The following is a 72,089-nucleotide window of genomic DNA, read 5'->3' on the forward strand; positions in this document are numbered from 1 at the left end:
CTTTGATTGTTAGATCCCACAAATAAATGAGAACATGCAATGTTTGTCTTTCTGTGCCTGGTTTATTTTACTTAACAAAATGATCTCCAGTCCCATTTATGTTGTTGTAAATGACAGGATCTCATTCTTTTTGATGGCTGAGTGGTACTCCATTGTGTATGAGTACCACATTTTTATTATCCATTTAGCTGTTGATGGACACTTACTTTGCTTCCAAATCTTAGCTATTGTGAACAGTGCTGTGAAAAACATGGGAATGCAGATATCTCTTCAATATATTGATTTGCTTACTTTTGGTTATGTAACTAGTAGCAGATATCTCTTCAATATACTGATTTGCTCTGGGGGAGGGGTATAAACCTATGCAGAATCATATCGTAGCTCTACCTGTAGTTTTTTGAGGAACCTCCAAACTGTTCTAAGTGATTGTATTAATTTACATTCCTGCCAACAGTGTATGAAGGTTTCCTTTTCTCCACAGTCTCACCAGCACTTATTATTGCCTGTCTGTTGGATATAAGCCATTTTGACTGGGGTGAGATTTTGATTTGCATTTCTTTGATGATCAGTGATGTTCAGCACCTTTTTATATGAATGTATCTACCAATATATTAAATACATCCCATGTGTGTGCATTTACATGCATATGATTTAACGAAGTGGTGACAGGGCCGGGCGCGGTGGCTCATGCCTGTAATCCCAGCACTTTGGGAGGCCGAGACGGGTGGATCACAAGGTCAAGAGATTGAGACCATCCAGGTCAACATGGTGAAACCCCGTCTCTACTAAAAATACAAAAAATTAGCTGGGCATGGTGGCGCGTGCCTGTAATCCCAGCTACTCGGGAGGCTGAGGCAGGAGAATTGCCTGAGCCCAGGAGGCGGAGGTTGCGGTGAGCGGAGATTGCACCATTGCACTCCAGCCTGGGTAACAAGAGCGAAACTCCGTCTCAAAAAAAAAAAAAAAAAAAAAGAAGTGGTGACAAAATATTTGATTGCTACAAGTAAAATGAATAAAATGTGCATTCATATTCTAGTGTTCCCAAATATATCATATTGTCAATTGTCACACAAAGTTCATTGGAACAAAGGTTGTACTGGAGACAGGGAGGTCAAGTAGCTACTCACTGAAGAAATACAAGCAAGAATTAAACTAAGCCAAGGAAAATAAAAATTAGAAAGCCTAAGGTGGTAAATTGTGCAAAAACATTCAAAACATATTCAGAAGAAATCATTTAAAGTCAGTGACTTATTTAAATATGATATTGAATATTGAAGGATATGTAAGATATAGGAATCTAAGATGATATACAATGTTGCACTAGTCAGTGGGTAAGTCATTTTCACACATCATGATTGTGAAATACCTGTGGAGCATCCAACTGGAAATGCCAAAGGGGCCATTGTTTTATCCAGTCTAGGCAGTTAAAATATTAGGTCTAAATATTATTAGGTGATCAACCCCTTATCCATTCAGACCACTCTAATGGTTTTCTTAAATATGTTAAGCAAGAAACCTACTGTTATTATACAAAGGATGCTTATTATAGAATAAATACTACATGTGTTGGCAGAAGTGGGTTCTAGCTTATGGTGGATTCAGATACTATTTTTCCTTTCTTGTATTTGGCTCCTTCAAACTAGAAATTCAAACAAGACAGATAATTTAGAGACTGATACTTGAATACTAGGTGGACATAATGTCTCTCACAGTTTCTCTACATCAAAGTCACAGGTCTGCAATATTGAAAGGCTGTCACCAAAATATCTCTGGCCATTTATTCAGCCCAAGAGGGTGATGCCATCACTCTTTGGATGGCCAATCAAGGATGAAGTGGTGAAGTGAGCTGGGCTGGACTTCAGGCAGCAAACAGGGATAGGATGGGTGGGAGCAATGTGGTATAAGCTGACATCAAAATTATATCAGTCGAAAAGGATTAGTTACCAATAAGAGATTTTTGGAGGAAATAATAGATCCATCATCTTCAATTTTTGCAGAGATATTTGCTAATATCTCTTTGGACTACAAATTTGAATTATTGCTATGAGTATAAATTTAGGTGTATGCGCCATTCAGAATGACAGATGCCAAGTTTGTGAAGTGTGTGTGCACACGTACATACACAAACTGACATTTCAAACAGGGTTTGAAAACCACAGCAGTTGATCATGGAAAGTCTACATTTTAGCTCAGAGCCTGAAAATATGGGTTTAAAAATCAAGCAAGTAACAAACAAAATCACGTGCATGTCACCTAGGGAGGATGCACAGAGCAAATGACTAAGACAGAATTGTAGAGAACATTGAATATAGCATGTATTATAATCGGGAACCCTCATTACACTAGGCCAGATGGTATTCATACCTGACGGCTATATCTTTAAATACTTTTGACACCAAAAAATAGTAATAAGGTGAATTGAAACGAAAACAAAATAAGACATTCATCAATATTTGATATGACGAACTGACAAATCAGTCTACCTTTCCTCCCTTCCTGTGATTCTGTAATTCTTTGAGATGGCTGGAGACAAGAGGATGGAGGGAAATGTTCTTTGATGTGTTATTTTTTGCCATTACTGCTGCCTCATAGGTTTTGCATTTCAATCAGCCATATCTCAGCCACTTTGCTGAGATCCCACATACAGCCCTCTCTAGTTGAAAGCATGGGAGGAAGAGAGGAAGAACCTTACTTTCTTTTTTTTTTCTGGCTCCCTCTTCATTCCTTCCTCTTTGTTTTGCCAACCAGAGAGTCATTTCCAGTGTCTTTTATCTATTTTCTTTTTCCTAAACCAGTTCTCTGAACAGTTTCTTCTCAGTGAGTCTTCCAATCACACCTCATTCTATAAAATAATTGTACAATGTATTCCATGGGTTGAGAAAAGAAAATTCTATTTTCTTCTTTATTTATGGTCAAAAATAAAGTTGGACTAGTTTTTTAAAATCTCTGTATTGTTCTGCATCATTTCCTGCCACTGTAGACAGAGCTGGTGCAGGGCTCAGAGCCAGGATGCCAAGCTTGCAGGGGAGGGAAGAGATGTCTGGAAAACCCGAGTTGTAGAGAAGTAGGAAACCACAATTTGAGACTAATATATGAATGCTCAACATGCTCTGAACATTAATCTCACCACTGAGCTTGAAAAATAAATAGTGTATGTTGAAGTTAAAATTTCTGGTCTAAAAATTATCAATGACATTATTGCCAGTTTCTTCACAATTTCTTAAGTATAGAAGGTGCTTATACTTCAGCTGACTACTTATGCTTCAGCTGACAGCTGTTTTGAATATATACAACCTGATTTCTTCTTTTTGACCATATATTTTATCACTTTTAGCTCTGGTTAACTGATCTCAGCTGATCTTTTTTCCCAAAGGCAGAAGCAAGGAAAGTATCAGGAGCCTGTGCCTCTGTGCCATCATCTATTACCAGCTGAATATTTGGCAGATACAGAAAGTGAAATCAAGCTGCAGGGTCTTTATCTGACCTTCATCATTTCTATCTATTTTAGGTTAGAAAAGGTTTTAAAAGTTAGGGCTATTTTATGCAGCATATCGTAAATTCTGGGAGGGTTATGCAAAACAAAGGCAGATTTCTGAAACAAAAGGGTTCATGCAGTATCCTGTGACCACCCTCTCCTATTCTCCTAATTGTTCAAAGTGTTCACAGTGTTAAATCTGAATGTCAAAAATCACCTGTATTTCTAGTGATAACATAAATTTTATAAAATTGTAAATCAAATTCGAGCGCTCTCAGAGGTAAGCTATCTGATGTAACATTGGATAAGAAGACTTATCCAATGGGCTTAATTGTATCATCCCTAAATTTATATGGTAAAGCACTAACCTCCATTGTGACAAAGTGTTTGGTATTGGGAGATGGGGCCTTTGTGAGTTAATTAGAGTTAGATGAAGACAAGTGAGTGGAGCCCATGTGACAGAATTACTGGCTTTCTAACAATAAGAAGAGAGAGAAATCTCTGCCATGTGAGGACAGAGGGAGAAGCACATTATCTGTAAGTCAAGAAAAAAATCTCTCAAGAAAAATCTAATCAGATAGCACCTTGATCTTGGACATCTCAGGCTCCAAATCTTCAGAAATATATGGCTGTTGTTTAAGTCACCCAGTCAATAGTATTTAGATATAGCAGCCTGAGAAGACTAAAACAGTGCCTAAGTATAAAAATAACTTGCTTAACAAAACAGTAACCCAATACCAAAGGTTATCAAAACTCTCTCCCAAATTTACACTAATTGTATCTACATGTAAACAATGTCATATGAAGTCCCAATATATATTATCGCTTTTCCTCGAACCCATTTAATTCATAAACATGCTCTCTTAGCTCTGCTACACCAAATAATCATATAACAAAGCCAAACACTTTTCTCTATTTCATCAAACCTATGAGCATCTTTTACCCAGATAAAGCACAGTAGTCTCCAAACACATCTCCCAGCTTCCCCTCTGGGCCTCCCATAAGCTGCTTTCCCCATAGCAACCAGAGTGACCTCTGTAAAATATAATATACTACTCTGCTTTTAAAATCCCCAATGGCTTTTCACTGCACTTAAAATCCAAACCTCTCACCCACTTTAGAAAGCCATGTGTAACTTGGCCCCTGCTTACTTCTCCAATCTGGTCTCCTATCACTCTCCCCTTTGGCTTCCCTTTTACTGCCATTTGCCCATCAAGCACATACTTGCATTAATGCTATGGTGTTCGTGCTCTTTTCTTGAGATTCTCTTGACTTTGATCTTCACCTGGCTGCCATCTCCTTGTCATTCAGATCTCAGTCTAAATGTCAGCTTTCCAGAGAGGTTTTCCTGACCACACAGCCTACAGTAAGCATTTCTGCCATTTTCTATCACATGACTCTGCTTTAATTCTCTGCAGAGTAATTGTCACTAGCTGATACTATTTTCGCTCACCTGCTTCTTTGTTAATTGAATGTAAGCTCCATGAGAGCCAGAACATGTTCGTCTTATTCATAGCTACCCAAAGAGTTTGGCACAGAGGTACTCAAACACCATTTTTAAATATATGAGTAAATAAATTATATCATTTTAGGGTATTAAAAGAGCCTACTTTAAAAACTCTGTTCCATTGGATAGATCATCTGTATTGATGTGATGAAGAAAAACAACAAAGAAACCTTAAATTCAAACCATATTCTAGACCAAATATGCCAAACATTTACAGAAGATTTTATCCAACAATGGCAGAATATACATTCTTCTCATCAGTACATGGAACATCTTCCAGGACAGACTACATGTTAGGGCAGAAAACAAATCTCAAATATTTCTTAAAAGTCAAAATTACTTCATATCCAGCCAAACTGAGCTTCAGAAGTGAAGGAAAAATAACATCCTTTGCAAACAAGCAAGTATTCAGAGATTTTGTCACCACCAGGCCTGTTTTACAAGAGCTCCTGAAAGAGCCACTACACATAGAAAGGAACAACCAGTACCAGTCATTCCAAAAATCACACTAAATGCTAAAGAGCATCAACATAATGAAGAATCTACAACAACTAACGGGCAAGACAGCCAGCTAGCATTAAAATGAGAGTATCAAATTCACACATAACAATATTAACCCTAAATGTAAATGGCCTAAATGCACCAATCAAAAGACACAGACTGGCAAATTGGATAAAAAGCCAAAACCCAGCAGTGTGCTGTATCCAGAAAACCCATCTCACATGCAAGGATACACAAAGGCTCAAAATAAAGGGATGGAGGAAGATTTACCAAGCAAATGGAGAGCAAAAAAAAGCAGAAGTTGCAATTCTCACCTCCGATAAAATAGACTTTAAAGCAACAAAGATCAAAAGAGACAAAGAAGGCCATTACATAATGGTAAAAGGATCGATACAACAAGAAGAGCTAACGATCCTAAACGTATATGAACCCAATACACCCAGATATATAAGGCAAGTTCTTAACGACTTACAAAGAGACTTAGACTCCCACACAATAATAGTGGGAGACTTTAACACTCCACTGTCAATATTAGACAGATCAACCAGACAGAAAATCAACAGAGCTATCCAGGGCTTGAACTCAGACCTGGAGCAAGCAAACCTGATAGACATTTACAGAACTCTCCACCCCAAATCCACAGAATATACATTCTTCTCAGCACCACATTACACCTACTCTAAAATTGACCACATAATTGGAAGTAAAGCACTGCTCAGCAAATGCAAAACAACTGAAATCATAACAAACAGCCTCTCGACCATAGTGCAATCAAGCTAGAACTCAGAATTCAGAAACCAACCCAGAACCGCACAGCTTCATGGAAACTGAACAACTGGCTCCTGAATGTTGACTGGATAAACAACGAAATGAAGGCAGAAATAAAGAAGTTCTTCGAAACCAATGAGAACAAAGACACAACATGCCAGAATCTCTGGGACACATTTAAAGCAGTCTCTAGAGGAAAGTATATAGCAATAAGTGCCCATATGAGAAGAATGGAGAGATCCAAAATTGACCCCTATCATCAAAATTGAAAGAGCTAGAGGAGCAAGATAAAAAAAACCTCAAAACCCAGCAGAAGACAAGAAATAACTAAGATCAGAGCTGAACTGAAGGAGATTGAGACACGAAAAACCCTTCAAAAAATCAATAAATCCAAGAGCTGGTTTTTTGAAAAGATCAACAAAATAGACAGACCACTAGCCAGATTGATTAAAAAGAAAAGAGAGAACAACCAAATAGATGCAATAAAAAATGATAAAGGAGAAATCACCACAGATTCCACAGAAATTCAAAACAACATCAGAGAATATTACAAACAACTCTATGCACATAAACTAGTAAACCTGTAAGAAATGGATAAATTCCTGGACTCCTGTGTCCTCCCAAGCCTAAACCAGGAGGAAGCTGAAACTATGAATAGACCAATAACAAGGGCAGAAGTCGAGGCAGCAATTAACAGCCTACCACACAAAAAAAGCCCAGGTCCAGACAGGTTCACAGCCAAATTCTACCAGACACACAAAGAGGAGCTGGTACCATTTCTTCTAAAACTATTCCAAATAATCCAAAAAGAAGGAATCCTTCCCAAATTATTCTATGAGACCAATATCATCCTGATACCAAAACCCGGCAGAGACCCAACAAGAAAAGAAAACTTCAGGCCAATATCCATGATGAACATAGATGCAAAAATCTTCAATAAAATATTGGCAAGCCGATTGCAACAGCAAATCAAAAAACTTATTCATCATGATCAAGTAGGATTCATCCCGGGGATGCAAGGCTGGTGCAACATATGCAAGTCCATAAACGTAATTCACCACATAAACAGAACCAAAAACAAAAACCACATGATTATCTCAATTGACGCAGAGAAGGCATTTGACAAAATTCAACAGCCCTTTATGCTAAAAACCCTCAATAAACTCAGTATCGATGGAATGTATCTCAAAGTAATAAAAGCTATTTATGACAAACCAACAGCCAATATCATACTGAATGGGCAAAAACTGGAAGCATTCCCTTTGAAATCCGGCACTAGACAAGGATGCCCTCTGTCACCACTCCTATTCAATATAGTACTGGAAGTTCTAGCCACAGCAATCAGGCAAGAAAAAGAAATAAAGGGTATTCAAATAGGAAAAGTGGAAGCCAAATTGTCTCTATTTGCAGACGACATGATAGTATACCTAGAAGACCCCATCGCCTCAGCCCAAAAACTCCTGAAACTGATAAGCCACTTCAGCAAAGTCTCAGGATATAAAATCAATGTGTAAAAATCACAAGCCTTCCTCTACACCAATAACAGACTTAAAGAGAGCCAAATCAAGAATGAACTGCCATTCACAATTGCTACAAAAAGAATAAAATACATTGGAATACAACTCACAAGGAACGTAAGGGACCTCTTCAAGAAAAACTACAAACCACTGCTCAACGAAATCAGAGAGGACACAAACAGATGGAGAAACATTCCATGTTCATGGTTAGGAAGAATTAATATCGTAAAAATGGCTATACTGCCCAAATTAATTTAGAATCAATGCTTTACCCATCAAGCTACCATTGACTTTCTTCACAGAACTGGAAAAAACCACCATGAACTTCATATGGAAAAGAGAGCCCGCATAGCCAAGTCAATTCTAAGCAAAAATAACACAGCGGGGGGCATCACACTACCGGATTTCAAACTATACTACAAGGCTACAGTAATCAAAACAGCATGGTACTGGTACCAAAACAATAATATAGACCAATGAAACAGAACAGAGGCATCAGAGGCAACACAACATATCTACAACCATACAATCTTTGATAAACCCAACAAAAACAAGCAATGGGGAAAGGATTCCCTGTTCAACAAATGGTGCTGGGAAAACTGGCTAGCCATGTGCAGAAAGCAAAAACTGGACTCCTTCCTGATACCTTACACCAAAATTAACTCCAGATGGATTAAAGACTTAAACATAAGACCTGGCACCATAAAAACCCTAGAAGGAAATCTAGGCAAAACCATCCAGGACATAGGAGTAGGCAAGGACTTCATGAACAGAACACCAAAAGCATTGGCAACAAAAGACAATATAGACAAATGGGACCTAATGAAACTCCACAGCTTCTGCACAGCAAAAGAAACAGTCTCTAGTGTGAATCGGCAACCAACAGAATGGGAAAAAATTTTTGCAGTTTACCCATCTGACAAAGGGCTGATAGCCAGAATTTACAAAGAACTCAAACAGATTTACAGGAAAAAAACAAACAAGCCCATTCAAAATTGGGCAAAGTATATGAACAGACACTTTACGAAAGAAGACATATATAAGGCCAACAATCATATGAAAAAATGCTCATCATCACTGGTCATCAGAGAGATGCAAATCAAAACCACATTGAGATACCATCTCACGCTGGTTAGAATGGCGATCATTAAAAAATCTGGAGACAACAGTTGCTGGAGAGGATGTGGATAAAAAGGAACACTTTTACACTGTTGGTGGGAGTGTAAATTAGTCCAACCATTGTGGAAGACAGTGTGGCAATTCCTCAAGGCCTTAGAAATAGAAATTCCATTTGACCCAGCAATCCCATTACTGGGTATATATCCAAAGGACTATAAATCGTTCTACGATAAGGACACATGCACACGAATGTTCAATGCAGCACTGTTTACAATAGCAAAGACCTGGAATCAATCCAAATGCCCATTGATGATAGACTGGATTGGGAAAATGTGGCACATATACACCATGGAATATTATGCAGCAATCAGAAATGATGAGTTTGTGTCATTTGTAGGGACATGGATGAATCTGGAGAACATCATTCTCAGCAAACTGACACAAGAACAGAAAATGAAACACTGCATATTCTCACTCATAGGCAGGTGAAGAAAAATGAGAACACATGGACACAGACAGGGGAGTACTAAACACTGGGGTCTATTGGGGGGAAAAGGGGAGGGCCAGTGGAAGGTGGAGGTGGGGAGGGTTAGCCTGGGGATAAATGCCAAATGTGGGTGAAGGGGAGAAAGCAAACAAAACACACTGCCAAATGTGTACCTATGCAACTGTATTGCATGCTCTGCACATGTACCCCAAAACCTAAAATGCAATAAAAAAAAATAAAAAAATTTTTTTTAAAAGTCAAAATTACATCAAGTATCTTCTCAGATTACAGTGGAACAAAATTAGAAATCAATACCAAGAGGAACCTTGAAAAGTATACAAATACATGAAAATCAAACAACATCATCCTGCATGGCCATTGGGCCAATAAAGAAATTAATATAAACATTTTCAAAAATTGATGAAATATATGAATGTTATGAATGAATGAATGAGTTGCTGTTATTAATGTCTGCTGTTTTAAGTGTTATGAGTGCATGTTATAAATCATTTGTTGCAAGATATAGCAAAAGCAGTTTTAGAAGGATGTTTATAGCTATAAATGCCTATGTCAAAAAAGTAGAACATTTTAAATAAACAAACTAATGGTACACATCAAGGAACTAGAAAAACATGAATAAATTAAACTCAGTTAGTAGAACAAAATAAATAATAAAGAACAGAGCAGAACTAAACAAAATAGAAATTTTTAAAAAATCAATGAAAATTATTCAAAAATATAAACAAAAATGATAAACTACTAGCTGGACTAACCAAAAAAAAAAAAAAAAGAAGACACAAATAAACTAAATCAGAAATAAAAAAGGAGACAATATAAATAATACCATAGAAATACAAAAGATCATCAGAGACTATTATAAACAACTATATGCTAACAAACCAGAAAACCTAGAGGAAATGAATAAATTCTTGGAAACATACAACCTACCAAGATTAAATCAGAAAGGAATAGAAAAATTTAATAGACTAATAATTAGTAGTGAGATTGAATCCGTAATAAAAAGTCTCCCAACAAAGAAAAGCCCAGAACCAGATGGATACACAGCCAAATTCTACCCAACACATAAAGAGCTAATTCCATCCTCCTGAAGCTATTTCAAAAAAATGAAGAGGAGAGAACTCTTCCTAACTTATTTACAAGGCCAAAATTATTCTGATCCCAAAAACCAAACAAGGACACACTGACACACACACACACACACACACACACACACAGAGAGAGAGAGAGAGAGAACTACAGGCCAATATCCCTGATGAGAATAGATGCAAAAATCCTCAACAAAACACTAGCAAATCAAATTGAACAGCACATTAAAATAACCTCTTATCAAAGTAGATATAGAAGTAACTTACCTTAAAATAATAAAAGTCATTTATAATTAAACATACAGCTAGCATCATACTGAATGGAAAAAATCTGACAGCCTTTCCTCTAAGATCTGGAACAAGACAAGGATGCCCACTTTCAACACTCCTACTCAAAATAGTAGTGAAACTACTGACCAGATCAAAACTTGGCAGAGACAAACACACACAAAGAAAATTTCAGGTCAATATCCCTGATTTTGCATCAATGCAAAAATCCTCAATAAAATACTGGCAAGCAGAATCCAGTAGCACATTGAAAAGCTTATCCACCACAATCAGTCAAGTCATCTTCATCCCTGGGATGCAAGGCTGGTTCAACATACACAAATTAATAAATGTAATCCATCACATAAACAGAACCAATGACAAAAACCACATGATTATCTCAATAGATACAGAAAAGACCTTCAATAAAATTAAACACCCTTTCCTGCTAAAAACTCTCAATAAACTAGGTATTGATGGAACACACCTCAAAATAATAAGAGTTGTTTATGACAAACCCACAGCCAATATCATACTGAATGGCCAAAAGCTGGAAGCATTCCCTTTGAAAACTGGCAAAAGACAAGGATGCCCTCTCACACCATGCCTATTCAACATAGTACTGGAAGTTCTGGCAAGGGCAATCAGGCAAGAGAAAGAAATAAAGGGTATTCAAATAGGAAGAGAAGAAGTCAAATTGTCTCTGTTTCCAGATGACATTATTGTATATTTGGAAAATTCCATTATCTCATCCCAGAATCTCCTTAAACTGGTAAGCAACTTCAGCAAAGTCTCACCATACAAAAATCAATGTAAAAGTTACAAACATCCCTATACACCAATAAGAGACAAACAGAGAGCCAAATCATGAGTTAACTCCCATTCACAATTGCTACAAAGAGAATAAAATACCTAGAAATCAACTTACAAGGGATGTGAAGGACCTCTTCAAGAAGAATTACAAGCCACTGCACAAGAAAATAAAAGAGGACATAAACAAATGGGAAAACATTCCATGCTCATGGAAAGGAAAAATCAATATTGTTAAAATGACCATACAGCCCAAAATAATTTATAGATTCAATGCTATCCCCACCAAGCTACCGTTGCCTTTATTCACAGAAGTAGAAAACACTACTTTAAATTTCACATGGAACCAAAAAAGAGCCCATATAGCCAAGACAATCCTAGGCAAAAGGAAAAAGCTGGAGGCATCATGCTACCTGACTTCAAACTATACTATAAGGCTACAGTAACAAAAAAACAGCATGGTACTGGTACCAAAACAGAGATATACACCAATGGAACAGAACAGAGGCCTCAGAATAATACCATACACCTACAAACATCTGATATTTGAAAAACTGACTAAAACAAGCAATGGGGAAAGGATTCCCTATTTAAGAAATAGTGTTGGGAAAACTGGCTAGCCAAAAGCAGAAAACTGAAACTGGACCCCTTCCTTATACCTTATACAAAAATTAACTCAAGATGAATTAAAGACTTAAATGAAAGACCTAAAACCATAAAAACTTAAGAAGAAAACCTAGGCAATGCCATTCAGGACAGAGGCATGGGCATAGACTTCAGGACTACAATATCACAAGTAATGGCAAGAAAAGCCAAAATTGACAAATGGGATCAAATTAAACTAAAGAGCTTCTGCACAGCAAAAGAAACTATCATCAGAGTGAACAGGCCACCTATAGAATGGGAGAAAAATTTTGCAATCTATCCATCTGACAAAGGGCTAATATCCAGTATCTACAAAGAAGTTAAACAAATTTACAAGAAGAAAACAAACAACTCCATCAAAAAGTGGGTGAAGGATATGAACACACACGTTTCAAAATAAGACATTTATGCAGCCAACAAAAATGAAAAAAATCTCATCATCACTGGTCATTAGAGAAATGCACATCAAAACCACAATGAGATACCATATCACACCAATTAGAATAAAGATCATCAAAAAGTCAGGATGCTGGTGAGGATGTGGAGAAATAGAAATGCTTTTACACTGTTGGTAGAATTGTAAATTAGTTCACTGTGTTGGTTCCTCAAGGATCTAGAACCAGAAATACCATTTAACCCAGCAATCCCATTACCAAAGGATTATAAATCATTCTACTATAAAGACTCATGTACACATGTTTATTGCACCACTATTCCGATAGCAAAGAATTGGAACCAATCCAAATGTCCATCAATGATAGACTGGATAATGAAAACGTGGCACATATACAACATGGAATACTATGCAGCCATAAAAAGGATGAGTTCATGTCCTTTGCTGGGACATGGATGAAGCTGGAAACCATCATTCTCAGCTAACTAACACAGGAAGAGAAAACCAAACACCTCAAGTTCTCACTCATAAGTGGGAGTTGAACAATAAGAACACATGAACACAGGGAAGGGAACATCACACACTGGGGCCTGTGGAGAGTTGGGGTACTAGGGCAGGGATAGCATTAGGAGAACTACCTAATGTAGATGACTGGTTGATGGGTAATGCAAACCACCATGGCATGTGTATACCTATTTAACAAACCTGGACACTATGCACATGTATCCCAGAACTTAAAGTATAATTTAAAAAGAGAGAAAGAATAAAAGGCATCCAAATTGGAAAAAAGGAAGTCAAATTGTCCCTCTCTGCTGATAATATGATCTTATATCTCGAGAAAAGGCTAAAAAACTCCATCAAAATACTGTTAGATCTCATATATAAATTCAGTAAAGTTGCAGGAGAGAAAATCAATAGTGTTTCTATACACCAATAATGAGCTAGCTTAAAAAGAAATCAAGAAAGTAATCTCTCTTACAATAGCTACCAACAAAATTAAATACCTAGAAATAAATTTAACTTAAGAGGTGAAAGATGTCTACAAGGAAAACTACAAAATACTGATAAAAAAAATTGTGGGTGTTACAAACATATGGAAAGATATCCACACTCATTTATCAGAAGAGTTACTAACAATTAAAATAACCATACTGCCCAGAGCAATCTACAGATTTAATAAAAATCTTATTAAAATACCAATGTCATTTTTCACAGAATTAGAAAAATAATCCTAAAACTTGTGTGGAACCAAAAAATAGCCAGAACAACCAAAGCAATCCTGATCATTAAGAGCAAAGCAGAAGGCATCACACACAAAATATTTTACAAAGCTATAGTAACCAAAAGGCATGGTATTGGTATAAAAACTGACACATGTATACCTTATACAAAAATTAACTCAAGATGTGTTAAACACTTAAATGCAAGACCTAAATCCATAAAAACCCAAGAAGAAAACCTAGGCAATGCCATTCAGGACATAGGCATGGGCATAGACTTCATGACTAAAACACCACAAGTACTTAAGAATAAAAGAGTACTCAAATTTTTTTAAAAATTTATTATTGATGCAAAATATTTTACATATTATGGAGGGTATATGGGAGTGTTTTTTGTGTCATAGGGTGTGTAATTATCAGGTCAGTTGTTCTGGGTATCCATCACCATGAGCATTTATCATTTCCATGTGTTAGTAACATTTCAAGTCCTCTCTTCTAGCTACTGGGATATATTTTACAGAGCTATAGTAACTGTTTTGACAACAGTCCTAAGAATATATATTCAGGAAAGGACACCCTGTTCAATAAATGATGCTGGGAAAAATTGGATATCTATATGCCAAAGAAGAACACTGGACCCCTATCTCTCACCATCTACAAGAATCAACTCAAGATGGATTATAGACTTAAACATAAGATGCAGAACTATAAAACTAGTAGAGAAAAAAAAAACAGAGAAAATACTTCAAGACCTCAGTCTAGGCAAAGATTTTGTGGCTAAGAACTCAAAAGTACGAATAACTATTTTTAAAAATAGACCAATGGGACTATGTTAAACTAAAAAGCTTCTATGCCACAAAAAAAAAATTGTTCATCAACAGAATAAAGAGACAACCTGTTGAATGGGAGAAAATATTTGCAAACTATTCATCTAACAAGGGGCCATATTCAAAATATACAAGGATCTCAACAATAAAAAAAAATAATCCATTTAAAATGGACTAAAGACTTAAATAGGCATTTCTCAAAAGAAGAAAAGTGGCCAACAGATATGTGGAAAAAATGTTCAACATTATAATCAGAGAAATGCAAATCAAAATCACAATGAGATATCATCTTGCCCTAGTTAGACTACCTATTAGTAGAAAGTCCAAAAATAACAGATGCTGGCATGAATGCAGAGAAAGGGGACATCTTAGATGCTATTGGTGAAAATGTAAATTGGTACAATCACTATGGAAACCTGTAGGGAGATTCCTCAAAAAATTAAAAATGGAACTATTACACAATCTAACAATCCCATTATTCAGTATTTATCCAAATGAAAAGAAATCTGTACATCAAAGAGATACTTGCATCCATGTGTTTATCACAGCACTATTCACAATAGCAAAAATATGGAAATAACCTAAGTGCCCACTGATGGACAAATGAACAAAGTAAATATGGCATATATACACAATGGGATAGTATTTGGCCATAGAAAAGAATGAACTTTTGTCATTTGCAGCAACATGAATAGAACTGGAGGTCATTATTTAAAGTGAAATTAGCCAGATACAGAAAGACAGATGCCACATGTTTTCACTTAAATGTGGGAGCTTTAAAAACTGATTTCATGAAGATAGAGAATAGAATGACAGATACCAGTATTCTGAAAGAGTGTCTGGGGTGGAGAAATAAAGAGAGGTTGGCTGTAGATGCAAACATACATTTAGATAGAACATATAAGCCCTTACATTCCACAGCAGAGTAGGGTGACTATAGTTAGCAATGATGTATTATATTTTTCCCAGTAGCTAGAAGAGAGGACTTGAAATGTTATCAACACATGGAAATGATAAACGCTCATGGTAATGGATACCCAGAACAACTGACCTGATAATTACACACCCTATGACACAACAAACACTCCCATGTACTTCCATAATATGTAAAATACTTTGCATCAATAAGAAATTTTTTAAGTACTCTTTTATTCTACCATAGTATCAGATATTTCTGTTAGAATCATTTCAATGAATAGAAGAAGCCTATTAAAACCTATTAAAATATAAACATTTTACATTCCCTAAATACCTAATATAATAACTCACTAAAACTTTAACATAATTAAATTATTAGTCCTAGATAAAAGATTGCTTCAGGTCGGGCAAGGTGGCTCACTCTTGTAATCCCAGAACTTTGGAAGACCGAGATGGGTGAACCATTTGAGGTCAGGAGTTTGAGACCAGCCTGGCCAACATGCTGAACCCCCATCTCTACTAAAAATAGAAAAAAAAAAATTTAGCAGGACAATAGTGGCTCATGCCTGTTAATCCCAGCTACTCAGGACACTGAAGCAGGAGAATTGCTTGAACCCAGGAGGTGGAGGTTGCAGTGAATCGAGATCACGTCACTGCACTCCAGTCTGGACAGCAGAGTGAGATCCTGTCTCAAAAAAATAAAAAAAAGATTTCTTCAGCAGAATGAGATGTAGAAGAACAAAAAAGAATTGTGAAATTTGGTAGTTACCCTCCAAAAAGAGAAAGCAGCATAATGAGATAGGCCTAAGTAGCTTGAGTACACCATGTAAGGAGATGAGTAGAGAAGCCCCCTAAGCAACAATTTTGTATAGGGTTAGCTCTAAAGAAAGGATAGTATTCGGTAAAGAAGGCGATCCTGGAACTCATAGCTTTGAATTGCGTTTTTCCCCTTGTGTGAAGGCACTCCTCTCATTATGTTCTCAGTAATCATCTACCATCTCCTCGAATCAGTCAGGTTGAATTTTCTCTTCCAGTTCAACACAAGGAAGATTTTAGGATGTTTTGCTATGCAACTTGTCACTGCCAACCCATTCTTCCTCAAAGCCCATTTTGGACCACTGGATTGGAAAATTCTCGCTAAACTTCTATGAGCTGGTAAGATTACCATAGTCCATGAATAATGTGAGAGGCACAACGGAAGGGTATTTGGAGGAAAGCTAATTCTAGGAACAAAACTATTTCAGAAACATTAATACCTCCCACAACTATCTTCCTTCCCTTATCCACCTATCTCCACACTGTTGCTTACATATTTGCATCATTGATTTTTGCTTTGCTTTGTAATTCATTCATTAAGCAGTCAGTGAATATTTACTGAACACATATGAAATGAAAAGCATTGGTCTAAGTGCCTGGAACATTGTAGAGAACAAAATAAAATCCCTTTCTTTATTTTACATTACTATACAGACATTGAAAGGTTTGAAAAATCCCTTATGGCAAAGTGCATTTTTTAAATTCATGTCTATAGTCCTTCTCCTTGGGCATCTCCTCCCCCTGCTCCATCGCTGAATGCATATTTGTTGAAGTTAATGGAATTGAATGGAATAGGACCGATTGGAATGGAATGTGAGATGTGTTCTGACCCCACATCCTGCACCCACATTATGTTTGTTTAATGCTGCTTGGGACATAAAGAGGATCCTGGAAGGATGGTACATGTAACAAATAGCTGAAAAACTTAAGTCAGTATTTCTCAAAGTATGTTCTCTGGATCACAATCATCAAAATTATCTAGAGTATTTGTTAAAATTTGAAAACCCTAACCCAGATATACTAAGTCAAAATCTCCTGGGGAAGTCTGCAAGCACCAGGACATTCTTAGCATACATAATTTGAAATCACTGCTTGAAACTTCAAACTAGAACCAGTGACAATAAAACAGTGTACTCTACTTGTTCTAAGAGTGTTAAATCCAATTACTTTTAAAAATGATTTATGACTGTATCCCCTCAGTTGACTCAAGTTCAATTTCTAGTACTTGACAAATGGTTAAAAAAAAAAAAAAAGATGCAGGTACTTTAGATAAGGCCCTAAGGCCCTGAGGTTCAGGTGTATATCTGAACATTATCAAGCATCTGATTGAGCTATTCACTTTTATGGAACTTCTGCAAAGAACAAACAGCACTTCTCTTAAACTTTCTAGTGATGACTGACTTTTGTTCGTTCATTTTACCTGAATAGATAACTAATAAATGCAGGGGGGTTTTCTAAATATCCCTTGACGATTATTCCAATTTTCTGTTTGACTTTAACATTGAAGATTTGGATGATGAGTACGAAGTAAATATACTACATCCTTCTAAATAATGCAATTCCAATTATTACAAGTTAAATTGTGAAGTCGGAGCTATATAGCATTTTTTGATAGCAGCACTTGTTTTTCTAAGTGAAGGTAACTTGAATTATCTGGTGATTCTACATCAATTTTCTTGCACTGATTTTTTTTTTAATGTAATGCACCACTCTTTCAAACTATTTGCAATCTCATCAAGGCATTTATCTAATGAAATACTTTAAATTACTTCCCCAGATAATGTCAGATCATAATGACATCAAAATGGTGCTATCATGTAGTCCCACTGGAATTTTTTATGGAAATCTTTCCCTTGAATATATTGAAAAATAAAAGGAAAGACTGCTTCTATGGATTGAAATGTAATTCTCTTGAGACTCTATTAAGAACAAGTTCTTCCTGTTCCTTTAATATTCTTAAAAGGTTTTGTGTTGTATTAGTGTTTATTATAGTTGTTTATATAAGGCTGGGTATTACCAAACTCTCCAAATTTATTTCCCCCAAATCTGAGGAAGAAACCACGACTTATAGGCACTGAAAATACTTCTTGACCATACAAATACTAGTTTTTTGTTTTTACTATGAGTAACATAGGTTCAAATTAACCAATATTCTTTCACGGATTATCTGCTTTTTATGCCACTTAATTTTTATCACTTCTTTTAATGCCAATGGTAAATAAGCCTTTCCCCACTCCAAAATAAAGTCATTTACAGTTAATTTATTGATTTTAATGTAACTTGATAAAGAGAGGTTGAGACTTATACCTATTCAAAGGATGGATTTTTTAAGTCTAAAGTTCATAGAGTTTGGGGCTAATTCTAAAGTGATATCATCAGCCAGAGTTTTAGAAAGAAATATTGGTCTTGTTTCCATAACGTCTACACTCACCATTCGTATCCAGCTTCTCTTCAGGCCCAGAATCCTACTCCATGACTGACTCTCCGCCTTCTTCCCAAAGACGGTTCCTGTTTATGCCAATAACTTCTAGGATACACAATGGAGAACAGCAAAAAAAAAGGATAAAATGCCTATGAGAGAAATCTAAAACAGGCCAAGGAGTGGTAAACCTTGCTAAAATTTAACCAGTTTGACCAGGAGAAGATGGAAAGGAAGTAGTCCCTCTCTCCTGCTCCCACACAGATGGACAGATATCAACAGGGAACTGATGTAGGATTTGTGATGAGACTCTAAAACTAGAAGAGCTGGAAGTAGTATATGCATCCCATATATTATTGGTCAGGTGAGTTGAATAGATGCTTTTGGGGTGTTCTGGTTAGAGGGAAGGGGAAACTTGGCAGATTTAGCAAATAAGAATAGAGAATACCCAGTTAAATTTGAATTTCGGATTTGAAAAATGAAAGGGTGTCATATACATATGTCTCATGCAAGATTTGAGACATACTTAAACTAAAATAGTATTCTTTGTTCATCTGAAGTTCAAATTTAAGTGGGCATCCTGTCTATCTATAGGGAGATAGGGCATCTCCTATTTATAGGGAGAATCCCTTGAAAGCTTGGGATATCTTAAGCCTTACAATGGCCCTCTAGGAGGGCAAACAAGAGAATGAAGGCTTTGAGAGCCTTGGAATTATAGAAGGAGCAGAGAAGGGCCAAAAAAAATATATAGTAGAAGAGTTGCTGGCTCTAGGTCCAAAAGAAAATACCCCCTAAGAAATATAGCCCATCTCATCAAAATAGGAAGGAGATTAAATTTGTCATCTATTCACTCAGCAAGTATGTCAATTTGGTTTGGGAAAAAATAATTGACCAAGAGGAGTTAAAATACTTTTTAGAAATTGAAGAGCATCATCTTGATCTCCTCACTACAGAGGGCAAGTGTTGTCCCAAAATTTGTAATTTTTCTGATGCCATCAATATAAAACAGACTTTATAATAATAAACCCATTATGAGGAAAAAATGTAATTTTCATTGTTGTTCTGAAGCATGCCATACATGCTAGCTGAATAGTCAGGTAAGATATCTCCCATGAACAAGTTTCATGGAGGGTTTCTCTTTTTTGTTTTTGTTTTCTTGTTCTTTCTCTCAGGATCCAGGAGAAATCTGCTGGGTAGATATGTATTATTTTACATTTTTTTTAAAAATCGGGAATGTTTATTTGAAGTTATGGTATCCATGTGCGGCCAATTTGAATTTTTATTCAAATTATCTTCCATCTATAAAAATCAAGCTTATTTGTTTGTTTTAATGATTTGGCCTCAGGTAGTTTGAGTTAAATTATCCCAAGATTCAAAATTCAAATGTCCATGTGTTTAAGTAAATGACATTATGACATTTGGATCTTGTTTGTAATTTCCTCTAAAACAGTATAGACGTACCTCATTTTACTGTGCTATGCTTTATTGTGCTTTGCCAATATTGCATTTTTTACAAGTTGAAGGTAGCAAATTGGTCTCCTTTTCATGACCTAAATCAAATTTCCTTAAATGGCTATTATCCAAAGTCAGACTATGCACTACCAAGTCTGGGCTACATTCTGTTTCCAGGAGTGTTGCGGACCATTCTTAAAAGTAAGTCATCCTTCAAATCAAAGAAAGCTTTTACATGGCTCTGTGCAGTGCTTTAGGCTATTCTTCTTCTGTTGTTAAACATCCCATTCTAATACACAGATGCTTACAATAAAGCATGTTAACCACCAATATAGGGGAGATCAGAGTATTCAGGCAGCACATAGCTATATCCCAAATACAAAGTAGAAGCTGCACAAGACCTTCCAGAGAAGATGACTTGGCGCTTGAGGGTCACATAGAAGTTGCCAAGGGGATAAAGGAGTGATGGAATGTCCAGGAAAATGTATTCTTTGTTCCTAAAAAAACTACTGGATATACTGTTTGAACAGCTTAAGTGAGTTTCAGGGATAATTCTTGGTGTGCTAGATATTTGCCCTACATGATAATTTTGTAAGCTAATTCCCACCATAAATTCAACTGTAATATATATTGAAACACTGTCTGAAGTTTTGAATATAAATTCAAAACTAGTGTGTTAAGACTTTAGCAGTGTCTTTTTTAAATTCACTTCAAACCATCATATTAGTTTTAAAAACCATAGATTCATGGAAATCCAGTTTCAGAAGGGAAATGAAAGATCATCTAATCCAATTCCCTTATTTTATATACATAATTATAATAAATCCAGACTCCCATGTAAATCAGTCTTAGAAGAGTGGCTTATTTTAAAAGCTCAGTTAACAGTCAAAAGTGATTTTTTAAATTCCACTTTTACATATATTTTTCATAAACCATTGTAACTTGTTCACTGAATAAGCTGTTCTCATTTGAGGACAAAAGAAACGATATTCTTCTTGCTTCTATCCGTTAAACCAGCTTCATGAACTCATTCTTTTGCCCTTCTGTGTAGAATCCAGGGAGGTCCCATGGCTTTTCCAGTCACCCTAACATATTAAATAAAAAGAAACTTTCTTCTGGCATTTTTTTAAAATGAGGCCCAGCATAAAAATCAAGTAAGTCTATGCAGGCCAGTGTAAAAATCAAGATTCAATTTAGAACTTCTCTACCCCATCAAATCACCTCTGACCCACGTTTGGAAGCCTGAAAAAAAGAGAAAGGAAGCCAGGAGGGAAGGCTGCTCTCCTATATGCTGCTCTCTCCAGGGTCAGAGAGTTGACAGAAACAGGTAGCCAGGCTGAAGCTGTCCCAAATTACTGCCCTAGTCAGATTCTGCGATTGGGGCCCTGTGAATGTGGCAGGTGTCCAAAGCTAATCCTTTTTTCTCATGCAGGAAAAATGGCACATATGGTGCTATCCATTCTCTTCCTGGTAGCCCCTAGGTCATTCAAAAAGAATAACCATCTCCAGTCAAAATGTGAACATTTCTGGTCACATTGTGCAATGGTCTTCTTGGACAGGATAGCTTTCAAATAGTCTCTGACTATCATCAATCCAGGGGTTCCACATTTGTCCCCAAGCACACACAAGCAAGTAAATACCACTTGCTTCCATTGCAGTTCTCATTCGTCTGTGGAGCAGAAGGCCGCAGGGCCAGCTTCAGCTTCTGGCCCAGAGATCTTTCTGGCATGAGTCAAATATCAGCCTTGGATATCCTCACGTCTAAAAGACACAGGTAAACTTTGCACCTGGTTTAAAGTGAAAGGAAAATGTCCTCCTATCCATTAACTCCGTTGGGGGTGTGGTTGATAAAGGAGAATAATTCAACATACTGATAACTTTCTCCAACAAATCCTTTCTTAGCCTCTTCAGCTTCACCCTTATATGGATGTGATCTAGGTAATAAATTTTTAAGAAAATCCATTTTGGAAACCCACCTCTGCAGGTCCCACCTAGGAGACACTTTGCAAGTGCCAAACATATCACTTTAGAATATAAGAATCTGAAATAGTATTCTCAGTCTTTGACCTCTCCCAAAACTCCAAGGCAAGAAGAAGACATGGCATTAACATCTGGCTCTACCTTGAACATATGGCCCAGCCTTATTTATGGAAGCGCTTGCTTTTCTGTCTCCTTCCTTACACCCGACAGCTACCCCAGTACCTATGGCCTTCCCTCCAAAATATCCCTGATACAATGTTTTGCCCACCAGAGGGAGACCTGACTTTCCTTACTCTTCCTTCACTTTGCCTTTAGCCTTTTTCCAAATGGAAAAACAAAACAACACACACACACATATGCACCGCCTTTTGAGAAGCAGTAGAAAAGCCTGAGGAAATCTATGAACAGTCCCAAGTTAGTGAATTATCCCTTCACACACATGAGAAATTATAGCTAGAGAAGTAAAATGATTTGTTCAAGTTCACATAACTAATTTGAAGCAGAGGTGCATCAATGTCACTTTCCTGGGACCAAGAACTTTTCTACTCAATAGGATAAATTCTACTATACCTTGTCAAGGATTTAGCAGACAATTTAAATAATTTAAGAAGTTTTAAGCACATTAATCTATCGCTGTTTGGAAGCCATTTTTTAAAATGGCAGCTCTCTGGTTTCTTGAGTAAGACGTTTATAGTGAGTTATACCGTCAATTCTGATGAGACAAAGTCCCAGCCTCCCAATGATCCAGGTTGCTTGGACATGTCAATCATCTTTGTGGAAAGGCAGCAAAAAGAATGAGAAGCACCATTTCCTGATGAGCATAAATCTTTTGAAGACTTTAAATTAGTGTGTCTTTTGCTGAAAGCATATCTGCCACTGTAATTGAATCCCCTAGTTAGAAGATGAGAATCTCTATAAAGTTTATTTCCATTCCAGATTAAAAAAAATTACTGCCTACTATGTGTCTTGTCCTGTGTTAGCCAGAGTGGGAGATATAAAGCTGAATAAAAAATATATTCTACCTCCTGAAAACTGACACTTTTATATTACAAGTGTAAAAGGAAAAGATAAAATGACATGGGTTCAGAAGAGGCCTCTCAATAAATATTTTTTGAACAAATGAATGACCACTCTCTAGAGGAGGTGGTATTTGAAATGACATTTGAAAATGGGTAGAATGTGAACATGCAGCAACTTAAAAAAGACCTTAAATTAGAGGGACTAGCTCAAGTACAGGTAGATGGGAAAGCTTAAGGAATAAGAATTATAACTACAGTTTGTGCATGACACTTCATTTAGCACTTTATGAATATCATCTAATTCTACCCTTATAGTAATGATGCTATTATCCTGATATTACAGATGATAATAATAGGAGCTAACATTTATTCAATGCCTATTGTTTGCCAGACATTGTTCTTGGAACTTGCATGTATATATAGTCCCATTTTATCTTAAACCTATGATATGAATAATATGAATATCTCCATTTTACAGTAAAGAAAATAAGAATCATAAGATAAAATAACTTGTCCAAGATCATGAAGAGAGTAATGATGAAGTCTATTTTCTACCTCAGTCAGTTCACTTCTAGAACCTTTGCCCGAAATTTCTGTTATATTCCTCTACTAAATAACAATTTCAATTTTGCCTGAATAAAGGGGACAGAAATAAAATAGTCAAAAATAAAGTAGGAAAAGTAAAAGAGCAGTCAAATCACAAACACAAACATGTTTCATTTGGTTCATATCTGCTTTACATATCAGAAAATTTTACATTAAAAATATGGATTTCAGTCTTTTCTTGAAAATTCACCAGTACTCAGAATGCCATTTTACTCAACAATGCTTAGCTAGAGCTAAGCAGAGCCTACCTGCCTTAGACAGCTTGTCACACTCTGTGTTCTTCATACTCTTTATTTAGCCCTTCTTTTATTGTTTTTAATTTTTTATAATTATGAAATATTTCAAACATACAAAGAAGCAAGGAGCATAAAATAACAAAATACACACATCAACCACCCAGTTTAACATGTTTTGCCATATCTGCTTCATGTCAGTTATTTCTTCTTAATTTAAAGAAATGAAATGTATAAAATTTTTTAGTAGTGCTAGTGAAAATGATAACTGCTAGAAGTACTTTGGAAAGCAATTTGGCCATACCTAATGTGATGGTTAATACCGTCAATTTGATTGAGGGATACAAAGTATTGTACTGGGTGTCTGTGAGGGTGTTGCCAAAAGAGGTTAACATTTGAGTCAGTGGGCTGGAGAAGGCAGATCCACCCTTAATCTGGTGGGCGTAATGTAAGGAGAGACTGGCTTAGCCTCCCAGTCTACATCTTGCTCCCATGCTGGATGCTTCCTGCCCTCAAATATCAGTCTCCAAGTTCTTCAGTTTTGGAAGTCCAACTGGTTCTCCTTGCTCCTTAGCCTGCAGACAGCCTGTTGTGGGACCTTGTGATTGCGTAAGTTAATATTTAACAAGCTCCCCTTTATATATATATGTTTGTCCCTCTAGAGAACCCTGATTAATACACCTAATAAAGTTAAAGATCTTCAAACATGGCCACATCTAGAGATAGCTATTCTATAAAGATTCTCATATATGCATGAGACATGTGGCTTCTTATTCATTTACCCACTTTATTCATTTACATTATCTGCCTGGCCTGTAGATATTTGCAATATCTAGGTATATAGTATGGGGGAAATAATGGGTTATATTCTATTAAATTTGCTAGAAAAAATATTCTCACTTAAAATAGACATTCCAGGACTTGAGCACAGGGAAATGACTTGGAACTATTCCCTATATATATGAAAAAGTCACATTATCAGTGGTTCCTGGACCAAAAGTTCTATGTGTTTTTAACAGGTTTCAGGAGGTATGTTCAAATCATTTTATTTTAAAAAGATTCTATGTTCAAATAAACAGAGAAAATAAAACTACTGCGTTAGAAGAAAATTCATAGATATTTCCCTGCCTCCCCAACCCTCCATCCCCCGAATTTAGCAGAGCCTTTATTTGAAAAATGCATATTATTACCATACATTCTTTCTCCTTGGAGCACACTCTGGAAAACAGTTTACTAGACCTTTATTTTACCTTTTAAGAGCTGATTAAAAGGTAAGCCAACCTCTCTTTGCATACTAACAACATATATTTTGATCTATCTATATGGTTTTTATAGAATAAATATAATCTCCTCCATATTAGTTTTCTATTGCTACCAAAGCAAATGATCACAAACTTAGGGTCTTAAAGCAATACCCATTTAGTATCTCATTGTTTCTGTGGATTAGGTGGTGGGTACAATATGGCTTAACTGGGTCTCTACTTAAAACCTCACAAGGCAAAAGTCAAGGCATCAGCAGACCTGAGATCTTTTCTGGAATCTCTGGCATGTATCTACTTACAAACTCATTCCAGTTATTGGCAGAATTTTGGTCCAAGCAATCCCCATTTCCTCTCTGGCTGTCAGCAGGGGGTCACTGTAAGTTTCTAGAGGCCTCCCACATTCTCTGGTGTATAAGAGAATACCAAAAACTGAGTGGCTGGAACAACAATGATTCATTTTCTCAAAATTCTAGAGGCCATAAGTTCAAGGGTAAGGTGCCATCAAGGCCGGTGTATGGTGAGAGCTCAACTCTTGGCTTATAGACAGCCACTTTCTGTGTCTTCACAAGGCCTCTTCTCTGTGCCTGCCCAGAGAAAGGGAGAGAAAGATTTCCAGCGTTTCCTCCTTTTCACATAAGGATACCAGTCCTATTGGATTAGGATCCCATTCTTATGACCTAATTTAACTTAGTTACTTCCTTAAAGGCCCTATCTTCAAATACAGAAACATTAGAGGTTAGAATTACAGCATATGAATTTGCAAGACACACAATTCATTTCATAACACTTGGCTCATGGCAACCTTCAAAGCCAGTAAGGGTGGAGCAAGTCCTTCTCAGCTACAAATCTCTCTGACCTCACCTACCTAATCTTTCTTGCTTTCTCTTCTGGTGGATCTCTCTAATTTTTTTTTTCAAGACTACTTTTTCAAACTACTTTTAGTTTTGGGCTCACAGCAAAATTGCAAGGAAGATATAAAGATTTCCATATTCTCCCTGTCCCACACATACATCGCCTTTCCAACTATCAGCTCCCCCACCAGAGTGGTACATTTGTTACATTTGATGAACCTGCATTGATACATTATTATTACCCAAAGTCCATAGCTTATATTAGGATTCTTTCTCAGTATTATACATTCCATAGGTTTGGACAAATGTATAATAATATGTATCCACCATTGTAGATGCCCTACTGGCCTACAGTGGACCTGGAAGTTCCCTCAGTTTTAACTCCATTCAAGATGAGGACAGTAGAAACAAGTTCACCTAAATGGCTAGGGTAACATGAAGGAAAGAGTAAACAATCTAGGGGAGCACTAGGATAAAAATCAACAGAAACATTTCTGGACCATAAAGACAGACTAAAGATCACTGAGTATCTAGAGGTGGAAAAAGTGATAAAAAGATAAATAAATAAAGGCCATAAAAATTATGTGTGTATTCTATTTTGTACTGAATTTTTAAAGAATCCAGAATAGAGTTGGTTGCTTGTTACCCATATATATGTCTTCCAGTTTCTGGACATCCTACAGTAAATACTTAAGGTGAAATATTATATCCCTCTGCTTGTTCTGTATTACTAATCTATTTTTTTTTTTTTTTTGAGATGGAGTTTTTGCTCTGTTTCCCAGGCTGGAGTGCAATGGTATGATCTTGGCTCACTGCAACCTCCACCTCCCAGGTTCAAACTATTCTCCTGCCTCAGCCTCCAAACTAGTTGGGATCACAGGCATGCACCACCACACCCGGATAATTTTTGTATTTTTAGTAAAGATGAGGTTTCACCATGTTAGCCAGGCTGGTCTCAAACTCTTGACCTCAGGTGATCCACCTGCCTCAGCCTCTGAAAGTGCTAGGATTTATAGGTGCAAGCCAACATGCCCAACTGACTAATCTATTTTCCTAATTGTCCACTAGTGTGTGGTTTTATGACCAGCAACAGCAGTATCACCTGGGAACTTGTCACAAATGCAGATTTTTAGCCCCTTCCCCAGATTGCTCTTTTCCCAGTATCTACCTCTGTCCTGCTCTCCTGTGTCTTTCCACCCATCTTGGCTGCAAATCCTCAACCACAGATCCATCCAAACTGCACCTTCTCTGCTTCTCTGCCACAGCACTCTTTATAATGAATTAGGAGTATCAGTCAGCCTTGTTTTTCTAAGTTGTAAGCCCCTTACAGATATTGTGTTTTCTACCTGACCCACACGAGTTGTTTTTTGATTTGTTTTCTTTTTTGAGACAAGGTCTTGCTCTGTTGCTCAGGCTGGATTGCAGTGGCATAATCACAGTTCACTGTAGCCTCTATCACCTGGGTTAAAGCAAATGCTTCCACCTCAGCTTCCCAAAGTGCTGGGATTATAACTGTGAGCCAGTGCACCTAGCCGAGAGTTGTGATTTGAATGAAAAAAGAACAACAACAAAAATACAAGATTTGAAAGCACAGATTAGAAGACTCTAGTGTGTTATGATATACCAAGAGCAAAGATAACAAATACTTTCCAGAATAACAGAAACAGGACAGAAAATTTTACATAATAAAGAACATGGTTATGGATTCAGAAATTTCTCAAATCAGACTTCATTGTGAACCATGCAAATAGCTACACATTTGCATCTGCTGAAAAGCACACAGAGCCAACAAATTTATTGACATAAACTGAACTGCGGAGCTAGAAAGGTGCATACACATTGCGAATTCTGTGAAAAAAGTTTACTCTCCACTGCTGTGAAATGTCAAGGAACAACTTACTATGATTTTTCTTAGGCTTAAATTTAAAAACAAAAAAGTTAATGTTAATTTTAAAATCCATAAAGAAAGATATGTATACACAAAATTAAGAGGAGATGGGCAAAATAAATTATTCCTCCAAAAGATGGAATTATAAAAATGAGATTTATTAAAAGGTCAATGGCTGAAATTATTTAATAGAAAACAGCTTTGCGACAGCCCGGAGGGGGGGATTTTTTAATGTTCTCTCTTCAAATATGAGATGATCTTAGCACCTGGAAACCACCTCTAGATTTCGCTGTTAAAAATTTAAAAGTCAGACTAATTAATTCATGCATGTAAGAAGGTGGCAGGAGAGAAGTTTAATTCATTACCTACTTTAGACTGCACTCATCCTACTGGCTTCTGGGGAGAAACAAGGCAAAAAGAAAACCATTTTCTGGATACTTATGTGCCTTGTACACAGTATATGACAATGGGATGTAGGCTGATGTGAACTTATAAAAGCAACATTGATAAAAAAGTAATTGGTAGCAAATCTCTACCAGGGATAGTATATTTACCATCTAGAAAGGGGCTCGTGAACACTAGCAATTAAAAGACAGGTACTACACTTGTAATTCCAGAGTTTCTGTCATTCATTCATTAAATTTTATTTGTTCATGCAACAAGCTTTACTGTGCACCTTCTATGTACCAGTCTCTGAGCAGCCTCTGCACTTGAAAAGTATCCAGTCAAGCAGATGAAATGGGTGAGTAAAAAACAGCTAAAAATTCAAAGTGACCAGTACCTTCACATAGGCATGGACCTGATGCTACAAGGCATGAGACTGTTAAGGATTCAGTATCACTTGCAGATGTAAAGAACATTTTCACACCCCCAGGATTTTCACTCAGAATAGGGACTACACTGAAAATAATCCAGAGCCAAGAACAAAAACAAAGTGCATAATTTCCCTTCCAAATTCAAAGCAAAGCAGGATAAATACCTTCCCCATAAAGTTTTTGGAGTAGTGACATTCCAAAAGAACGTTACAGCAAACACTACCCCTTCTCCCATAAAGAATTTGTGAGTTATCAGTGATCATTTGCCCATTTCTACCTCTGTTCCCTTGGGAGTGGGTTTGTCTTGTCCCCCACTCCTAAGCTGCAGAGCCCCCAGCCTGCATATAAACCTCATTCTGTCAGAATATGGGGGAAAGTCCAGCTGTAAAGCTGAGAGAGTGTGTGCCTAGGGCAGTCTAAAAGGCTATCTGCAATCCCATTGCTTAGCTTACATGTATGCCTAAGTACCTTCAGTGAAAAAACACTGAAGGCAACTAGAGCTTCTTAAGGTATCTGTTGGTAATTTATAGCAACTGCCCACTGAAGCAGGGAGTCTCCCATTCCAAGACTTTCCACCAAAGGATAAAAGGTGGCTCCAGTTGCAAAGAATCACTGGGGAACTATTTAAGGAGAAGCCAGTGCAGATTCCACAGAAGAACCAACAAATACAATGCATGAGAAAGCCAGCCTTTCCATGCCAGGGGCACAAAGGGAGCCAATGGACAGCTGGTGTTAGGCAGAGAAACAATAATGACCAGCAGATGAGGGGATCTCAATTGCCACCACCAAATTGCAGTCATTCACGAGCGCAGACATTACCGCGCACACACACACCTGCAGCTTCTGCAGCTGTGTGGGCACAGAGAGCCCGGAGGGAAAGGGGGGACAAGCCAGACACCAGTCTTTCTTTTGTCTGTAGGACTCTGCAGCTGTGTGGGAGCTCTGCCCGAATCCTTGGAAGGGGTTTTTGAAATGGACACTCACATGTAATATTTCAAGTTGACTGAAATTCAACTGCTTTGAACTGAAAATGACTGAAAGGAGGGTTGAGGGGCTAAGATAGAAATCAAATGTGGAAGACTGTTGACACTCTTAGATCATATTTATTGCAATAATCATAAATTTTATATATTTAAATTTGTATATCACATTTGAGTTTTCAAAAGATTTTAGCACACTTTTGTTTCATTTTATCATTTAATAAGACTATGGTATTTTAAAAAGCAATTGAACCCACCCTATTTGACTGATAAGAAGTTTGCCAAGGTCACCCAGATAATATATTGCAGAAATGAAACTGGAACCCAGCTTCACTTTAAATAGATTACATTTAAGTGGGTATACTGGCTTTAAAATGGGTAATGCTGATTGCATGGTCCAGAATTTTTTAAAAATTCATACCAGCAATTGAATTTGTAATGCTTACTACCCTTGTCTTTAAGTAATGGGCTCTACCTGTAAGGCCTTGTCTTTAAGTAATGTCTTTAAGTAATGGGCTTGTCTTTAAGTAATGGGCTCTACCTGTAAGGCCTGCCATCTACTGGCACTATATATGCTTATTAACAATGTATTATGCCTGGTGTACTAGTGCAAAACTATGTTTGTACATTTGGAAACAGTATGGGCCTTCTGATTAGCTGTGATGGAAACTGTGACCACAGGCCAATTTTCTCTGTGGAACAAAATCATTAAATATACAGCACCTCTGCAAATTAGCAAAATTTTAAATTTCAGACATTAGCTTAAAAAAAATAATAATTTTTCAATTTTGAATTTATCCCCTTTCGAAAGGGAAGTACCTAAAATTACATCTATGAATGTCCTTCAAGAACCCTGAAGCTTAATAAGTAAATTTCAAGGACACTGCTAAATATTCATTCCACTAATTAGTACTTTGGGTAAAGTATTTTCATAGATTATCTCAATTTGGCCTGTCTTAGCTTTTTACGTATGTCCAAAGAATGAGTTAATGAAAAGTGAATAATCATTCTAAATGCTCATTAATTCTTAAGAGGAATGAATGAATAAATGTTATGAGGCTTTCTACATGTGAAAAGCTCCGCAATCATTTGCTAATCAGGAAAGACTGAATTTGTAACCTTGTTATCTTTGATGACCAATCAAAAAGTCATAAAGTCATTATAATCATAGACAGCTACTATAATGCAAGATCTTGCCAGAGGATAGATCACAGAGAGTAAGAATACTACACTCTAGTTGGTATCTGAAGCCTGAAATAGAAGATTCACTTGGGGAAATAGGACTATAGGCCAAAAAGATATAGCCTTTGCTAATCATCTATGAAATGGGTGAAGTTATAAGCTCTACTTGAAAATCAGCTCCACCAGTATGTGGAATTTAGAGAAAAGCAATCTGTTTCAATCGAGTCGTTAGCGGAAGGGCAGTATTAGAAAATAAGAGGTCTACTAGTAGACAGGTTTTCTCCTAAGACCTTAATGCTTAAAAAAATTGACAAAGTTGGAGATCATCATTTTTTAACAAAATATAAAGTGATCATATTCATACAGAGATAAACTGTTAAACATTACTTCTGAGCAGAGGTTGTTTACCTTGTTTATCTGTCCTGCAAATCAGAATTTGGATTGTAATAGTCATACTGGACTGACTCACTCCAGCTTTCTAGCTAGTAACTCAGAACTTCAGGAGTATCATAAAAGAATTGGGTGAGAGTGGCTAACTCTCATTATGGAATAAAATATATATTTGAATTTCATTCTATAATACATATATATCTAAATTTCATCAACTTTAAGCAAAATTATATTCCACCTACTACTACTACTATTCGGTAAACCTCTAGTATTAATTTATATTTGCTGATATTAATTAACAGCTGATCAACCAACAGCTTTCTGCCAGAGATTGGCTTAGGTATGAGTACAGTATGTGATACCATCTTAGCCAAAGAAACGTAAGAAGTCTTCTTAGTGTTTCTGGGAATATTTTTGTCATTCTTACTGATTATGTGAATCTGGGTGAAATGTATCTCCTGCCCCATTAATACTGTACTTTGTCATATGACTTGCTTTGGACAAAGGAAATGTTAGCAGATGTGATAGGAAAAAAGATCTTAAATGTGTTTTTACAGTTTGGTTTGGTATCTTGAACTCCTGTGAAAGACATGCCTCAGGTAGCCATGGGCAGTAGAATGTGACATGTTGAGCACACTTGAATCTGACCTGAAGCCTGGAGCCAAGTTGAACCACCCTGCAGCCTGATGTAGAACTGCCCAGCTTTTCCACAAAACTGAGATAAAAATTAAAAATTTATTGTTGTAAGCCATTGAAATTTGAAGCTGTTTGCTGCACAGTGTTGCTGTGGCCAGCTGACTAAAACAATTAGTGACTAAGTAACTATTTCAAACTGGGTTTTCAGGGAAGGGTTTCTTGGAGGAGATGACATTTAAACTACATTTGAATGATAAGAAAGAATCAGTGCCATGGAGAGATCAGGGAGATGATCACTGCAGGTGGGGCACTGTTTGGCTAGTGCAAGGACCCTAGGGAAAGTCAAGGATTAGCATGTGAAAAAGAAACAGAAAAGCCACGTAACTAAAGACTAGTGGCAAAGAGTAAAATGGTGTGTGTTGAGGTCAGTGAGACGGATAATTTTTCAAAACTGTAAGCTAGGGTAGGAAATTTGGGTTTTATTCTAGTAGCAATGAAAAGCTCTTGGAGGATTTGAAACAGAGAAGAATGTGGTCATATTTACATTTTTTTAAAAAAAATATTGCCCTGGCTATTGTGAGAAGTGGATGATAAAGGGTCAAAGGTGGAAGGAGGAAATCAGTTAGTAAGGTATTACAATAGTCTAGGCAGGAGATGGTGGTCTTTCAGAGAATCTATGGATTCTCCTGATCTCATTGCCCACACTTGTTCCTTGAATTTTGACTTAAGCAAGTAGGTGTCTGGTGGTGCCATTTACTGACATGGGGAGAAAATGTGTAGATGAATTTAAGAGCGAATGGAATCAAGAGGGTTTAGTATTCCCCTAATCAATCTGATATATTCCTAAAAATCCAAGGAGAGATGTAAAGCAGGCAATTTAATCTATGAATATATAGAATACATATATATCTGAGGATCCAGAAAAAGGTAAACATTGAAAAATCTACTATAATTTTGATAGTCATGAGGACTGCCAATCGGCCAGATATCAGTTGTAGTATAGACATGGGAAAACAAAGAAAGAGAGATGTCAGGTGTTCTATGGTAAAATTACTGAAAGGTTTTCTTTTAGATGAGTGCTCTGACGTTTGTTTTCTATCTCACTTTTTATTTATCGTCCAAAAGGCCAGTATAAAGCAAGACATCAGGTCATGATTTGAGTTGTAGTAAAAAGAAATAATATTAATTCTAGCAAGTAATAAGAGTACTCTAGTCTCATTTTATACAATCATAAACAAAGAACTTTGTCTACACCACATGAAATCACTGGCAATAATTCCCTTCTTAGATACAAAGTACAAAAAGTATGTCATATGAATAACAATTACATATTTGTGCAATATTTTATATGTCCTGAATTTAGAAAGTTCAACTTTTAAAGAAGAAAATATATTCCAGAAATCTTTTTTATTACTGTTGTTTGCATGTTACAAAGGGCTATTTGCCAGATATATTTACTGTTTTACTCTGACATGTTCAAGAGGCTATAGACTAGATGTTAAACATGAGAACAACTGGCAAATGACAACTTGAATACAAGAAAATAGAAGATAAAGGACACAGGAGAGTGATTTGGGAAATAAGTAAGGCTAGAAAGGATAAATAACAGCAAAATCAGACCCCAGCTGAAAGGTAAAAGAACTGGCAAGACACTCTTCTATAGTGCATTGTGGGCTGTGAAGGAAGGAAAAAAAGAGAGGTATACATGCATTTGTCAAGCTTCTATGTAGTATCCCGACATTTTATCACAATTCTCCCTCCCACAATCTCTCTCCTTTTCCTTCTCTCTCACACACACACACACACACACACACACACACACCTAATATAGTCTCTATTTTTTAAGTGAGTGTTGTCACTTAAATTCTAAGATTTAAATCATTAAGCTATTGTGTGTCTATTTTTAGCAATTTTTCACAGTAGTTAAGCTGGGGGAGTCACACTTTGAGATTAAAAAAACAAAAACTTAGAAGTAGGCTTTATTTCAGGTACCTTTCTATTGTCTGAAACTTGAAAAATTCAACAGCAGCATAAAAGTTTAGGTAACTTGTGCCCATGTTTAAAAGACTGGGAAGGATTGATGACTCTCTGCTGAAGTTTTTCATTATTAGAGATCTTCTGATATAACCCAAGCATGCATATGCATTAAATTCATGCCCTAAGTCAATCCCTGATTTTATGTGGGAAAGAGAATAGGGTTTATTTAGGTCACTATTCCTAAATATGCCCACAAATTTTTTCTGTGTGCACATATAATATTAAATTGAAGTGATTATAACTTAGAAGGTTGATTTTTTTTTACATGTTTGCCCTTGGCTTAAGACCTTCCAGTTCTAATGACTGATTTGTAGATAGAACTGTTTCTGCTCTCGATGATTACATTTTTCACAAGGAGACAGTCACCTAAGAAGCTCATTCTTTGCAGATTGTTTTTCAAAGTGCTTTCCATGTAAATATGAATATATGGGGATAAGATAAAGTGAAGCTGGAGAAACCATTGTATCTAGTAAAATGTCTAATGTATTAGAGTATAGATATTTTTCATTAATGTGGCTTGTTGCTTAGAACAGAAAGAGAATTTCATTTTTAAACCCTATCTTTCCAGTCTAATAATATCTCTCTCTGAATCTTTTTCTTTGAACTAAATATTTCATTTTGGCTGTTATATTCTCATTAGCATACTTGATATGTCAGAGACCCAGTATATTTTTCCTTTAGCTATTTGATGATATTTAATATTTTATGGTGATTTGCTACATATTCTATAACAAAGAATTGTATTATTTCTTCAGTAGTAAAATTAGATCATTAATTATTTCATTGACCTTTATTAACTGCTCACTTTATTCCTTAATTATATTATTCATAGATGGCCTTAAATGTACTGATTAAATATTTTAAATGGTTTTAAGAAAGGTTTAAACTGCTCAAATAAAGATGGATTTCTAAGATCACAGAAGCTCATGAAACATATGGTTATCTGCAGTAAACATTTATTATACATGAAAAGCTGTTAAACAAAGTAATATATTGGCTCAACCATTGTTTCCTTGCATGTTCACTGCTTCCAATTATTCATATTATCAAATTTAAAAAGTGTGCAAATTATCCTGTAATTCTAATCTGGAGAGAAAGAGATTTAATCTCTAATTCAGTAGTATCAATTTCTATCAGAAATAAGGAGAAATGCCTAGCATAACTTACACATCTAGTAAAATGAAGCCATTTCATTATTGATTTTTCCAGTTCTAGATGTAAGTAGTTTATATGTTTGACTTTCATTTTGGCTATATATGATAGTTGCTGGATTCTCTGCTGTTTTTATAATGTTAGCTACTTTCCTAATTTTAATTTTTCTAAGTAGATTTTTTTTCTTTAATGTTTAGGAGCTTATTTGCTTTTACCAAGAAATTTCTGCTAGTAGAAAAAGAGGAAAAAAATAGAAAAATCTACTCAGAAAATTTGATAAAACATTTTATTCTAAAATATGAAAAATGTTCATCCGAGTCATTGTGCAAATTAATGTGATAGTTTTGATTTTGCTCTTAACATTTTTTTTAAATAAGAATTAGTGATGATTTTACCATATTCAAAAATAATATTTTATCTAATTCCAGTCCTGGCGATAGCAAAATCCTAACATTTATATCTGAAATGAAACTTCAGTATATTTTTTTAAAGGAAGCATTCAGATTTGCTAATGTCTCAGGCACCATAAAAAGGGGTGAAATTCAAAAGGTGGCACGCCAAGATGGCTAAGAGGAGGCAACACCAGAATGCAGCTCCTAGCGAATGAGATGCAGAGGGCTAGAAGACTTCACGATTTCAAGCAAGGTACTGGGTTGCTTTCGGTGGGACTGGTAGGACACTGTAAATAGCCCGGGGAAGGCAAGCTGAAGCAGGGTGATAGCAGCCCAGGGAGAGCGAACCCAGACAGGGTGGGGCGTGTCTCCACCTGGAAAATGCAGCCGGCTCTGAGGTCGGGGACTTTACCCCCTCGGTGTTCTGATTCCGATCCTGCACTTCCATCATCCCTCCTGCAACCCATGGTTCACAAGAGCCCCGCTGGACTGAGGGGCACCATGGGTTATTGCTGTAGCTCCCACCTGGTGCCACAAGTTGTCAGCACGAACCTGGGTGGAAGTTTGGACTAATGCCAGTGAGAGCGAACTACCCATTCCACAGAAAGAGGCAGAGCTGAAAGCAGGGAAACAGGCCATAAGGCCTGGCAGGCCCCACCCCCACAAAACTCAAATTGAAGCCTGTGCACTAGAGACCTTCCCAGCGAAAACACCAGTTTGACCCCGACAGGAAAGATCAAGCTTGGGAAAGGAGAGATGCTATTGGGAAGGTGGGGCTAAAATCACCTGCAAACAAACTCCAGGGGAAGACTACCCACCCAGCAGCCTGACTGAATCCAAAGCAGCCCAGCAGCACCTCTACAGGCCAAAAAAGATATAGCTCCAACCTCAAAAGAAAGGATGCCCAATGAGAGATTCCTCCCGAAATCACCAACTTCAAAGATCAAAGGGAGGTAAATCCATGAAGATGGAAAGAAACCAGCACAAAAAGGACACCTCTTCTCCTCCCAGGGATCACAACTCCTCACCATTTGGGGAGCAAAACAAGAAAGAGAATGAGTGACTAATAGACAGAAGCAGGCTTCAGAAGGTGGGTAATAAAAAACTTCTCTGACTTGAAAGACCATGTTCTAACCCAATGCAAACAAACTAAGAACATTGAAAAAAGTTAGATGAAATGTTAACTAGATTAACCAGCTTAGTGAAGAACATAAATGACTTGATGGAGCTGAAAAACACAGCACGAGAACTTAACGAGGCATGCACAAGTTTCAACAGCCAAACTGATCAAGCAGAAGAAACAGTATCAGAGATTGAAGGTCAAATCAATGAAATAAAATGATAAAACAAGATTAGAGAAAAAAGAGTGAAAAGAAATGAACAAGACCTCCAAGAACTGTGGGATTATGTGAAAAGACTTAATCTGCACTTGATCCGCATACCTGAATGTGACAGGGAGAATGAATCCAAGCTGGAAAACACTCTTCAGTATATTATCCAAGAGAACGTCCCCAACCTAATAAGGCAGGCCAACATTCAAATCCAGGAAATTCAGAAAACACCACAAAGATACTCCTCATGAAGAGCAATCCCAAGGTACATAATCATCAGATTCACCAGAGTTGAAATGTAGGAAAATATCCTAAGGGCAGCCAGAGAGAAAGGTCAAGTCACCCACAAAGGAAAGACCATCAGACTCAAAACAGATCTCTCGGCAGAAACCTTCCAACCTAGAAGGAAGTGGGGCCCAATATTCAACAACCTTAAAGAAAAGAATTTTCAACCCAGAATTTCATATCTAGCCAAACTAAGCTTCATAAGAGAAGGAGAAATAAAATTCTTTACGGGCAAGCAATTGATGAGAGATTTCATCACTACAAGACCTGCCTTACAGTAGCTACTGAAGGAAGCACTAAACATGGAAAGGAACAACCAGTACCAGCCACTGCAAAAAGTTACCAAATGCTAAAGAACAATGACACAATGAAGAACCGCATCAACTAACAGGCAAAACAACCAGCTAGTAACAAAATGGCAGGATCAAATTCAAACATAACAATTTTAACGTTGAATGTAAATGGTCTCAATGCTCCAAGCAAAAGACACACACTGGCAAATTGGATAAAAAGTCAAGGCCCATCAGTGTGCTGTATTCAGGAGACCCATCTCATGTGCAAAGACTCACATAGACTTAAAATAAAGGGATGGAAGATTTACCAAGCAAATGGAGAGCAAAAAAAAAAGCAGTGGTAGCAATCCTAGTCTTGGAAAAAATGGACATTAAATCAACAAAGATCAAAAGAGACAAAGGCATTACATAATGGTAAAATGATCAATGCAACAAGAAGAACTAACTATCCTAAATATATATGCACCCAATGCAGGAGCACCTAGATACATAAAGCAAGTCCTTAATCACCTACAAAGAGACTTAGACACCCACACAGTAACAGTGGGAGACTTTAACACTCCTCTAACAATATTGGACAGATCAACAAGACAGAAAGTCAACAAGGATATCCAGGACTTGAATACAGATTTGGACCAAGTGGACCTACTAGACATTTACAGAACACACCACCCTAAATCCATAGAATATACATTTTTCTCAGCACCATATCATACTTGACCACATAATTGGAAGTAAATCACTCTTCAGCAGATGCAAAAGAATGAAAATCATAACAAACCATCTCTTAGACCACAGCGCAATCAAATTAGAACTCAGGATTAAGAAAAGCACTCAAAACCGCACAATCACAAGGAAACTGAACAACTTGCTCCTGAATGTCGACTGGATAAACAATGAAATGAAGGCAGAAATTAAAATGTTCTTCAAAACCAATGAGAATGAAGACACAATGTACCAGAATCTCTGGGATACATTTAAAGCAGTTTCTAGAGGGAAATTAATAGCAATGAATTCCCATATGAGAAACAAGGAAAGATCTAAAATCGATACCCTATCATCAAAATTGAAAGAGCTAGAGGATCAAGATCAAAAAAATTGAAAAGCCTCCAGAAGACAGGAAATAACTAAGATCAGAGCAGAACTGAAGGAGATAGAGACATAAAAAACCCTCCAAAAAATCAATAAATCCAGGAGCTGGTTTTTTGAAAAGATCAACCAAATAGACCCGTAGCTAGACTAACAAAAAGGAAAAGGGAGAAGAATCAAATAGATGCAATAAAAAACAATAAAGGGGATATCACCACTGATTCCTTAGAAATAGAAACTACCATCAGAGATTACTACAAATACCTCTATGCATATAAACCAGTAAATCTGAAAGAAATGGATAAATTCCTGGACACTTACACACTCCCAAGACTAAGCCAGAAAAATACTGAAATCCTGAATAGACCAATAACAAGGTCTGAAGTTGAGGCAGCAATTAATAGACTACCAACCAAAAAAAAGTCCAGATCCAGACTAGTTCACAGCCAAATTCTACCAGACATACAAAAAGGAGCTGGTACCATTCCTGTTGAAACTATTCCAAACAATACAAAAAGAGGGAATCCTCCCTAACTCTTCCTATGAGATCAACATCATCCTGATACCAAAACCTGGCAGAGACACAACTAACAAAGAAAACTACAGGCGAATATCCACAATGAACATTAATGCAAAAATCTTCAGTAAAATACTGGCAAACCAAATCCAACAGCACATCAAAAAGTTTATCCATCATAATCAAGTAGGCTTCATCCTGGGGATACAAGGCTGGTCCAACATACACAAATCTATAAACATAATCCACCACATAAACAGAACCAAAGGCAAAACCACATGATTATCTCAATAGCTGCAGAGAAGGCCCTCAACAAAATTCAACAGCACTTTATGCTAAAAACTCTCAATAAACTAGGTATCGTTTACTGGGGCACATCTCAAAATAATAAAAGCTATTTACAACAAACCCACAGGCAACATCACACTAAGCGGGCAAAAACTAGAAGCATTCCCTTTAAAAACTGGTACCAAACAAGAATGCCCTCTCTAACCACTCCTAGTCAATACAGTATTGGAAGTTCTAGCCAGATCAATTAGGCAAGTAAAAAAAAATAAAGGAATTCAGTTAGGAAAATAAAAAGTCAAATTGTCCTTATTTGCAGATGACATGACTGTATATTTATAAGACCCCATCATCTCAGCCCAAAACCTCCTCAAGCTGATAAGCAACTTTGGCAAATTCTCAGGATACAAAATCAATGTGCAGAAATCACAAGCATTCCTATACACCATCAACAGACAAACAGAGAGCCAAAACATGAGCAAACTCCCAATTGCAATTGCTACAAACAGAATGGAATACCTAGGAATACAGCTGACAAAGGATGTAAAAGATCTCTTCAAGAACTATAATCCACTGATCAAGGAAATAAGAGAGGATACAAACAGATGAAAAAACATTACATGCTCATGGTTAGGAAGAATCAATATTGTGAAAATGGCCATACTGCCCAAAGTAATTTATAGATTCAATGCTATCCCCATCAAGCTACCACTGACCTTCTTCACAGAACTGGAAAAAACCACTTTATACTTCATATGGAAACAAAAGAGAGCCCGCATAGCCAAGTCAATCCTAAGCAAAAAGAACAAAGCTGGAGGCATCACGCTACCTGACTTCAAGCTATACTACAAGGCTACAGTAATCAAAGCAGCATGGTACTGGTACAAAAACAGAAATATAGACCAATGGAACAGAATAGAGGCCTCAGAAGCGACACCACACATCTACAACCATCTGATCTTTGACAAACCTGACAAAAACAAGCAATGGGGAAAGGATTCCCTGTTTAATAAATGGTGTCAGGAAAACTGGCTAGCCATGAGCAGAAAGCTAAAACTGGACCCCTTTCTGACACCTTACACTAAAATTAACTCCAGATGGATTAAAAACTTAAACATAGGACCTAACACCATAAAAAAACCTACAAGAAAACCTAGGCAACACCATTAGGCACAGGCAAGGACTTCATGACTGAAGCACCAAAAGCAATGGCAACAAAAGCTGAAATAGACAAATGGGATCTAGTTAAACTAAAGAGCTTCCGCACAGCAAAAGAAACAATCATTAGAGTGAACTGGCAACCAACAGAAAAAAAATTTACAATGTACCCATCTGACAAAGGGCAAATATCCAAAATCTGCAAAGAACTGAAGCAGATTTATAAGAAAACAAACAAACAAACCCATTCAAAAGTGGTCAAAGGATGTGAGCAGACGCTTTTCAAAAGAAGACATATATGAGGCCAACAAACATGAAAAAATGCTCATCATCACTGGTCTTTGGAGTAATGCAAATTAAAACCACATTGAGATACCACCTCACACCAGTTAGAATGGCAATCATTTAAAAATCAGGAGACAGATGCTGGAGAGGATGTGAAGAAAAGGAACACTTTTACACTGTTGGTGGGAGTTCAACCATTATGGAAGACAGTGTGGCAATTCCTCAAGGATCTAGAAAGAGAAATTCCATTTGACCCAGCAATCCCATTACTGGGTATATACCGAAAGGATTATAAATCATATTATTATAAGGACACATGCATACATATGTTCGTTGTGGCACTGTTTACAAAAGCAAAGACCTAGAACCAACCTAAATGCCCATCAATGATAGACTGGACAAAGAAAATGTGGCACATATACACCATGGAATACTATGTAGCCATAAAAAACGACGAGTTCACGTCCTTTGTAGAGACATGGATGAATCTAGAAACCATCATTCTCAGCAAACTGACACAAGAACAGAAAACCAAACACCCCATGTTTTCACTCATAGGTGGGTGATGAACAATGAGAACACATGGGCACAGGGAAGGGAACAGCACTCACTGGGCTAGGTGGGAAGGTGGAGGGGGAGAAGGGGAGGGAAAGCAGGGAGTGGGGAGAATGGGGAGAGATAACACCCAGAGAAATGCCTGATGCAGGTGCTGGGTGGTGGGAGGTTGGGATGGAGACAGCAAACCACTACAGCATGTATGTACCTATGCAACAATCCTGCATGATGCAGGATGTGCCCATATACCCCAGAGCCCAAAGAACAATCAAAACAAAAAACTTTTAAAAAGGGGTGAAATTCAAGTAAACCACAGAAACAACTAAGGAAAGTTAAAAAGTGTAGTGCTTATACTTGCACTGTCTTTCTGGTCTAGGATATTCTCCTCTCTTCTCTCCACATCTAGTGAGTTGAAAATTGTGTTCCCCAAAAATGATATATTCAAGTTCTTATATATGATACCTGTGAATGTGGCCTCAATTTGGAAATAAAATCTTACAGATGTACTCAAGTTAAGATAGGAGCACACTGGATTAGGGTGGGCCATAATCCACCATGAGTGGTTTGCTTATAAGAAGAGGACACAGACACAGGGAAGGCAGCCATGTGAAGTTGGAGGCAGAGATCAGAGTGACATAGTCATAAGCCAAGGAATGCTAGGATTGCTAGGAGCCACAGAAGCCCCGAAAGGGGCATGGAACCGATTCTCCTTTGGAGATCCCATGAAGGAACCACTCTGCTGACATCTTGATTTCAGACTTTCAGTCTTCTGAACTGCAGTAGAAAAAAAATTATTGTTCTAACTCACGGAATGTGTGGTATTTTGCAATCATAGTCCTAGGAAATGAATACACAATGCATCTGTAGTCCAATGAAGACAAAATTTAGGTTCCTCCAAGGTACATTCCTGACTAGTCCAGTGTACAGCACCTTTCTTTGTCTGAATTACTGAATCATTACAAGATACAGTTTAAGAATAAGTAACATTTCTCCCAGTAATTTGTACACTATTTGTTGCTCAGGGACAGCTTTTTATTTTGAATCACATACTGCCCCCTTCTTGAACAGCCTCATCTTTGCCTCCTTTGAACACCTAGGAGTGGATTGTGGACAGCATGTACAAAATATGCATGAGCAATTACTATTCTTACTGACTGATCGAGATGCATACTAGCAGAGAGGTGGTTAAGATAAATAGGAATAAACTAATAAAAAAATCTGCTTTTCTGCAACTGAATAAACAAGCAGAAATTATAGTTATTTACTTGCTTGAGCAACCATGATCCATTATTCATTAAAGACCAGTTTAGCCTACATAGGTGTACCCTGAAGATGCGAAATTTTGTACTAGTTTCATCTGGAGATTAACACGTTCTTTGTTATGCATTCAAAAGTATGCAGACTACAGACAAAACAATTTATGAAATTCTTAAACTTCTATCAAGATAAAACAATAAAGAATAAAATTATTGAACCCTCACTATTTCCCAAATTATATTCTAAATGAATTATTTAGTCACCTCAACAACCAAATGCAATAGGTCTTATTACTATCTTGCCTAATATTGCGAAGGTACCATATAGCAAAATCAGTTTCAAATGATATATCTGTACTCAAACTTTGACTGAGAGTTTCATTTCTCTTCCTGATTCTATTTAAGTAGCACATGTGTAGAAGCAGGAGTTTAGGCAAAAGGAATTCAGTGGAAAAATTAAAGATTGCTCATTATCCCATTTAACAAGTAAACAACGCAATGACTAGAAATGAAGATACCAAATATAATCAGACACATAAATAAGAGGAATGAATTTTTATGTTAATTATTGTGCACATAATTAATGCAATAGTATGTGCTAATATTTATTGTTATCACATAGAAAACCACTTTCTCATAAAGTTGATGACTTAGTTCAAAGACATGTTAGAATAATTAGAATTAAAGAAGAAATTTTTAGCTTGTTTAGAAAGCCAGACTTCATAAAAACTCTAATTGAATTAGAGTTAACTAATACACTTAGTCATTATAAGTGAAATGTATTTTCTATAAAGCAGACCCACAACAAACAGACCATTCATTTTGGTTACTATCTTTATTTTAAATTAATAATAACAAGAGAAAATAGGCATACAAAGTTAAGTTTGCAAAGACCATCATATGCAGTATCTTATCTAATTACCAAAGAATTGAGGGTCCAGGAAGCTGGTAAGATTACCATCCTATACTTGTAGAAACTGAAACTCAAGAGGTTAGTGTCCTATTTAAGGTTTAGAGTCTATCATATATTACTAAATCTTATGATCCTTTTTTCCATTAATTAAACTCAGATTTTTAATTATTCAAACTTGGTGCTTTCTTCCTTCTCACCATTAAATGAAATCAGTGAGATTTTATAGGATATGTGGAAAAGTGCATGACATATACCCTGTAGAGCCCCTCCACTTCACTTCTCTTTTTAAACACAAAGCAAAATCACTTTGGAAGGCAACAATTCAATAGTATGACCCTAAAATCAGCAAAGAACTCTACATTCACTGTTTAAATGGTCTCATTAAATAATAAACACTTAAGTTTAATTTATATCTTTAATCACACTAAAGGTCATCATAATAAATTTGCACATGAAATTATTAAATCAACATGAAGAATGAAATCCAATTAGGTCTTCATGTGTCACATATAATAAAACCATTTACATTAGCTAAATCTTTCAGGAGTATCTGCTTTTTAAAGATACTCTAGTTCTATATTGAGAAGTACATTTTCTAGGTGGCCTTTTTCAGCTATCATACATTTAAGCTTGCAGTCATGTATTCCAATTTTGTACCTTCTATTTCTCCCAACCACCCCACCCCAATTTATTACTATAAAATGGAAAAGAAGGTTCAGGAGGGAAAATATTAGCATATGCTATTCAGAAATAACCAAAAGAAAGTGCTGAATATGTCTAAATATTTTACTTATAAAAGTATAATATTTTACTTAAACCTAGACAAGTAAAGTTGTTTAAAAATTCAATCATCCATATATCAAAGCAAATTCTCAATATGTCCAAGATTTAAATGTAAAAATTGAGGTGATATAAGAAAAAGTAGGTAACTATTTTATAAATATTAAGGTTGGAACGGACTTTCTAACTACAGTACATATGAAAGAAGCTAGTGATAAAACTTGTAAGATTAATAAATATGATCCTTGTTCATTGTTTTAGCTTCATTATTAAGCAGAGTCCTGACACTTAGGAAAGTACTCAACCCACAAGTAGTCATTACAAATGTTTTGATTTTTAAATATATTATAATATCTATAACATGCAAAAGATTAGTGTCCTTAATTTATAAAACATTCTTATAAATCAATAAGAATTGGTTGCTTTTCAGGTTTATATACTTATGTAATATTCATTTAAGGTCTAAAATGAATACTTCTAGGTATCTAATACTTTAGATAGGTGTACCTGAATGTGACAGAGAGAAGAATCCAAGCTGGAAAATATTCTTCAGGATATTATTCAGGAAAACTTTCCCAACCTAGCAAAGCAGCACAATATTCAACCCCAGGTATCACAGAGAACACCACAAAGATATTCCTCACGAAGAGCAGCCCCAAGGCACATAATTGTTAGATTCACCAGGGTTGAAATGAAGGAGAAAATACTAAGGGCAGCCAGAGAGAAAGGTCAGGTTACCCACAAAGGCAAGCCTATCAGACTTACAGCAGATCTCTCAGCAGAAACCCTACAAGCCAGAAGAGAGTGGGGCCAATATTCAACATCCATAAAGAACAGAACTTTCATCCCAGAATTTCATATCCAGCCAAACTAAGCTTCACAACTGAAGGAAAAATAAAATTTTTTATGAACAAGCAAGTACTCAGAGATTTCATTACCACCAGGCCTGCTTTACAAGAGCTTCTGAAAGAAGCATTACACATAGAAAGAAACAACCAATATTAGCCTTTCTAAAAATATACCAAAAAGTAAAGAGCATCAACATAAAGAAGAATTTACATCAATGAATGGATAAAACAGCCAGTTAACATCACATGGCAGTAATCCTAAATTAAAATTGACTAAATCCCCCAATCAAAAGATACAGCCAAAACCCAACGGTATGCTACATCCAGACCCATTTCACATGCAAGTATACACAAAGACTCAAAACAAAGGGATGGAGAAAGATCTCCAAATGGAGAGCAAAAATAAATAAATAAATAAAAAATAGGAGTTGCAATTCTCACATCTGATAAAATAGACTTTAAAGCAACAAGGATATCGTGGTAAAAGGATCAATGCAACAATAAGAGCTAATGATCCTAAATCCTAACATCCAGATACATAAGACCTATAAAGAGACTTAGACTCAGCGAGACAGAAAATTAATAAGGATATCCAGGACTTGAACTCAGATCCAGAACAAGTAAACTTAACAAATATTTATAGAGCTTTCCACTTTAAATATACAAAATATACATTCTTGTCAATACCACATCACACCTACTCATAGGTTTAATGATCAGCCATTATTGTACCCATTTTTAAAATAAAGCAACATTTCCATTTTCTCTCCCTCTTTTTCCTCCTCTTTCCTTCTCTCCTTCACTCCTCTTTTTTTCTTTCCTTAAAAAAAAAAGAAAAAAGAAAATGAATACTTCTGTGATGAAAATCTTTCTCTGCTAACACTTTAAATTTTTCAGAACATTCTTTTATACATTATCCTAGTCTTAGAATTGTATACTTTAGGCTCTTAATATTTTAGAATATGTAATTAATATTTGAGAGTATATTTTCAGAATATATTTTTATAACATCTGACATGAAAGAATACTACAGGTCTGTGTATTTTTCTTTAAATTTGTTCTTTAAATTTAAAATTAAGGAGGATATTTACTGCCTATAGTTACTTCTCTACTCATATTAAATAAGCTTCACATATTTATATTTCACTACATATATCAAACCAAACTTTTCAGTATTTTTATGGTTCACAATACAAATAGCTTCCCTGTTAAATTTGCTTCTCCTACCACGTTTCTCAGAGTCTTACATAGCTTGTCCTTTTGATCTTATTTTTGACCTTTATTATTTTGCCCTGCCACAGAAACTAGACTTTGGTTTCTTTTATTCTGTTTCCACTACCATGAGAGATTCTCTTTTGAACAATTTTTGTTTTACTTCTTACTACCCATCATTCATTAATTGACCATGAATATTTCCCATTATTTAAAGGTAGCAATGTAATAGACTTATTGAGTATGTCATAACCATGAAATATATGCTCTCAAGCTTTTCTTTGTCACTCAGCTTCCAGTTTCTGGTAAATGTCTCTCATTATTTGCCAGTTATTCAAAATTAGCACAAGGAACTTTTATGATTACTCTCTGAAATCAGAAAGAAACAATGTTCCTATTTAAGAAATATGTACCATTTGTCTGTATTAAATCTAAAAACTTAAGCATCTTTCTGTTTATTGCTCATTTTACATAATTCCAAAAAATGACTTAGTCACCTAGTAGGCCATGACATCAAAAAGTTACTTAATACAATCATTTGTCAATCCCAAGCATAATATTCTTAAAGTCCTCCCTTTTTTCTTTGTAAATTATAAAGCAAATAGGTCCCAAGTTCCATTGCAAGTCCTTTCCTATGATATTGAAATCCATGAAACATGAAGAGCATATATCTAATAGGGACTTGTTCTTTGCATTTCTCTACAGGACCCATATCTTTGGATTTAGTAAAATTTCTACAATTTGAAAAGTGTATCTACAAAAATGTAGTGACTTTTATCTGAAATGTATGCATAAATATTCTATATTAAGTTTTAGACATATTTGATAACATTCTATAAATACCTCCTTTTGAATAAAAAAATACGTTTAATTCACTGAGAATTTCAGGGTACAGTCCCTATTTTAGGCCTTGAGACTCTGAGATTCCCCTGAACTATGCTTATGCCAGTAGTACTAAAACTCAAACTAGAATGGCCTTTAAAAATAAAATGTAAAAGGATTTCTACCAAGGATAGACAAAGGGTAGAGAAAACCACATAATCAAAAAAGTCCTTAAAAGTAAACAGAAAGGTGGTAGCAGTAAAATATATTATACTTTCAAGGTTGCATCAAGACAGGCCTGTTCTTTCCCATTCACCCACCAAAATGACATTTGAAATTCTAAAAAGCAAATTCATTTCTTTGGTTTAACTTGATAAAATATCAATATCCCTGAGAATATTGCAATATTTTACTTGTCATTTTATCTTTAGTTTGAATGAATTTCAGAATCATTTCTAAGAGTAAATTTTACTGCATACGTAGAAAAAGAGAAAGGGAGACGGGGTGGAAAAGGATTAAGCCTGAACAATTCCAAACCATTAATAACTTACATTCAAAACAAATAAAAACACATAAGCTTAGTTCATGTATATGTCAGGAACTTGTAGTAAATTGCAAGTCCTGAAAATTACAATTTAGACTGTGATAGATATTCAAGAATAAGTAACAAAACATGCTAATTTCAATACATATTATTAAAATTTAACAGTAACTTCAGCAGTGGTTTAAAGACTTAGATAAATAAACTTTTTTTTAATCTTTTTTTTAGAAAGAGAGAAGAATTTTATCACTGACATTAGAATTGCTGGTGCATAGTAACAATTAGAAGCACACCAACTTTCAGCTCATTGGTTATTTTTAAATTCTTTAGAGACAATGTATCCCCCTATTGCCTGCATCCAGGGTGATCTACTCCCACAGTCTTTTTCCTAAAGTTAAAATTACTGAGTTTTTTTTATTTATACCTGCTGTAGAAAGTATAAGATATAACTTAAGTAAGGAAAATAAATGACCTTCCAATTTTACCATTAACTTAAAAGATTGTCCAGGGCAAACTTAGGGCAGTTGTGCTCACATGGTTGTTAAAGAAAATGGTGTACAAACCAGAATTTGTTGAGCAGAAATCCTGCATATCAGGAGAATGGGGATATATGAAGGAAAAAAAAACTGCCAACCAAGAATACATCACCCAATAAAATTGTCCTTCAGAAATGAGGGAGAAATAAAAACTTTTCCAGACAAACGGGAGTTCATCCCTAGACTTGCTTTACAGGAGTTGATAAAAAGAGTTATTTAAGCTGAAATAAAAGCTCTTACTAATGACAAAAACATAGGAAAGTAAAAACTCAATGATATAAGCAATACATACTCATTCTCAGAATTCTTCAACACTATAAGGTTGGTGTACAAAGCAACTATTTTATCCCTACTAGGAGAGCTAAAAGACAAAACTATTAAAAACAACTGTAGTTACAACAACTTGTTAAGGGATAGAAATTACAAAAACAACTGTACATTTTGACATCAGAATCATAAAAGGGGAAGGGAGGAAAATGTAGTTTCTTTATGCAATTAAAGGCAAGTTATTTACAGAGTAGTTTGAAAATGGTATGGGTTGCCTCAGGATGACACCACCTCTAGAACAGTTCAAGGAAAGGCTGGACAAAGATGGCGATTATACAGGTTGTCCAAAAATGCTACTCAAGATACCAAGTTGATATTCTGACCCTAACATTCTGAGATTCTAGCAAAGAGCTGGCATTAACATTCTGCTAGCTTTTCTTATAGTTCAACTTCAATCACTTTTCAGCTCATTTCTTTTTTGTTTGTTTGTTTGTTTGTTTGTTTTGAGACAGAGTCTCACTCTGTCACTCTGGCTAGAGTGCGTTGACACAATCTCAGCTCCTGCAACTTCTGCCTCCTGGTTCAAGTGATTCTCCTGACTCAGCCTCCCAAGTACCTGGGATTACAGGCACATGCCACCATGCCAGGCTAATTTTTGCATTTTTAGTAGAGACAGGGTTTCGTCATGTTGGCCAGGCTAGTCTGATCAGTTCTTAAAATGGAGTTGCAACTTTTTTTTATTGGCAATAATTTAGATGTACAATTAGTTAATTAGGGAAGAAATTCACTTCATTCTCCAAATTTATCATTCTGGCAAATCTCATTCTGATACTAAAAAAGAGTTGCCCTAACTTGAATGGTATCTTTAATGCCTTCAATTTTATACTACAGAAAGCAGCACCTAGAGTCTCTGGACATCAAATCCAAAGTCCTGGCTTTTCTTCTTAGGACAACATCAGACCCCTAAACAAAATGTGCATACTAATATAGTGTGCACTTTCAAATAGTAAATCCTCATTCCTTTTCAAGTATTCTACAATTCTTCAGACTTTCCACTAGTCTATAATGCTAGCCTTCTCTCACGTTCCCACACTTTTTCATTTGTCTCTAAGATCCATTCAACACACTGCTTCTACTCTGATTACAGGAAGTTGATCAATGCAATTAGTTCCCAGACTCCATTGACAACTGACTTCTTCTTAGGTTTGGTCAATAGAAGACACTGGTGGAAAACAGGAAAACAAAGGATTAGAAAGTAGAAGAAAGGGAACAACCAGGATATGTGAGTGTGTGTGCATGTGCATGTGTGAGTGTGTGTGTGTGTTAAAATATATGTAACATAATATCCCCTTTATTCTTTAGCTTTTCCAGCACCTTTGTAAAAGTTTCCTTGTTACTCTTAAGCTACCTCTTTCATTCCATTTTCCTTAATGAGCCTGACTGATACCACCCCATTCTCTACTTTAACAGAGGTCTTATGTAATTCTAAAGTGTGGGTTCAAAAAGCAAGTCGAAATCATCAAAAGGAGCTGTATTAATTTAAAGAAAACCTGTTCTACACTTGGTCTAAATCTTAAATGACTGCTTTTGTGGCCTCCTTCTCTCCCCCTCGCAATCTAGTTTTAAGTCCCTCTCCACACAGCAAAGATTTTATTCTCTTGAACCAAAATATGCCTTCTGGAGTTTTCCTCCATTGGTCTGAGTTCTACTATTTTGTGTCTCACATCAAGATTAATCCCTTTGCCCTGTGACATTCCTTCAAGTGTTAAAAGATGGAAGTCCTGTCCTTCTGACCTTTTTCAGGTTAAACATCCCTAGAGTCTTCACAAATTCCTTCTATTAGAGTTCCACTGATGATTCCAATTGGTTTTTCTGCTCACTCTGTACTAGTGAGACACTAGCAGATATTAGCAGATACTTAACACAGACTTAAAGTTCACCTATTCCATGAGGCTTTATCATGCTCCCCAATTAATTAGAGGCCTAGTCCCTGATCTCTTGGGGCTGATTTGTAACTCTATTATTTCAATAAGCCTGTTTGTATAGTGTTAGCCTTCTCCACTAGATTGTATGTTTATGATGAGCAGGGATTGTGTCTTGACCACTTATTTTACCTTCCACAATGTTTAGGGCAATGTATATGAGTATTAATGGTATCGTAGCAGTAAGTCACATATAGAAGGAACACAAAAAGCAACCTATTGAAGATCATGACGTGATGTTCAGCCACCAGCTGTTGTACCCTTCCACAGCTCCGCATCTTTCCCCATGTTGTTACCCCTCACCTAGACTGTTCTGTTATTCTTATCTTTATGGAGAACTCCTTTCTTCAAGAGTCAACTAAAAAACCCAGCACTTTGGAAGTCCAAAGCGAGCAGATCGCCTGGGATCTGGAGTTCAAGACCAGCCTGGCCAACATGGTGAAACCCTGTCTCTACTAAAAATATAAAAATTAGCTGGGCATTGTGGTGGGCACCTGTAATCCCAGCTACTTGGAAGGCTGAGGCAGGAGAATCACTTGCACCTAGGAGGCAGAGGTTGTAGTGAGCTGAGATTTCATCATTATACTCCAGCCTGGGTGACAGAGTGAGACTCCGTCTAAAAAAAAAAAAGATTCAACTCAAATATCACTTACCCTGTCTATCTTTCTCTGGTCTTCCCTACTCTAGAAATGTGTTATGGAGAAGGAACCTTTGGTTTTGGAGTTAGGTAGATTTTATGCTTGAAGCTAGCTTAATTACCATTTGCCTGGATCAATTTACTTAGTGTTTTCATGGCTCAGTTTTTTAAAAATATGAAGGTTAGGGTATTTACTTTGCAGAATTATTGAAGGTTTTAATAAAATAGTAAATGTCAAGAACATTCCTGAAAGACTGCCATATAGTGGACAGTTAATATTTTTATCTCTATATCATTATGGCATTTATATCCTTGTATTTAATTTTTGTGGATGTCTCTTTGTTAAATTTTAATTGACTCTTACTTTCACATTCCCATAATAGAGCACTAAACAGAAAAAAAAAGGCAAGTTGTTATCAACTTAAAGTAACCTAGAAGGATAAGATATTTTATGTGAGCCTTATGGCAATCACAAAGCAAAAACTAATAGTAGTTGCAAAGATATAAAAAAGAAAGAATAAAAGCATACAACCATAGAAATCTATCAATCCACAAAAGAAAACAGAAAGAGAGGAAGAAAGAAACAAATGAACTACAAAATAATCAGAATACAACTTACAATGTAACAGTAGAAAGTGTCTACCTATCAGTAATGACCTTTAATGTAAATGAATGAAATTCTCCAATAAAAAGACAGAGTGGCTGAATGGATTTAAATATATATATACAAGTTTCAACTATATGGTGTCTATAAGAGATCTGCTTTACTAATAAAGACACACATAGACTGAAAATAAAGGGATGAAAAAAGATAGTTCATGCAAATTAAAACTGAAAGAGAGCAGAGGTAATTATATTTTTATAGCTCCAAATAGACTTCGATTCAAAAACTATAAAAAGAAACAAATAGGGGAGTTTCCAAGATGGCCAAATAGAGGCAGCTCCAGAATGCAGTTCACAGCAAGAGAGATGCCGAAGCCCAGTGGACTCCACAGTTCCAAACAAGGTACCAGGTTCATTTTGTGTGTCTGGTTGGACAGTGGGTATAAACAAAAGAGGGCAAGTTGAGGTAGTGTGGGGCACTGCCCCACCCAGGAGGTGTGTGCAACTGACCAGAATATCAGGGGCTCTCCCCCTCCAGGACTTCAGTTCAGATACTGCACTTCACCCAAGCCCTCCACAGCCCACATAACAGTAGCTCTTTGCCAGATTGAAGAGTCCTCACGAGCTGCCTGAACAGGTCTGAGCAACAACTCTGGTGGTGCCAGGGTTGTCAGCACAGATCTAGGTGGAAGCACTGGCTGACACAGAAAGCCAGTGGAACAGAGCTACCTGCCCCCCAGAAAGAAAGGGAACTGAAAGCAGGGAATCAGGCCATACGGCTGGGAGGATCCCTCCCCCACAAAGCCCAGCAGGCTGAAGCCCTCTCACTTGAGAATATTCCAGTCAGCCCATCAGTTAGCATGTGACCTGGAGCTATCAAGCTCAGTGGGGAGAAGGGCAGCTGCCATTGCAGAAGTGGACCTAATCTTCCTGAGTAAAAAAAAGATGCAGGAAATCTACACAGCAGCTCCACTGAATCCATGGCAGCCCAGCAGCCCCTCTGCAGGGAGACATAGGAAAGGCCACCTTTCCAAGCAGCTATCTGAAATCAAAGCTAGATAAATCCAAGAAGATGGGAAGAAACCAGCACAAAAAGGATGCAACCATCAAAGACCAGAACACCTTGCCCCAACCAAGGGAACACAACTCCTCACCATCAAGGGAAAAAAACAGGATGGAGAACGAATTTGACAAATTGACAGAAGGAGGCTTCAGAAGGTAGGTAATAACAAACTTCTCTGAGCTAAAGGAACATGTTCTAACCCAATGCAAAGAAATTATAAACCTTGAAAACCAGTTAGACGAAATGCTAACTAGAATAACCAGCTTAGAGAAGAACATAAATGACTTGATGGAGCTGAAAACCACAACACAAGAACTTCAAGAAGCATACACAAGCTTCAATAGCCAAATCAATCATACAGAAGAAAGGATATCAGAGATTGAAGATCAACTCAATCAATTAAGCAAGAAGGCAAGACAAATGAAAAAAGAGTGAAAAGAAATGAACAAAGCCTCCAAGAAATATAGGATTATGTGAAAAGACCTATCTACACTTGATCAGTGTACCAGAAGACGATGGGGAGAAAGAATCCAAGCTGGAAAACACTCTTCAGGATATTATCCAGGAAAATTTCCCCAACCTAGCAAAGCAGGCCAACATTCAAACCCAGGAAATAGAGAACACTTCAAAGATCCTCCTCAAGAAGAGCAACCCCAAGGCACATAATCATCAGATTCACTAGGGTTGAAAAGAAGGAAAAACTGCTAAGGGCAGCCAGAGAGAAAGGTAGGGTCACCCACAAAGGGAAGCCCATCAGACTTACAGAAGATCTCTCAGCAAAAACCCTACAAGCCAGAAGAGAGTCCGGGGCCAATATTCAACATCATTAAAGAAAAGAACTTTCAACCCAGAATTTCACATCTGGCCAAAATAAGCTTCATAAGTGAAGGAAAAATAAAATCCTTTATGGACAAGCAATTGCTGAGAGATTTCATCACCACCAGACCTACCTTACAAGAGCTCCTGAAGGAAGCGCTAAACGCAGAAAAAAACAACCAGTACCACTGCAAAAAAGAACCAAATGGTAAAGACCAACAGCACAATGAAGGAACTGCCAACCAAAGAACAAAACATCCAACCAGTAACAAAATGGCAGGATCAAATTCACACATAACAATATTATCATTAATTGTAAGTATACTAAATGCCCCAGTCAAAAGACACAGACTTCAAACTGGATAAAAAGTCAAGACCCATCAGTGTGCTGTACTCAGAAGACCTATCTCATGTGCAAAGACACACACAGACTCAAAATAAAGAGATGGAAGAATATTTACCAAGCAAATAGAGAGAAAAAAAAAAACACAGGTTGCCATCATAGTCTCTGATAAAAAGGACCCTAAACCAACATAGATCAAAAGAGACAAAGAAGGTCATTACATAATAGTAAAAGAATCAATACAACAAGAAGAGTTAACTATCCTAAATATATAGGCACCCAAATACATGAAGTAAGTTCTTAATGACTTACAAAGAGACTTAGACTCCCACACAATAATAGTGAGAGACTTTAACACTCCACTGTCAATATTAGACAGATAAATAAGACAGAAAATCAACAAGAATATCCAGGACTTGAATGAAAATCTGGACCAAGTGAACATAATATACATCTGTAGAATTCTCCACCCCAAATCCACATAATATACATTCTTCTCAGCACCACATCACACTTACTCTGAAATCAACCACATAATTGGAAGTAAATCATTCCTCAGCAAACACAAAAGAATGAAAATCACAACAAACAGCCTCTTAGACCACAGTGCAACCAAATTAGAACTCAGGATTAAGAAACTAATTCAAATCCACACAACTTCATGGAAACTGAACAACTAGCTCCTGAATATTGATGGGTTTAACAATGAAATGAAGGCATAAATAAAGATGTTCTTCAAAACCAACGAGAATGAATATACAACATACCAGAATCCTGGACACATTTAAAGCAATGTCCATAGGTAAATTTATAGCAATAAATACCCATATGAGAAGCAAGGAAAGATCTAGAATCAACACCCTATAATCAAAATTGAAAGAGCTAGAGGAGCAAGACCAAAAAAACTCAAAAGCTAGCAGAAGGCAGGAAATAACTAAGATCAGAGCAGAACTGAAGGAGATAGGGACACAAAAAAACCTTCAAAAAATCAGTGAATTCAGCAGCTGGTTTTTTGAAAAGATCAACAAAATAGACAGACCACTGGCCAGATTAATAAAAAAGAAAAGAGACAAGAATTGAATAGATGCAATAAAAAACAATCAAGGGGATATCACCACCAATCCCACAGAAATACAAACTACCATCAGAAATTACTACTCTATGCATACAAACCAGTAAATCTGGAAAAAATGGATAAATTCCTGGATACTTGCACACTCTCAAGACTAAACCAGGAAGAAGTCTGAAACTATTCCATAAGATACAAAAAGAGGGAGGCCTAACTCATTTTATGAGACCAACATCATCCTAATACCAAAACCTGGCAGAGACTCAACTGAAAAAGAAAACCTCAGGCCAATATTGATGATAAACATCGATGCAAACGACATCAATAAAATACTGGTAAACTGAATGAAACAGCATATCAAAGAACTTATTCATCAGGATCAAGTAGGTTTCATCCCAGGGATGCAAAGCTGGTTCAACATACACAAGTCTATATGTGTAATCCATCACATAAACAGAACCAAAGACAAAAACCACATAATTATCTCAATAAATGCAGAGAAGGCCTTCAACAAAATTCAACAGCCCTTTATACTAAAAACTCTCAATAAACTCGGTATCAACAGAAAGTAACACAAAATAATAAAAGCTATTTATGACAAACCCACAGCCAATATCATACTGAATGGAAAAAACTAGGAAATCTGGCACTAGGAAAGGATGCCCTCTCTCACCACTCCTATTCAATATAATATTGGGAGTTCTAGCCAGAGAAATTAGGCAAGAAAAAGAAATAAAGGATATTCAATTAGGAAAGGAGGAAGTCAAATTGTCTCTATTTGCAGACAACATGACTGTATATTTAGAAGACCCTATTGTCTCAGCCCAAATCTCCTTAAACTGATAAGCAATTTCATCAAAGTCTCAGGATACAAAATCAAAGTCCAGAAACCACAAGCATCCCTATACACAAATAACAGACTCACAGAGAACCAAATCAAGAGAAAACTCCAATTCACAACTGCTACAAAGAGAATAAAATACCTAGGAATGCAACTAACAAAGGATGTAAAGGACCTCTGCAAGGAGAACTACAAACCACTGCTCAAGGAAATAAGAGAGGACACAAACAGATGGAAAAACATTCCATGCTCATTGTTAGGAAGAATCAATATCAAGAATATATAGCCATACTCTCCAAAGTAATTTACAGATTGAACGCTATTCCCCATCAAGCTACCATTTTCTTTCTTCACAGAACTGGATAAAACCACTTTATACTTCATATGGAACCAAAAGAGAGCATGCATAGCCAAGACAATCATAAGCAAAAAGAACAAAGCTGGAGGCACCACACTACCTGACTTCAAACTAGACTACAAGTCTACAGTAATCAAAACAGCATGGTATTGGTACCAAAACAAAGACTTAGGCCAATGAAACAGAATAGAGGCCTTGAAAGTAATGTCACACATCTACAACCATCTTGTCTTTGACAAACTTGACAAAAACAAGCAATGGGAAAAGGATTCCCTGTTTAATAAATGGTGTTGGAAAAACTGGCTAGCCATGTGCAGAAAGCTGAAACTGGATCCCTTTCTGACACCTTACACTAAAATTAACTCCAGATGGATTAAAGATTTAAACAGAAGAACTAACACCTTAAAAACCCTAGAAGAAAACCTAGTCAATACCATTCAGGACATAGGCATAGACAAGGACCTCATGACTAAAACACCAAAAGCAATAGCAACAAAAGCCAAAATAGACAAATGGGATCTAATTAAACTAAAGAGCTTCTGCACAGCAAACAAAACAATCATGAGAGCGAAGTGACAACCAAGAATGAAAAAAAATTTTTAGTCTACCCATCTGACAAAGGGCTACTATCCAGAATCTACAAAGAACTAATGCAGATTTACTAGAAAAAAATAAATCCATTCAAAACTAGGTGAAGGATATGAACAGACACTTTTCAAAAGAAGACACTGATGTGGGCAAAAAACATATTTAAAAAATGCTCATCATCAATGGTCATTAGAGAAATGCAAATCAAAACCACATTGAGATACTATCTCATGCCAGTTAGAATGGCAATCATTAAAAAACCTAGAGACAGACTTAAAGAGAGCCAAATCAAAAATGAACTGCCATTCACAATTGCTACAAAGAGAATAAAATACCTAGGAATACAACTAACAAGGAAAGTAAAGGACCTCTTCAAGGAGAACTACAAACCACTGCTCAATGAAATAAGAGAGGACACAAACAGATGAAAAAACATTACATGCTCATGGTTAGGAAGAATCAATATTGTGAAAATGGCCATACTGCCCAAAGTAATTTATAGATTCAATGCTATCTCCATTAAGCTACCAATGACCTTCTTCACAGAACTGGAAAAAACCACCTTAAACTTCATATGGAACCAAAAGAGAGCCCACCTAGCCAAGTCAATTCTAAGCAAAAAGAACACAGCAGGAGGCATCATACTACTGAACTTCAAACTATACTACAAGGCTACAGTAATCAAAACAGCATGGTACTGGTGCCAAAACAGATACATAGACCAATGGAACCGAACAGAGGCCTCAGAGGCAACACAACATATCTATAACCATCCGATCTTTGACAAACCTGACAAAAACAAACAATGGAAAAAGGATTTTCTGTTTAATAATTGGTGTTGGGAAAACTGGCTAGCTATGTGCAGAAAGCAGAAACTGGACCCCTTCCTGACACCTTACACTAAAATTAACTCCAGATGGATTAAAGACTTAAAACCTAACACCATAAAAACCCTAGAATAAAATCTAGGCAAAACCATTCAGGACATAGGCGCAGGCAAGGACTTCATGACCAAAACACCAAAAGCATTGGCAACAAAAGCCAAAATAGACAAATGGGACCTAATTAAAATCCATAGCTTCTGCATGGCAAAAGAAACAGTCATTAGAGTGAACTGGCAACCAACAGAATAGGAAAAAATTTTTGCAGTTTACCCATCTGACAAAGGGCTGATATCCAGAATTTACAAAGAACTCAAACAGATTTACAAGAAAAAAACAAACAAGCCCATTCAAAAGTGGGCAAAGGATATGAACAGACACTTTACAAAAGAATACATAAATGAGGCCAACAAACAGGAAAAAATGCTCATCATTACTGGTCATTAGAGAAACGCAAATCAAAACTACATTGAGATACCATCTCACATCAGTTAGAATGGCGATTGTTAAAAAATCTGGAGACAACAGATGCTGGAGAGGATGTGGAGAAATAGGAACACATTTACACTGCTGGTGGGAGTGTAAATTAGTTCAAGCATTGTGGAAGACAGTGTGGCAATTCCTCAAGGACCTATAAATAGAAATTGCATTTGACCCAGCAATCCCATTACTGGGTATATATCCAAAGGATTATAAATCGTTCTACTATAAGGACATATGCACACCAGTGTTCAGGGCAGCACTGTTTACAATAGCAAAGACCTGTAGCCAATCCAAATGTTCATTGATGATAGACTGGACAAGAAAAATGTGGCACATATATACCATTGAATATTATGCATCCATCTAAAACGATGACTTCGTGCCCTTTGAAGGGACATGGATGAACCTGGAGACCATCATTCTCAGCAAACTGACACAAGAACAGAGAATGAAATACTGCATGTTCTCACTCATAGGTGGATGTTGAACAATGAGAACACATGGACACAGGGAGGAGAGCACTACATACTGGGGTCTGTTGCGGGGAATAGGGGAGGGACGGTGGGAGGGGGGAGTTGGGGAGAGATAGCATGGGGGAAAATGCCAGATATAGGCAAAGGGGAGGAAGGCAGCAAATCACACTTCCATATGTGCAACTATCTTGCATGTTCTTCACATGTACCCCAAAACCTAAAAGCAATTAAAAAAAATCTAGAGACAACAGATGCTGGAGAGGATGTGGAGAAATAGGAACACTTTTACACGTTGGTGGGAGTGTAAATCAGTTCAACTATTGTGGTGTACAGTGTGGCGAATGCTCAAGGATTTAGAAATAGAAATACCACTTGACCCAGCAATCCCATTACTGGGCATATATCCAAAGGATTATAAATCGTTCTATTATAAAGACACATGCATACATATGTTCATCACGGCACTGTTTACAATAGCAAAGACTTGGAACCAACCCAAATACCCATCGATGATAGACTAAACAAAGAAAATATGGTACATATACACCATGGAATACTACTCAGCCATAAAAAGGATGAGTTCATGTCCTTTATAGGGACATGGATGAATTTAGAAACCATCATGCTCAGCAAACTGATACAAGAACAGAAAACCAAATACCCCATGACTTCACTCATAGCAGGTGTTCAACAATGAGAACACACTGACACACAAGGAGGGGAGCATCAATCACACACTGGGGTCAGTTTGGGGGGAGCTAGGGAAGGGACAGTGGAGGGTGGGGGGGGATAACATGAGGAGAAATGCTAGATATAGATGATGTGAGGCTGGAAGCAGCAAACCACCTTGCCATGTATGTACCTATGCAACAACCCTGCATGATCTGCACATGTACCCCAGAATCCAAAGTACAATTAAAAAAAGGAAAGAAGCAAATAAGGTCATTACATATGATAAAAGAATTAATCCCCCCAGAAGGTGTAACAAGTGTAAACAGATATGCACTCAACATTGGAGTGCTTAAACACATAAAGCAAATATTAAATGATCTGAAGGAAGAGATAGGCTTCAATACAATAATAGCAGAAACCCTCTTCTGACTTTCAATAATGGATAGATCATGTAGACAGAATGTTAGTAAGAAAACATTAAACTTGAATTATACTTTTGTCCAAATGGACCTAACAGACATATACAGAATATTCTACCAGACAGCAGCAGAATACACATTCTTCTCAAGGACACATGAAATATTCACCAGGATAGATCATATGTTAAGCCAAAAAAAACAAGTCTTAAAAAATGCAAGAGGATTAAAATCATTTAAAATGTCTCTTCAAATCACAATGGCATAAAACAAGAAATCAGTAACAAGAGAAATATAGGAATATACACAAATATGTAGAAATTTTAAAAACAATTACTGAAACAACACAGGAGAAAATAAAAGAAGAAATAAAAAATACCTTGAGACAAATGAAAATGGAAACAAAATATGGCAATACCTCTGAGATGCAGCAAAAGCAGTCATAAGAGAGACATTAATGGCAGTAAATGTCTATATTAAAAAGAAGAAAAGTCAAAATAATCTGACTATATCTTAAGGAACTACAAAAAGAATAAACTAAGCCCAAAGTTACCAGAAGGAAGGAAAGAACAAAGATTAGATATGAAATACATGATATAGATACTAGAAAATAAGAGAAAAAAATTAATGAAACTAAGTTTTTGAAAATAAAAACAATTCCTCAGCTAGACTAACTAGGACAAAAAAGAAACTACTCAAATAAGATCAGAAATAAAAATGGAGACATTACAACTGGTATCATAGAAACAGAGAGGATTATAATAAACCACTGTGAACAATTTTACATCAACTAATTGAAAAATCTATTAAAATATATATATAAATTCTGAGATGTATACAAGCAGAGACTAAATCATGAAGAAATAGGAAAATCTAAGCCAACGAGTAATGAGTAAGGAGAATACATCAGTGATAAAACGTCTCTCATCAAAGAAAAGCCCACGACCAGAAAGTTTCATTGCTGAATTCTAAAAAACATTTAAAGAACTAACACCAATGCTTTTCAAACTTTTCCAGAAATTTAAAGAGGAGCAAAGACTTTCTAAGTCATTCAATAGGAGACTAGCATTATCCTGATACCAAAGCAACACATATACACCGAAAGTTAAGAAAATTATAGGTCAATATCCCTGATGAACCAAGATGTAAAAAGCCTCACCAAAATATTAGCAAACCAAATCCAAGAACATATTAAAAGAATAATTCACCATGATCAGGTGGGATTTATCTCTGAGATGTTAGGATGTTTCAACATGCAAATTAATAAGTGTGACATACCACATTACAAAACAAAGAATAAAAAGTATGTGATCATCTCTACAGATGCAGAAAAAGTGTTTGAAAAAATTCAACACCATTCATGATTTTTCAAAAAACTCTCAATACATTAAATATAGAGAGAATTTACCTCAACACATTAAAGACCATAAATGACAAAATTGTAGCTAACATCATTCTCAACAGGGAACAGTTGAAAGTTTTTCTTCAAAGATAAGGAACAAAACAAGGTGCTCAATTTTCACCACTTCCTTTTAACATAATATTGGAAGTGCTGGCCAGAGTACCTAGGCAAAAGAAGGAAGAAAAGGCATCCTACTAGGAGAGGAGGAACTGAAAGTATATTTCCAGACGACATTATCTATACATTAAAAAATCCTAAAGATTTCACCAAAAAACTATTAGAACTGATCAAAAAAAATCAGCACATTTGTAGGGTGCAAATTAATATATAAAAATAAATAACATTTCTATATATTAATAATGAACTATTCTGGGTGGCTAGCAAGATGGACAAATAGGAACAACTCCAGTCTGCAGCTCCCAGCAAGATCAATGCAGAAGGCAGGTGATTTCTGCATTTCCAACTGAGGTACCTGGCTCATCTCATTAGGACTGGTTAGACAGTGGGTGCAGCCCATGGAGGGTAAGCCAAAGCAGGGTGGGGCATCACCTCACCTGGGAAGCACAAGGGGTCAGGAAACTCCTTCCCCTAGCCAATGGAAGCTGTGAGGAATTGCGCCATGAGAAAGAGTGCACTCCAGCCCAGATACTATGCTTTTTCCACAGTCTTCAAAACCCACAGACCAGGAGATTCCCTTGGGTGCCTATGCCAGCAGGGCACTAGGTTTCAAGCACAAAACTGGACAGCTGTTTGGGTAGACACGAAGCTTCCTGCAGGAGATTTTTTTTCATTCACCAGTAGTGCCTGGAATGCTAGTGAGACAGAACCCTTCACTCTCCTTTCCCCTAGATTAAGTGTTCTAACTTAGCAGATCCCACCCCCATGGAGCCCAGCAAGCTAAGATCCAAGGGCATGAAATTCTTGCTACCAGCACAGCAGTCTGAAGTCAACCCAGGATGCTTGACCTTGGTGGGGGGAGGAGCACCCAGCATTATTAAGGCTTGAATAGGCAGTTTTTCCCCCTCTCAGTGTAAACAAAGCCACTGGAAGTTCAAGCTGGGCGGAGTCAACCACAGCTCTGCAATGCCACTGTAGCCAGACTGACTTTCTAGATTCCTCTGCTCTAGGCTGAGCATCTCTGAAAGAAAGCCAGCAGCCCCAGTCAAGGGCTTATAGATAAAACTCCTATCTCCCTGGGACAGAGCACATGGGGGAAGGGGTGGCTATGAGTGTGGCTTCAGCAGACTTAAATGTTTCTGCCTGCTGGCTCTGAAGGGAGCAGCAGATCTCCCAGCACAGTGCTCAAGCTCTGCTAAGGGACAGACTGCCTTCTCAAGTGGGGCCCTGACTCCCATTCCTCCTGACTGAGAGATACCTCCCAGCAGGGGTCAACAGACACCTCATACAGGAGAGCTCCAGCTGGCATCTGCTGGTGCCCCTCTGAAATGAAGCTTCCAGAGGAAGTAACAAGCAATGTACATATCTCAATTAAAGAGTTTTTTATTGCAAAAAATAGTAACAATCATCTGAGCCTTCAGAGAGTCATAATTTTTTTTTTTTTTTTTTTTTTTTTTTTTTTTTTTTTTTTTGCCAGTGGAGGATCTTGCTTCAATGTTGATGGCTGCCAACCAATCAAAATGGTAGTTGCTGAAGGTCAGGATGGCTGTAACAAATTTGTAAAATTAGACATCAACCAAGTTTGCTACATTCATTGATTCGTCCTTTCACAAAGATTTATCTGTAGCATGTGATCCTATTTGATAGCTTCTGATTCACAGTAGACCTTCTTTCAAATTTGCAGTCAATCCTCTCAAAATCTGATGCTGTCTTATCAACTAAGTTAATGCAATATTTTTAATCCTTTGTAACCATTTCAATAATGTTCACAGCATCTTCTTTTTTTTTTAATTTTTTATTGCATTTTAGGTTTGGGGGTACATGTGCAGAACACGCAAGACAGTTGCATAGGTACACACGTGGCAGTGTGTTTTGCTTTCTTTCTCCCCTTCACCCACATTTGGCATTTCTCCCCAGGCTATCCCTCCCCACCTCCCCCTCCCATTGGCCCTCCCCATTTCCCCCCAATAGACCCCAGTGTTTAGTACTCTTCTCTCAGTGTCCATGCTTTCTCATTTTTCATCACCCACCTATGAGTGAGAATATGCGGTGTTTAGTTTTCTGTTCTTGTGTCAGTTTGCTGAGGATGATGTTCTCCAGATTCATCCATGTCCCTACAAATGACACAAACTCATCATTTCTGATTGCTGCATAATATTCCATGGTGTATATGTGCCACATTTTCCCAATCCAGTCTCTCATCAATGGGCATTTGGGTTGATTCCAAGTCTTTGCTATTGTAAACAGTGCTGCAATGAATATTCATGTACATGTGTCCTTATAGTAGAACGATTTATAGCCTTTTGGATATATACCCAGTAATGGGATTGCTGGGTCAAACGGAATTTCTATTTCTAAGGCCTTGAGGAATCGCCACACCGTCTTCCACAATGGTTGGACTAATTTACACTCCCACCAACAGTGTAAAAGTGTTCCTTTTTCTCCACATCCTCTCCAGCATCTGTTGTCTCCAGATTTTTTAATGATCGCCATTCTAACTGGCGTGAGATGGTATCTCAATGTGGTTTTGATTTGCATCTCTCTGATGACCAGTGACGATGAGCATTTTTTCATATGACTGTTGGCCTCATATATGTCCTCTTTCGTAAAGTGTCTGTTCATATCCTTTGCCCACTTTTGAATGGGCTTGTTTATTTTTTTCCTGTAAATCTGTTTGAGTTCTTTGTAAATTCTGGATATCAGGCTTTGTCAGATGGGTAAACTGCAAAAATTTTTTCCCATTATGTTGGTTGCCGATCCACTCTAGTGACTGTTTCCTTTGCCGTGCAGAAACTGTGGAGTTTGATTAGGTCCCATTTGTCTATTTTGGCTTTTGTTGCCAATGCTTTTGGTGTTTTGTTCATGAAGTCCTTGCCTACTCCTATGTCCTGGATAGTTTTGCCTAGATTTCCTTCTAGGGTTTTTATCATGCCAGGTCTTATTTTTAAGTCTTTAATCCATCTGGCATTAATTTTAGTGTAAGGTGTCAGGAAGGGGTCCAGTTTCTGCTTTCTGCACATGGCTAGCCAGTTTTCCCAACACCATTTATTGAACAGGGAATCCTTTTCCCATTGCTTGTTTTTGACAGGTTTATCAAAGATTGTGTGGTTGTAGATATGTTGTGTTGCCTCTGTTGCCTCTCTTTTGTTCCATTGGTCTATATCTCTGTTTTGGTACCAGTACCATGCTGTTTTGATTACTGTAGCTTTGTAGTATAGTTTGAAATCCGGTAGTGTGATGCCCCCCACTGTGTTCTTTTTGCTTAGAATTGACTTGGCTATGAGGGCTCTCTTTTGGTTCCATATGAAGTTCGTGGTGGTTTTCTCCAGTTCTGTGAAGAAAGTCGATGGTAGCTTGATGGGTATAGCATTGATTCTGTAAATTACTTTGGGCAGTATAGCCATTTTCACGATATTAATTCTTCCTAACCATGAACATGGAATGTTTCTCCATCTGTTTGTGTCCTCTCTGACTTTGTTGAGCAGTGGTTTGTAGTTTTCCTTGAAGAGGTCCCTTACGTTCCTTGTGAGTTGTATTCCAAGGTATTTTATTCTTTTTGTAGCAATTGTGAATGGCAGTTCGTTCTTGATTTGGCTTTCTTTAAGTCTGTTATTGGTGTAGACGAATGCGTGTGATTTTTGCACATTGATTTTATATCCTGAGACTTTGCTGAAGTTGCTTATCAGTTTCAGGTGTTTTGGGCTGAGGTGATGGGGTCTTCTAGGTATAATATCATGTCATCTGCAAATAGAGACAGTTTGGCTTCCACCTTTCCAATTTGAATATCCTTTATTTCTTTTTCTTGCCTGATTGCTCTGGCTAGGACTGCCAGTACTATATTGAATAGGAGTGGTGAAAGAGGGCATCCTTGTCTAGTGCCAGATTTCAAAGGGAATGCTTTCAGTTTTTGCCCATTCAGTTTGATATTGGCTGTTGGTTTGTCATAAATAACTTTTATTACTTTGAGATACATTCCATCGATACCGAGTTTATTGACGGTTTTTAGCATAAAGGGCTGTTGAATTTTGTCAAATGCCTTCTCTGCGTCAATTGAGATAATCATGTGGTTTTTGTTTTTGGTTCTGTTTATGTGGTGAATTACGTTGATACACTTGCGTATGTTGAACCAGCCTTGCATCCCCGGGATGAATCCTACTTGATCATGATGGATAAGTTTCTTGATTTGCTGTTGCAATCGGCTTGCCAATATTTTATTGAAGATTTTCGCATCTATGTTCATCATGGATATTGGCCTGAAGTTTTCTTTTCTTGTTGGGTCTCTGCCGGGTTTTGGTATCAGGATGATGTTGGTCTCATAAAATGACTTGGGAAGGATTCCTTCTTTATGGATTATTTGGAACAGTTTCAGAAGGAATGGTACCAGCTCCTCTTTGTGTGTCTTGTAGAATTTGGCTGTGAACCCATCTGGACCTGGGCTTTTTTTGTGTGGTAGGCTCTTAATTTCTGCCTCGACTTCTGACCTTGTTATTGGTCTATTCATAGTTTCAGCTTCCTCCTGGTTTAGGCTTGGGAGGACACAGGAGTCCAGGAATTTATCCATTTCTTCCAGGTTTGCTAGCTTATGTGCGTAGAGTTGTTTGTAATATTCTCTTATGATGGTTTGAATTTCTGAGGAATGTGTGGTGATTTCCCCTTTATCATTTTTTATTGCGTCTATTTGGTTGTTCTCTCTTTTCTTTTTAATCAGTCTAGCTAGTAGTCTGTCTATTTTGTTGATCTTTTCAAAAAACCAGCTCTTGGATTTATTGATTTTTTGGAGGGTTTTTCGTGTCTCAATCTCCTTCAGTTCAGCTCTGATCTTAGTTATTTCTTGTCTTCTGCTGGGTTTTGAGTTTTTTTGATCTTGCTCCTCTAGCTCTTTCAATTTTGACGATAGGGGTCAATTTTGGATCTCTCCATTCTCTCATATGGGCACTTATTGCTATATACTTTCCTCTAGAGACTGCTTTAAATGTGTCCCAGAGATTCTGGCATGTTGTGTCTTCGTTCTTGTTGGTTTGGAAGAACTTCTTTATTTCTGCCTTCATTTTGTTGTTTATCCAGTCAACATTCAGGAGCCAGTTGTTCAGTTTCCATGAAGCTGTGCGGTTCAGGGTTGGTTTCTGAATTCTGAGTTCTAACTTGATTGCACTATGTCTGAGAGGCTGTTTGTTATGATTTCAGTTGTTTTGCATTTGCTGAGCAGTGTTTTACTTCCAATTTTGTGGTCAATTTTAGAGTAGGTGTGATGTGGTGCTGAGAAGAATGTATATTCTGTGGATTTGGGGTGAAGAGTTCTGTAGATGTCTATCAGGTTTGCTTCCTCCAGGTCTGAGTTCAAGCCCTGGATATCCTTGTTGATTTTCTGTCTGGTTGATCTGCCTAATATTGACAGTGGGGTGTTAAAGTCTCCCACTATAATTGTGTGGGAGTCTAAGTCTCTTTGTAAGTCTTTAAGAACTTGCCTTATGTATCTGGGTGCTCCTGTGTTGGGTCCATATATGTTTAGGATCGTTAGCTCTTCTTGTTGTATCAATCCTTTTACCATTATGTAATGGCCTTCTTTGTCTCTTTTGATCTTTGTTGCTTTAAAGTCTATTTTATCAGAGATGAGAATTGCAACTCCTGCATTTTTTTGCTCTCCATTTGCTTGGTAAATCTTCCTCCATCCCTTTATTTTGAGCCTCTGTGTATCCTTGCATGCGAGAAAGGTTTCCTGGATACAGCACACTGAAGGGTTTTGGACTTTTATCCAATTTGCCAGTCTGTGTCTTTTGATTGGTGCATTTAGTCCATTTACATTTAGGGTCAGTATTGTTATGTGTGAATTTGATACTGCCATTTTGATACTAGCTGGCTGTTTTACCTGTTAGTTGTTGTAGATTCTTCATTATGTTGATTCTCTTTAGCAATTAGTGTGATTTTGGAATGGCTGGTACTGGTTGTTCCTTTCTATGTGTAGTGCCTCTTTCAGGAGCTCTTGTAAAGCAGGCCTGGTGGTGACAAAATCTCTGAGTACTTGCTTGTTCACAAAGGATTTTATTTTTCCTTCACTTCTGAAGCTCAGTTTGGCTGGATATGACATTCTGGGTTGAAAGTTCTTTTCTTTAAGGATGTTGAATATTGGCCCCCACTCTCTTCTGGCTTGCAGAGTTTCTGCTGAGAGATCTGCTGTGAGTCTGATGGGCTTTCCTTTGTGGGTGACCCGACCTTTCTCTCTGGCTGCCCTTAGTATTTTCTCCTTTATTTTAACCTTGTTGAATCTGATGATTATGTGCCTTGCGGTTGCTCTTCTTGCAGAATATCTTTGTGGTGTTCTCTGTATTTCTTGCAGTTGAGTGTTGGCCTGTCTCGCTAAGTGGGGGAAATTTTCCTGGATAATGTCCTGAAGAGTATTTTCCAACTTGGATTCATTCTCTTCATCACATTCTGGTACACCTATCAAACGTAGGTTAGGTCTCTTCACATAGTCCCACATTTCTTGGAGACTTTGTTCATTCCTTTTTGCGCTTTTTTCTCTGATCTTGGTTTCTTGTTTTATTTCATTGAGTTGATCTTCGACTTCTGAAATTCTTTCTTCTGCTTGGTCAATTCGGCTATTGAAACTTGTGCATGCTTCGCAAAGTTAACGTATTGTGTTTTTCATCTCCTTTAATTCATTCCTATTCCTCTCTAAGTTATCCATTCTTGTTACATTTTCTCGAATCTTTTTTCAAGGTTCTTAGTTTCTTTGCATTGATTTGAAACATGTTCTTTTAGCTCACAAAAGTTTCTCACTATCCACCTTCTGAGGTCTAATTCCGTCATTTCGTCACAGTCATTCTCCATCCAGCTTTGTTCCCTTGCTGGTGAGGAGTTTTGGTCCTTTCTAGGAGGCGAGGTGTTCTGGTTTCAGGTGTTTTCCTCCTTTTTGCGCTGGTTTCTTCCCATCTTTGTGGATTTATCCACCTGTCGTCTGTGTAGTTGCTGACTTTTCGATTGGGTCTCTGGGTGGACCCCCAGATTGTTGATGATGAAGTATTTCTGTTACTTGGTTTTCCTTCTACCAGTCTAGCCCCTTTGCTATACGACTGCAGAGGTTCACTCCAGGCCCTGCTTGTCTGGGGTACACCTATAGCAGCTTTGGAACAGTAGGGATGCTACCAGTTTCTTTTTCTGCTATCTTCGTCCCAGAATGATGTCTGCCAAATGTCAGTCTTTTGGATATAGAGGGGTCAGGGAGCTGCTTGAGGAGACAGTCTGTACTTTATAGGAGCTCAAGTGCTGAGCTGTGAGCTCTGATGTTCATTCAGGGCTGTTAGGCTGCTATGTTTAGTTCTGCTGCAACAGAACTCAAAAAAAAGCCCTTTTTTTCTCAGCTGCTCTTTCTGAAGGGGTTGGTGCTTTATTTCTGAGTGTCTGCCGGGTTGTTCTGCCCAGCTAGGGGCAGTCTTGTCCTGCTGGGGCTCCGCCCTGCTGGTGTAAGGTTTACCCTGTTTCTGCGGTCTCCACCCTGCAGCCGCGGGCTCCGCCCTGCGGCGGAGTCTCTCTGTTGTACCGGGTTGCCTCGGCAATGGCAGGCTGCATCAGCAATGGGTGTGTACCTCAGTAGGGGCTGATTATCTTGGTAATGGCGGATGCCCCTCCCGCACGGAGCTGCACCTTAAGGTAACCTCCTAACAGCGAGCGTTTGGAATCCCGTTTTGTTTGTCGCACTGCGTTACCCATAACGCTTTGTCCTGGGCTGGCTCACTGTTCAAGTCTCGTTCAGTCTCAAGTTCAGCCCTCTCACGTCTCAGGTTGCCAGTTCAACAAAGCACCCGGAACAGTGCACTTTTGTGCAGACCTCTGTGGGGTGCCTATGCGCTCTGGCGCGGGCTGCAGCCGCACCGGCTGCTGGCTACACCAGTCAAGATCTCTGACTGGTGTCCCGCGTTTGTTTTATATCTGGGAATTTCCCCGTTCTGTGGGCAACAATGGTCCGTCTGGAAATGCGTCCCTGACTCACCTACTCCGCGCATCCAGCGAGAGCCTCAATCCTGGGTTGTTCTCACAGCGCCATCTTCGCAAAACTCCGTTCACAGCATCTTCAACAAAAGTAGTTTCCATCTCAAAAATCATTATTTTTGCTTATTCATAAGAAGCAACACCTCATCCATTCAAGTTTTATCATGAGACTGTAGTAATTCAATCACCTCTTCAGGCTACACTTCTAATTCCATGCGTCTTGCTATTTCCACATCTGCAGTTACTTCTTCCACTGAAGTCTTCAACTCCTCAAAATTATCCAAGAGGGCAGGAATCAACTTCTTCCAAAGTCATGGTAATGCTAATATCTTCCTTCTCCTATAAATCTTAAATACTCTTAATGCATCCAGAATAATGAATTCTTTCCAGTAGGCTTTGAATTTACTTTGCCCAGATGAATCAGAGAAATCACTATCTATGGTAGCTATAGTCTTACGAAATGTATTTATTAAAAAATAATACTTGAAAATCAAAATAGATGTGTTAGCAGGCATGAAAACAATATTAATCTCCTTGTAAATCTCCTTTGGAGCTCTTAGGTGACCAGATACATTGTCAATGAGCAGTAATATTTTCAAAGAAATCTATTTTTTGAGCAGCAGTTCTCAACAGTGGGCTTAAAATATTTAGTACACCATCCTACAAATAGACATACTATCCTCCAGGCTTTGTTGTTCCACCTATAGTGCACAGACAGAGTAGATTTAGCATAATTACAGGACTCTTAAGATTTTCAGAATGATAAAAGAGCATTTGCTTTTACTTAAAATCACCAGCTGCATTAGCCCCTAACAAGAGAGTCAGACTGTCCTTTAAAGGTTTGGAGCCAACCGTTGACTTTTTTTTCTCTAGCTATGAAAGTCCTAGATGATATCTTCTTCCAATATAAGGCTGTTTCATCTACATTAAAAATATGTTCTTTAGTGTAGTCACTTTCATCAATTATCTTAGCTATATATTCTGGACAGCTTGCTGCAGCTTCTCCATCAGCACTTGAGGCTTCACCTTACATTTACTTATATGTTATGGATAGGTGTCTTTCCCAAAACTTCATGAACCAGCCTCTGCTAGCTTTAAACTTTTCTTCTACAGCTTCTTTACTTCTCTCAGCCTTCTTAGTATTGAACAGACTTAGGATCTTACTTTGGATTAGGCTTTGGCTTGAGGAAATGTTATGACTGGTTTGATCTTCTGTTAAGATCACTCAAACTTTCTCCCTATCAGCAATGAGGCTGTTTTGCTTTCTTATCATTTGTGTGTTCACTGGAGTAGCACTTTTAATTTCCTTCAAGAACTTATTCTTTTATTCACAACTTGGCTGATGGTTTCACACAAGAGGCCTAGCTTTCTGCCTATGGCAGTTTTCGACATGCCTTCCTCACTAAGCTTAATCATTTGTAGCTTTTGATTTAAAGTGAGAGACATGTAACTCTTCCTTTTAGTTGAATCTTAGAGTGCTTTCAGGGCTATTAATTGGTCTAATTTTCTACTGTGTGTCTCAAGGAATAGAAATTGCTGAGGAGAGGGGAAGAGATTGGGGAATGGCTCATTAGTGAAGCAGTCAGAATAAACACAACATTTATTAACTAAATTCGCTATCTTATATGGGTGCAATTTGTGGTGCCCCAAAACAATTGCAATAGTAACATCAAAGATCACTCATCATAGATCATCATAACAGATATAATAATAATTTAAAATTTATAGATAGTTCAAGAGTGACCAAAATGTAATACAGAAATACAAAGTGAGCACACAGTGCTGGAAAAATGTCACTGATGGATTTGCTCAACGCAGTCTTTGCACAAACTTTCAATTTGTAAAAAGCATGTATCTGTGAAGCACAATAAAGCAAAGAACAATAAGATAAAATGAATTATGCTTATAAGTTATGCTTGTAAAACCTTAGGGAAGTTCCTCAAAAAACTGAAAAGAGAACTACCATATGATCCAGTAATCCCATTTCTGGGTCTGTATCCAAAGAAAGTGAAATCAATATGTGAAGAGATATTTGCACATTCATGTTCATTGTAACATATTTGCAATAGCCAAGATATGGATTAAACCCAAGTGTTCATCTATTGATAAAGGGATAATGAAACTATGGTCTATATATACAATGGAATACTAGTCAGCCTTAAAAGGCAAGGAATTCCTGTTATTTGGGATGACACAGATTAATCTGGAGGACACTATGCTAAGTGAAATAAACCAGGCACAGAGAAAGAAATACCCCATGATCTTACTTATGTGTGGACTCTAACGAAGTTGAACTCATAAAAGTTGAAAGTAAAATGATGGTTATCAGAGACTGTAGGTGAGTGGAGGGTGGGAGGATAAAAATGGGAAGTTGTTGGTCAAAGGGTACAAAGTTTTGCATAGGAAGAATAGGTGTTGAGGTCTTTTGCACAGCAGGGTGACTTTAGTCAATAATATTGTGTTAAGAATTTCAAAATAATAGAGTAAATTCCAAATGTCTCACCATAAATTATAGGTACACAATGTGATGAATATGTTAATTAGCTTGATTTAATCATTCCACATTGTATACATTTATTAAAACATCACACTGTGCCTCATAAATGTATACAATAATGGTTGTTAATCAAAAATAAAATTTTTGTATATATTCTTGCAAGTATTACAGAGATTATATTAGATATTTCTTGATCTGACCAGAGAGGAAACATCTTG

The sequence above is a fragment of the Callithrix jacchus genome, chromosome 6, assembly GCF_049354715.1.
Source record: "Callithrix jacchus isolate 240 chromosome 6, calJac240_pri, whole genome shotgun sequence".
Classification (NCBI taxonomy): domain Eukaryota; kingdom Metazoa; phylum Chordata; class Mammalia; order Primates; family Cebidae; genus Callithrix; species Callithrix jacchus.